Raw genomic sequence first — 72,089 nt, 5'->3', positions numbered from 1 at the left:
TTCCTCCCTACCTAAGAATGAAAACTGCCAGCTCATCAAAGCTGGGAAATCAGAGGCACTAAATGCAGCAAGAAGAAGAAAGGAACAATTACCCACAGTAAACAGAAAAAAAAAAAAAAGTTTGCTCTGAGAGCTACATTAAACAACATACTTTTTGATAGCTTTTATGCTCTGTCGACTTCCAGGCAGGCCATTAGAGGAAGAGGGAGGAGAGAGAAGGCAAAGAGACCTCAAAGCACTTGGCTGGTTTTCCATAATGAGCTTCCTGTCTAACTCTACAATAAACAATAAAGGCCTGCTCCAGAACAGCCCCTGATGGATTTGAGATTCCTAATCCACATCTGTTGCTCGGCACAGCTGCATGAAGAAGAGAGGGAACAAGATATATCCCCCACCTTTTATGAGCTCCTTAAAGGCAAGTCCTAGGCCTGACTCATTGCTGTATCCCCAGCTCCCCAGGATTAGGTATTTGTAGAATCAATTTGAATATAATTATGTGTTTTTGAGCATGTTAGATTAAATGATCCTTTAAATGACTTATTTATGAAGTATATTTTTCCCCTGATCAAACTACGTCAATTCCAGTGACTGTGTTAATCCTTGTTGATCCATGAACCTCCTTCACCAGATATACATGTATTTGCTATAATCTAGTCCTATTTCTCAGCTGCTTATCCTCATATTTAGCTAATCAATCATTTACTTGCAGACGTCCTTGCCAGTCCAGACACTTTGATTAGTTTCAACCTTACCTAGGACATTCCAGTAACCAGTTTCTAAGATTATCCTTGATCCTCTCTTCCTGAGTGGTACCAGAAAATGAACCTAAGAACATTCTCCCAGTCAACTGGAGGCTGGGTCTACTCCCTCTAGCCAGCCTGCTATCTCCAACTAGTTTTTTAAAGACCACACCATCAGCAGGAATTCTAACATTCTCACCAATAGCCTTCTTTCCAGTCTCACCCATCTCCCTTCCACTCACCCACCACTAAAGCTCTGGGAGACTTTATATCCTCCACACTTGGAATCACTTGGGGTTGAGTTTCTTTATTTGCAGTGCTTTGGCTTTTGAACAGTGAGTACCATCAGTCATGGAGACAACAGGCTCCCAACAGCACTGCAAGCCCAGGCATTGAAGACATAGAGACATGTTCTCTGTTGAAGGTGCTGAAGGTGGTTTCCAGCAGTGCCTGTGAGCTCCCCATCACTCTGACGTGAGTCAGCTGGTGTTTCAGAAGGCTAAGGTCTCTGATATCATACTAAGAGGATCTGAGTTAGCAATGACTGACTGAACTGCACATATCAACAAATTCTTCTGCAAGCACAGAAGTCCCTGCTACCACCACAAATGCCACTTAATGGAGCAATTCTGTTCAACAACACCATGGCCAAGACCCAGATAAAGCTCCCCTGGTTTAAGACTTATGTCTTTGAGCAGTTTTAAGTTCAGAGCAACATTTAGAGGAAGGTACTTAGGTACAGAGATTTCCCACATAACCCCTGCTCCCACAGATGCATAATCTTCCCCATTTTCAACATCTTCCACCAGAGTGGTAGTTTATTTTAACTGATGAACCTACATGGACATTATAAGCACCCAAAGTCCACAGCTGATCTTAGGATGCACTCTTGGTGTTGTATATTCTATGGGATTGAATAAATATAAAATGACATATATCCAGTGTTATAGTATTATACAGATTATTTTCATGGACCTAAAAATATCCTCTGTACTCTGCCTATTCCACAACTCCTGGCAACCACTTATCTTTTCACTGTCTCCATAGCTTCTGCCTTTTTCAGATTGTCTACTTGGAATCCTACAGTGTACAGCCTTTTCAGATTAGCTTATTTTACTTAGTAGTATGCGTTTAAGTCATTTTTATGTCTTTTTATGGCTTGATAGCTCTTTTCTTTCTAGCACTAATATCTCATTGCCTGGTTGTACCATAATTTATTTATCCATTCACCTATGATGAACATATTGGTTGTTTCCAAGTTTTGGCAATGGTGAATAAACCTGCTGTTAGCATCCATATGCAGGTTTTTATATACATTTTTAACTCCTTTGAGTAAAAACCAAGGAGCACAACTGCTTAATCTTATGCTGGGAGTATGTTTAGTTTTGCAGAAAATTGCCAAACTGTCCCCCAAAGGGGCTGTACCACTTTACAGTCCCACCAGTGATAAGCAAGAGTAGCTCTTGATGTGCATCCTCACCAGCATTTAGTGTTGTCAGTAATCTGGATTTAGGCCACTTTAATTGTTGTGTATCTCGTATTGTGTTGTTTTAATAGGCATTTCCCTGATGACATATGATATACAGCATCTTTTAAAATGCTTATTTGTCAACTGTATATCTTCTTCAGCTAAGTGTTTGTTATAAAACTGACATTCTAATTAAGCTTAAAATAATTAATGCAATATTTAATATTCAATGCAATAAGTGAAATTCTTCCTTTGCCACTTATCTACAAAGTCATCTCCCCAAGCTAAAACAACTCTGGAAAGGAAGGACAAGTTTAGAGAGTGAACACATTCTTATTTCAAGACCTATTATAAGGGTATATTAGTCATGACAGTGTGGTATTGGCATAAAAATAGACACAGGGAGAAAAAGAATCTATTCAACAAGCAGTGGTAGAATAACTGATATTCATAGACCAAAAAAAAAAAAAAAACCCACTTTAGTGTATATGTTGTATAATAAATAGGCAAAATATAGTACCTGCTATATGATTCCATTTATATAAATCTAGTAATTTCAACAGTAAGTGAAATGTGAACTTCCAGATGTTCAAGCTGGATTTAGAAAAGGCAGAGGAACCAGAGATCAAGTTGTCAACATCCGTTGGATCATTGAAAAAACAAGAGAGTTCCAGACAAACATCTATTTCTGCTTCATTGACTGTGCCAAAGACTTGGACTGTGTGGATCACAACAAACTGTGGAAAATTCTTAAAAAGATGAGAATACCAGACCACCTGACCTGCCTCCTGAGAAATCTGTTGCAGGTCAAGAAACAACAGTTAGAACTGGACATGGAACAACAGACTGGTTCCAAATCGGAAAAGGAGTATGTCAAGGCTGTACATTGTCACCCTGCTTGTTTAACTTATATGCAGAGTACATCATGCAAAATGCCAGCCTGGATGAAGCACAAGCTGGAATCAAGATTGCCAGGAGAAATAACAGTAACCTCACATATGCAGACGACACCACCCTTATGGCAAAAGTGAAGAACTAAAGAACCTCCTGATGAAAGTGAAAGAGGAAAGTGAAAAAGTTGGCTTAAAACTCAAGATTTAGAAAACTAAGATCATGGCATCTGGTCCTATCACTTCATGGCAAACAGATGGGGAAACAGTGGAAACAGAGACAGACTTTATTTTTGGAGGTTCCCAAATCACTGCAGATGGTGATTGCAGCCACGAAATTAAAAGATGCTTGCACCTTGGAAGAAAAGCTATGACCAACCTAGATAGAATATTAAAAAGCAAAGATATTATTTTGCCAACAAAGGTCCATCTAGTCAAAGCTATGGTTTTTTCAGTAGTCACGTATGAATATGAGAGTTGGACTGTAAAGAAAGCTGAGGGCTGAAGAACTGATGCTTTTGAACTGTGGTGTTGGAGAAGACTCTTGAGAGTCCCTTGGACTGTAAGGAGATCCAACCAGTCTATCCTAAAGGAAATCAGTTCTGAATATTCATTGAAAGCACTGATGCTGAAGCTGAGACTCCAATACTTTGGCCCCTGATGTGAAGAATTAACTTATTGGAAAAGACCCTGATGCTGGGAAAGATTGAGGGCAGAAGGAGAAGGGGATGATAGAGGATGAGATGGTTGGATGGCATCACTGACTCAATGGACATGAGTTTAAGTGGACTCCGAAAGTTGGTGACGGACAGGGAGGCCTGGTGTGCAGCGTTTCATGGGGTCACAAAGAGTCGTACACAACTGAGCGACTGAACTGAACTGAACTGATAACTGAATTACTTTGCTATACATATGAAACACAACATTGTAAATTAACTATACTTTAATTAAAAAATGGTTTTAAAAAGTCAGACAAAAAAATCATTATTCTATTTGAGAAAAGTACCTGTTTCCTTACCTTAAAAAAAGAGAAGTAGATAAGGAAGATGGGAAGATGTCCACAGTATATTGCTAAGTGTGAAAGCAAGGTTTCAGAGCCATAATACTGCTAGTAATAGCAAGCTCACAAAGCACTTATTTGTGGCATATATTCTTCTAAATCAGATCAGATCAGATCAGTCGCTCAGTCGTGTCCGACTCTTTGCGACCCCATGAATCGCAGCACACCAGGCCTCCCTGTCCATCACCAACTCCCGGAGTTCACTCAGACTCACGTCCATCGAGTCCGTGATGCCATCCAGCCATCTCATCCTCTGTCGTTCTCTTCTCCTCCTGCCCCCAATCCCTCCCAGGATCAGAGTCTTTTCCAATGAGTCAACTCTTCTCATGAGGTGGCCAAAGTACTGGAGTTTCAGCTTTAGCATCATTCCTTCCAAAGAAATCCCAGGGCTGATCTCCTTCAGAATGGACTGGTTGGATCTCCTTGCAGTCCAAGGGACTCTCAAGAGTCTTCTCCAACACCACAGTTCAAAGGCATCAATTCTTCAGCACTCAGCCTTCTTCACAGTCCAACTTTCACATCCATACATGACCACAGGAAAAACCATAGCCTTGACTAGATGGACCTTTGTTGGCAAAGTAATGTCTCTGCTTTTGAATATGCTATCTAGGTTGGTCATAACATTCCTTCCAAGGAGTAAGCGTCTTTTAATTTCATGGCTGCAATCACCATCTGCAGTAATTTCGGAGCCCAAAAAAATAAAGTCTGACACTGTTTCCACTGTTTCCCCGTCTAGTTACCATGAAGTGATGGGACCGGATGCCATGATCTTCATTTTCTGAATGTTGAGCTTTAAGCCAACTTTTTCACTCTCCACTTTCACTTTCATCAAGAGGCTTTTGAGTTCCTCTTCACTTTCTGCCATAAGGGTGGTGTCATCTGCATATCTGAGGTTATTGATATTTCTCCCAGCATCTCTCAAATAGCAGGGAGACCTGGATTCCACTGTATGGATATATCAGAGCTGGTTTAACTAGTCCCCACTGAAGAGTATTTGGGTTGTATCTTGCTGCTACTGCTGCTAAGTCACTTCAATTGTGTCCAACTCTTTACAACCCTATGGATGGTAGCCCGCCAGGCTCCTCTATCCATGGGATTCTCCAGGCAAGAATACTGAAGTGGGTTGCTGTGCCCTCTTCCAAAGGATCTTCCCTACCCAGGGATGGAGTCTGAGTCTTTCAAGTCTCCTGCATTGACAGGTGGGTTCTTTACCCCTAGCACCACCTGAGCAGTCCTGGGTTGTTTCCATGTTCAAGTAATTATTTTAAAAGCTGTTATAAATATTCACATACATGTTTTTGAGTATGCAGTTAGAAACAGGATTGATTAATGATATGGTAAGGGTATGTTGAACTCACTATACAAGAAACTCCCCAACTGTTATTCAAGATGGCTGCATCATTTCACATTCCCACCAGCAACACAGCTGTTCCATACTCACCAAGACTTAAGATTGTCAGTTGTTTTGTTTGTTTTTAACCTTAGCCGTTCTACTAAGTACATAATGAGACCTTATTGCAGTTGTAAGTTGTACTTCACTAATGAATAATGATTTTGAGCATCTTTTTGTATCTTAAAAATATGTTTTTTTTTCAAAATTATTTGTCCATTCTCATTTCTTTGTTTTTCTTAAATCAGCTTGTTAATTTCTATAAGAAGTCCTACAGGTATTCTGAATGTCATTATACTGATTCTAAAGATCAATTAAGGTACAAACAAAATCAGTTCTCCCAGTCCATGAGTATGACATAGCACTCCTTGAATTTCTTTTATCATTATCTTTTTGTTCTCAGCATACAGATCTTGAATAGGTTTTGTAAAATCCATACCTAAATGTTCACTTTTTGGTGCTATTGTAATGATATTTCTAAAATTTCAAACTTTCCACTGCTAGAATATCAAAAATTTAATTTTCAAAGATGTTTTAGTGCTGAAAGTGAGAAAGTAGTTTCAATAAGTATTTTTGCTTTAGTGACTAAGAAGATAAAATGAGGGAAACACAATAAGAAAGGAACTTCAGGTTCTGGTTCAGTTCAGTTCAGTTCAGTCGCTCAGTCATGTTCGACTCTTTGTGACCCCATGAGTCACAGCACGCCAGGCCTCCCTGTCCATCACCAACTCACGGAGTTCACTCAAACTCATGTCCATCGAGTTGGTGATGTCATCCAGCCATTTCATCCTCTGTCATCCCCTTCTCCTACTGCCCACAATTCCTCCCAACATCAGGGTCTTTTCCAATGAGTCAACTCTTCGCATGAGGTGGCCAAAGTATTGGAGTTTCAGCTTCAGCATCAGTCCTTCCAATGAACACCCAGGGCTGGTCTCCTTTAGGATGGACTCGTTGGATCTCCTTGCAGTCCAAGGGACTCTCAGGAGTCTTCTCCAACACCACAGTTCAAAAGCATCAATTCTTCAGCGCTCAGCTTTCTTCATAGTCCAACTCTCACATCCATACATGACCACTGGAAAAACCATAGCCTTGACTAAACAGACCTTTGTTGGCAAAGTAATGTCTCTGCTTTTTAATATACTATCTAGGTTGGTCATAACTTTCCTTCCAAGGAGTAAGCATCTTTTAATTTCATAGATGCAATCACCATCTGCATGATGGTGGACTTTGGAGCCCCAAAAAATAAAGTCTGACAGGTTCTAGAGAATGGGGTAAACCTAACAAATTAAAGGGCAAAGATGTCTAAATACACTTCCGATGTTATTCAGTTATCCCCTGGAGCTCTCTTATGGTTCTGAGACCTTCAGATATGTGCCTTCTTTCTGACAGTCAGGCCTCAAATTACATGCTCTGTGTGCTTAGCTGCTCAGTTGTGTCCAACTCTTTGCAACCCCATGGACTGTAAGCCTACCAGGCTCCTCTGTCCATGAGGATTCTCCAGGCCAGAATACTAGAGTGGATTGCCATTCCTTTCTCCAGGGGATCTTCCCAACCCAGGGATTTAAACCAGGTCTCCTGCATTGCAGGCAGATTCTTTACCTTCTGAGTGACCAGGGAAGCCCCAGATTACAGGCAACTCAGCCCAATCTCAACCCAATCTCAGCCCCATCCCATATCATTTTCTTTCAATTCACTCTGTTTTTGATTTTTTTCATGACCCCGTTTATGCTTGATTTTTGCTTTTTATTGACTTTGATTATTTTGGGGCTTCCCACACTAGTTTTGTTTACTACTATATCAAAGCAATTGGAATAATGTCTGATGCATAGAAGGCATTGAGATATGTTTATTAAATGAAAAAAGTATCAATACAAGAATGAACTGCAAACCTGTGTTCAAATCAGTGTCATCTAAGCACTCATAGAAAAAAATTGTCATGACCTATTAAATTTTTCAGAATCATAAAAAAATGATCTGCAAAATAAACATTTTTAAATATAACAAAAACACACTTAAAAGAGCAAAAAAAAATCATTAAGTTCTAGAAATTTTTTTTAAATGTTAAGACCTTCATGGAAGAAATAGAAAAATATTCATTACAAGACATAAAAGAAATCATGAATAAAGACCATATTCATGATTGAGAAATACAAAGCCAAAAGTATATTAATTTTCCCTAAATAAAATTTTTAATGTATGTGCTTCCCAAGACATCAGAGTGAGGGAAGTAAGAAAAGTGAGGGCCTGGACAAGTGTGCAAAATTTAAAAGGACACAAAAAACACAGTAATCAAGATCAATAAATATTTAATTGCAATGTTTCTTAAAAATCAAAATTAATCAAAAATTAGTGATAGAGTGCCTGAAGAACTATGGATGGAGGCTCATGACATTGTACAGGAGGCAGTGATCAAGACCATCCCCAAGAAAAAGAAATGCAAAAAAGTCAAAATGGTTGTCTGACAAGGACTTACAAATAGCTGAGAAAAAAAGAGAAGCTAAAGGCAGAGGATAAAAGGAAAGATATACCCATATGAATGCAAAGTTTGAAAGAATAGCAAGGAGAGATAAGAAAGCCTTCCTCAGTGATCAGTGCAAAGAAATAGAGGAAAACAATAGAAGGGGAAAGACTGGAAATCTCTGTAAGAAAATTAGAGATACCAAGGGAACATTTCATGCAAAGACGGGCAAAATAAAGGACAGAAATGGTATGGACCTAACAGAAGCAAAAGATATTAAGAAAAGGTGGCCAAGAATAAACAGAAGAACTATACAAAAAAGATCTTCATGACCCAGATAATCATGATGGTGTAATCACTCACCTAGAGCCAGACATCCTGGAGTGTGAAGTCAAGTGGGCCTTATGAAGCATCACTACAAAGAAAGCTAGTGGAGGTGATGGAGTTCCAGTAGAACTATTTCAAATCCTAAAAGATGATGATGTGAAAGTACTGCACTCAATATGGTAGCAAGTTTGGAAAACTCAGCAGTGGCCATGAGAGAAGGCAGTGGCAACCCACTCCAGTTCTCTTGGCTGGAAAACCCCATGGACGGAGGAGCCTTGTAGGCTGCAGTCCATGGGGTTGCTCGGAGTCTGACACTTCATTTTCACTTTTCACTTTCATGCACTGGAGAAGGAAATGGCAATCCACTCCAGTGTTCTTGCCTGGAGAATCCCAGGGACAGGGGAGCCTGGTAGACTTCTGTCTATGGGGTTGCACAGAGTCGGACATGACTGAAGTGACTTAGCAGCAACAACAGTGGCCATAAGACTGGAAAAGGCCAGTTTTCCTTCCAATCCCAAAGAAAGGCAATGCCAAAGAACATTCAAACTACTGCACAATTGAACTCATCTCACACGCTAGTAAAGTAATGCTCAAAATTATCCAAGCCAGTCTTCAACAGTACATGGACCATGAAGTTCCAGATATTCAACATGGATTTAGACAAGGCAGAGGAAGCAGAGATCAAATTTCCAAGATCCATTGGGTCATAGAAAAAGCAAGAGAGTTCCAGAAAAACATCTATTTCTGCTTTATTAACTATGCCAAAGCCTTTGACTGTGTGGATCACAACAATCTGTGGAAACTTCTGAAAGAGATGGGAATGCCAGACCATCTGATCTGCCTCCTGAGAAATCTGTATGCAGGTGAGGAAGCAACAGTTAGAACTGGACATGGAACCACGGACTGCTTCCAAATTAGGAAAGGAGTAAGTCAATGCTGTATATTTTCACCCTGTTTATTTAACTTATATGCAGAGTACATCATGCAAAATGCCAGCCTGGATGAAGCATAAGCTAGAATCAAGATTTCTGGGAGAAATATCAATAACCTCTGATATGCAAGTGACACCACCCTTATGCAGAAAGCAAAAAAGAACTGAAGAGCCTCTCGATGAAAGTAAAAGAAGAGAGTGAAAAAGCTGGCTTAAAACTCGACATTCAGAAAATTAAGATCATGGCATCTGGTCCCATCACTTCATGGCAAATAGATGGGGAAACAATGAAAACAGTGAGAGACTTTATTTTCTTGGGCTGAAAAATCACTGCAGATGGTGAAATTAAATTAAAAGATGATTGCTCCTTTGAAGAAAAGCTATGACCAACCTAGATAGCATATTAAAAAGCAAAGACATTATTTTGCCAACAAAGGTCCATCTAGTCAAAGCTATGGTTTTTCCAGTAGTCATGTATGGATGTGAGAGTTGGACTATAAAGAAAGCTGAGCGCCAAAGAATTGATGCTTTTGAACTGTGGTGTTGGAGAAGACTCTTGAGAGTCCCTTGGACTGCAAGGAGATCCAACCAGTCCATTCTAAAGCAAATCAGTTCTGAACTTTCGTTAGAAGGACTGATGCTGAAGCTGAAACTCCAACCCTTTGGCCACCTGATGCGAAGAACTGACTCATTGGAAAAGACCCTGATGCTGGGAAAGACTGAAGGCTGAAGGAGAAGGGGACAACAGAGGATGAGATGGTTGGATGGCATCACGGACTCGATAGACATGAATTTGAGTAAGCTCTGGGAGTTGGTAGTGGATGGGGAAGCCTGGCATGCTACAGTCCATGGGGTCACAAAGATTTGGAAACAACCTAGCAACTGAACTGAATTGAGTAATTAACAAAGTGTAAAAATTATTAACATATGTGGAATCTAGAAAAATTATATAGATGACCTTGCTTGCAAAGCAGTAACAGACACACAGACATAGAGAACAAATGAATGGATACTAAGGGGGAAGGGAGAGGGTGGGATGAACTGTGAGATTGGAACTGACATATATACAATACTATTTATAAAACTGGTAACTAATGAGAACCTCCTGTATAGCACCAGGAACTTTACTGGGTGGCTTCTGGTGTCCTAAATGGGAAAGAAATCCAAAAAAGAAGGGATACATGTATACATATGGCTGATTCACTTTGTTATACAGCAGAAACTGACATCAGTGTAAAGTAACTATACTCAAAAAAAAAAAAAAAAGGAGGGAGGTGGTGGGGGAAGACATGGGATCTTTTTAACACTCCAGGTACAAAAATGTATGTTCAGGGAGAACCACCAACCAGATTTACAGTCCATGTCCCTCATCAATCTCCATGTCCACACCCTTGCTATGTGGTAGTTTGGAATGGCCCCTTAGATTAGACTCACTTTGATTTCCTGACTCCTACCCTGGATTCATGCCTGTAGCCACAATACTGTGGACAATGGGTTCATTCATGTTGACCTTCACATTTCCCCTGCCCCCTGCCGCCTTTCCTGGGCAATTAACTTTACCCACATCCTCAATCCCAACCCCCATACCGCCACCATCTCCCAGTTGGCTTCCTAGTTATAATCTTCACCTACTCTGAATTCTAGGTCCTTGTAAATTGTCACATGCATTCCTGTGTGGCCCAAGGAGGAAGAACTGTAGGTACTTTCCAATCCACAAGGTGAAATATAAAATCAATTAACAGAAAAAGACTCCTTTTTATATTATGGAAATTAAGCTATTACTGAAAAAATTGAATAAAGCTGAACTAAAATTTTGAGGGAAAAAAAAGGAATTTCACCTGCTACTAAATTGAATACAAATTTTAAAAGGGTTGCTGAGATACAGAATTTCTACGGATTACTTTATCAGCACCTAATGCTAACACATTTATGAAAGGCAATCATGTACAGCAAGTATATCATTCATCACAAAACTGAACAAAGAAAAGCATCTATAGTCAAAGGAGGATTTTTTTCCCTCTCATTTGGCCCTGCCAAACACTTTTCTAAAGCATCCTGTAAACATGAGAAAAACAAGCTAACTATGCCTTTTCTACCATCAGAGGAAACCCCTGGTTTTCTGAAATGCAGCAGCATCTCCGTCTTAACAAAACAAAGCTCTTACAGTGTGAAATTTAAGTTAGGTCAGTGAAAACTGACACAGTTAGCACACTCATTACTACCCATATCTGGAAACAACACAGTAAAAAAGAACATTTGCTGAGACCAACTGACCCTCTCAGCAGTCATTTTACACATTTCCTATCTTCCCCAAAGCATTAATAATATAATTTCTCAGTTATTAGACATTTATTTCTGGCAGATTACTTTCTAATTAAATTAACCTTATCAAACCAGAAGTAGTTTTAAGAAATGCAAGCAATATAATGAGTCAAGTTACAAAGATAGTGTCCAGAGAAATTTATTTTCCAGTGTTAATTTTTGGCTTGACATAAATTGCTAGCACAAGCCCTATAATAGTGCCACACCTCAACATGCTGGATGCTTTATAATGCCTTATTTGTGATGTCCTGAATACATTCTAGAGCTTATTATATTTTCCCTATTTCTGACCCATGAAAGATGGAATTTTATATATTTTCCACTTTGCACTGTTTAATTTGCTTGATATTATCAACAGAAAATGCATTCTATAGGTCATGGTTTCCTTTATTTCTTATAATCCATTCAAGACAGATAGCCCACACATCTTCAATTAATAATGCCAGAATCAAAGAACAAGAGGGAACATTGTTTATGTAGCAACTGGGTGGGAATACTAACAAGCTTGGCACATCAATCATGGCAACATCCTGTAATTCCAAAGTTCACCTTGAAGTTTGCATTGCATTTTACCATTCCTTTTAAATGTGTGTCTTTGCCAAAAGTAAGCAGCATAACTTTTTACTTCATTCTACTATAGTGAAATGAAAGTTGCTCAGTTGCGTGACATTTTGCGACCCATGGACTGACTATACAGTCCATGGAATTCTCTAGGCCAGAATACTGGAGTGGATAGCCTTTCCCTTCTCCAGGGGATCTTCCCAACCCAAGGATCAAACCCAGGTCTCCCACATTGCAGACAGATTCTTTACCAGCTGAGCCACAAGGGAAGCCCAAGAACACCGGAGTGGATAGCCTATCCCTTCTCCAGAGGATCTTCCTGACTCAGGAATCGAATTGGGTTCTACTGCATTCCAGGCGGATTCTTAACCAACTGAGCTATCAGGGAAGCCGTGTCTGATTCTTTGTGACCCCAAGGACAGTCCATGGAATTCTCCAGGCCAGAATACTGGAGTGGGTGGCCGTTCCCTTCTCCAGGGAATCTTCCAAACCCAGGGATCGAACCCAGGTCTCCTGCATTGCAGGTGGATTCTTTACCAGTTGAGCCACAAGGGAAGCCCAAGAACACTGGAGTGGGTAGCCTATCCCTTCTCCAGGGGATCTTCCCAACCCAGGAATCAAACTGGGTCTCCCACATTGCAGGTGGATTCTTTACCAACGGAGCTATCAGGGAAGCCATCAAACCACAGCTTTATCAATATGCTAAATTTTCCAGTGGCATACATATTTTGGCTCAAAACATTTTTCTTTCTTAATTTATTTGTTTTTATTAGTGAATCTTAAAATTGCATGCAGGTACACTTTCTTTAAAAGGTGGAAAAACTAGTCTTCCAGATAGCATAGGACAGTATTTTTTTCTTTTTTATTGGACTCACATTGACTAAATAACCATGGAAGTTCCAAATTGTGATGGTGATGAATAAGGCAATTGTCCATAAGATTTTTAGATATTACTCAAATTTGGCAATATGACACAGATTTACTAACACAAATATATTATTTTCAATGCATTAACTTCCATCTTATAAATACCATGTTTTAGCAGATTAAATTAGCAACTTGGTACAGATTCTCATTCTTTTTAGAACTTAAAGTTATATATTCTTTTTCAGTTATATTAAGGCAGATCAAATTTTTACAATTATGGAGATAGTGATATAAGATTACTACCTCTATAATGAAATATGTGTTATGCTCAGTCCTAGGTATTGGAGCACACCATTTATAAACTAAACAAAAATCCTTCTTTTGAGTCATTATGGTTTATTTTGAATGCGGACAGAAAATAAATAACATTTAACATATAATGTTGTTATATTATAGCCTTCTCTGATGGCTCAGTTGGTAAAGAATCTGCCTGCAATGCTATGTTATATGCATAGGGTTAAGTGCACTTCCCAGGTGGCAATGTGGGTAAAGAATCCGCCTACAATGCAAGATACATGGCTTCAGTCCCTGGGTCGGAAAGTTCCTCTGTAGAAGGGAATGGCTACCCACTCAGTATTCTCGCCTGGGAAGTCCAATGGATGGAGGAACCTGGCAGGCTATAGTCTCTGGGATTGCAGAGTCGGACATGTCTAAAGCAACTGAGCATGCACACATAGGGTTAAGTGCTATGAAAATATAAAGCAAGAAAGAGATTAGGGTCCACAAGAAGCAAGACTCTTGTTCGTTTTTAAAAAGGGCAGAGTAAGAATTTACAGAGACAACACTTTTACATCAAAACCTGTTGAATGCATGGAAGAAGCCATGCATAGCTCTGAAGAGGAAGCACAGAGAACAACAGGGCAGTGACTGTGAAGAGTATTTGGCAAGTTTGAGTACTAGCAAGTATGTTGAGGGGACCAGACAGAATAAATGAAAAGACAAGTAATAAAAAGGAAAGTCCAGAGAGATAAAAGGAGGAAGTGGTGGGCTTATGTTACAACACAACCTTTTCTCTATGGTGACGCCCTCTGGAGTACTGCAGTTGTTCATGGCAGCGAACTCCGGTGAGCTGGATTACCTAGGACGTGGTGGGGTCCCAAAATGACTTTTTCTTTTACTCTGAGTAAAACAAAAAGATGCTGGAAGATTTTGAGCCACACAGCAAAACGTCCAGACTTAAAATTTAGTAAGATTACACTTGCTGCCTAACATCTTTCCTTAAAAATAGACAAAAAAAGGGACTATAGAGGAAACTGGGAATCCTAATAGGAGGCTATTGAAATAATCCAGGCAAGAGATGGTGATAGCTTAGATGGGAGGGTTAGAAGTGGAGATTGTGAAAAGATATTGGAACCTGATTATATTTTTTCAAAATTTGCCATTAGATTGACTAGAAGATGAGAGATAAATAGAAGAGTCAAAGACTGCTCCAGAGTCTTTAGCCTGAGAACTGGAAGAGTAAGACTGTCATTGACTGAAGTTGGCAAGATAGCCAGAAGAATGAGTTTCAAGGAGGAAAGCTTTGAACTCTTTTTAGCCATACTAAGATGAGAGCTGGAATTAGGGGGAAGTCTAGAGTGAAAACATACATTTGAGAGAATACAAAGTCTGGGGTGAAAATATACATATGAGAGAATACATTAACAAGAGAGAAGGTATTTAAGCCATTAGGCTAGATAAAATTACCAAACATATTCTAAATTCATTGGTAAAGAATCCAGAGGACCTGATTTTTGGTTTCAGCTATGTGGGTTTGGACATCACTTAATTTTACTGTGGCTTTCACTGCTATATTCAAAATGGATAACCAACAAGATCCTACTGAAAAGAACATGAAAGTCTGTTCAATATTATGTGGCAGCCTGGATGAGAGGGGAGCATGGGGGAGAATGGATACATGTATATGTATGGCTGAGTTCCTTTGCTGTCCACCTGCAACTGTCACAGCATTGTTAACTGACGATACTTCAAAATAAAATAAAAAGTTTAAAAAGAATTTCACTGTGGCTCTAACTTCATATAGGTAAAATAATAAAAACTTTACCTCTTCTGTATCATAAATGTACTGTGAAAAACAAGAGAGTATCTTTGAGTAAAACAAATCAGAAAACATAAGCAAATATGTGAACAATTCAGGAATGTAAATACTTTAAGATAAAAATACAAATAATTCTATTCATTTTTAAGCTAAGTTCAAATGCAACTTCTATAATTTGCTCTCTCATTCTAGGGCAGAATGGAAACTCTGCAAATCATACTTCTGAAAAGTTATGCAAATAGTAGATATTAGAGGAAGACCTCAAAGATGGAGGATAAACAAGGGGCCCACCTTTTCTCATCGGCTCATTTTTGGCTTCTTGCGTGCATCTTGTTTCTCTCAGCATCACCCTAGGCTTGATTCCTCAGCCAAGCAACAGTGGTTTGTTTCATGGCCTCAACCGAATCTACTTTGCAGCTTTACTAACACTCACACAATATGCCTTATTATGTGCCCTCAGTGAACTTAGGAAGAGCCAGCCATAATTCTCCTCTTCTGTGGGCTGAGTCCCAACCTCACCTTGATGTCTCTGAGTTTAGAGACATCAAAGCCATCTGACAAACACCTCCAATTGTGAGGCCCAGATTTAAGCTTCATGGAGCCCCTTCTGTAATCATCCAAGTTTTAATCATTCTGTCTCCTTTCCTTTTTTCTTCCAAATCTACAAATGGTAGCTGCTGCTGCTGCTGCTGCTGCTGCTAAGTCGCTTCAGTCATGTCCGACTCTGTGCGACCCCATAGACGGCAGCCCACCAGGCTCCCCCGTCCCTGGGATTCTCCAGGCAAGAACACTGGAGTGGGTTGCCATTTCCTTCTCCAATGCATGAAAGTCAAAAGTGAAAGTGAAGTCCCTCAGTCGTGTCTGACCCTCAGCGACCCCATGGACTGCAGCCCACCAGGCTCCTCCATCCATGGGATTTTCCAGGCAAGAGTACTGGAGTGGGGTGCCACTACCTTCTCTGAAAATGGTAGCTACTTCTTACAATTGCTATTTCAATGATACGATTATGTTTCTTTTTTTGTTTTTCTCAGTTCTAAATATCTAGCCAACAATTCTTTATGTTGAATTCCCTCTCTTAAAGTAACTTGTATGGTTTCTAACTCCTAATGAACTTTGATTTGTCGACACAATGCTATTGAGCCACTGGCATAGAGAGAATGGATCTAAAATATTTTCAATAAAAGATTTGCACAAAATAATACTTTTGAAAAATTGCAATTTATAATAGAACCTTAAAAATAAAATGCATAGTGTTTGTGGAAATCTAAGAAAATAAAATACTTTTTAGAAATAAGTCCACAAGGACAGGAATAATCAGGAGATGCTAAACATAAAAATATGAAAAATTGGAAGCAGATGGAAAAATGACAACTGACCTAGAAAACCTGAGCCCGAGGGAAGAAAAAGCACAGAAGCAAGCCAATTTGCACATTAGAACCAAAAAAGTATTTCAGCAACTAGAGGCATGGGTACTTCTGAGCAATGAGTTCCCCATGTTTTTTCCCTCTCCTCATATATCCCAGACTGGGTGCTGAAACCACAGGCAACCTAGAAACAACAACAGGCACAAATAATTTCCCCAAGAAAATGCCTCCCTAATCCAGCCAAAGACTCAGAAAAGGGGTACATTACCAAGATAATTTTTTGAATTACACAATAACTATTTTACTCCAGCCAGACATTAAAAAAAAAAAAAAAAAGATTGACCCCATCCATAGCTCTGCCAAAAGCCAAGTGAGGAAACTAGAATTCTAGCCTCACCAGGCTATAGCAAGCCACCCCAATTCTTCTACCAGGGAGGTTCCAGTGAAGACTAAGAAAGGGTAAGGGACTTCTGCCCCTATGAATGGTCCTTCCCTGTGGAATGGTCTTCCACACCCACACAGAGGTGCTGATGCCTCTGTGGCTTCCTGCTGAGCCGATATCAGATGAGTAGTGGAGAATCAGGTCTTTTGCCAACACTCAGTAGTAACACAGTACCACTTCACAACAGTGTCAGAGAGGCCATGTGGGGAATGATGAACAACTATGCCACTCCCAGCAAGACCGCTATTAGTGAATGCATTAGTGGAGAATAATAGTAATAATTAGCTATCAATGGAGAGCCTCGCTCCTACCCTCACCCAGGAGCAACAAAGAGCACCCCTCTACCACCAGTGTCAATGGAATTCAAGTGAGGAATATGGACTTTTAATCCCCCCTGACACAAAAGGACTTCAGCAATAAATTTTAAAAATTATGTACCATGACCGTATGGTATGTTTACTCTGAGGAGGCTAGAATAGTTCAATATTAAAAAATGAATCAATGTAATACACCATATTAATAGGCTAAGAAAAATTACATGACCATTATTATCTGATGCAGAAAAAGCAGTTGGCCACACCCACTACCCATTTAAACTACAAACTCTCAAACAGGACATAGAGAGGAACTTTCTTGTCTTGATGAAAATCCTCTAAAAGAAGCCTCCAGATAACCTCATATTTGGGCTTCCCTGGTGGCTCAGTGGTAAAAATCTGCATGCCAATGCAGGAGACATGGTTTTGATCCTTGGGATCGGAAGATCTCCTGGAGAAGGAAATGGCAACCCACTCTAGTATTCTTGCCTGGGAAATCCCATGAACAGAGGAGACAGCCAGGCCATAGTTCATGGGGTCATAAAAGAGTCAGACACAGTGTAGCAACTGAATAACAAAGGCAACATCATATTTAATGGTGAAAGACTAAAAGCTTTCCCTAAGATCACAACCGGAGAAGGCAATGGCAACCCACTCCAGTACTCTTGCCTGGAAAATCCCATGGACGGAGGAGCCTGGTAGGCTGCTGTCCATGGGGTCGCAAAGAGTCGGACACAACTGAGCGACTGATCTGATCTGATCTGAATGAACACACAGACATCAAAAATCGTGGACTGGAAGACAACATATAGAGATGACCAGAATGATTAACGTTTATCATAATCACTATCAAAATTCCAGTAAAACTTTTTGAAATATCTAGTGGACAAGACTATTCTAAAAGATGTGGAATGGTGAGGGAACTTGGATATATAAAATGATTTAAAAAAATAGAATGAGAAGAATTCTTCTACCTGATTTCAGAGTTTATTTTATAGCCTAGCTAAAGCAATCAAGACAGTGTGGTACTAACAGATGGATAGACATGTGTATCAATGGAATGTCATAGAGAACCCAGAAATAGACCAACGCAAGTATGGCTGATTAATTTGCTACAAAGGTACAAAAGAAATTTAATGAAATATGTATAATATCTTTCATAAATGGTACTGGAGTAAATGGACATCCATAAGTAAAAGAATGAACCTTAATGCAGACCTCAAACCCTATATAAAATCTGAAAGATCACAGCTTTAAATGTAAAACATAAAAATATAAAAAATAGATAACATAGGAGAAGACCTTGAGGATCTAAGGCTTGGTAAAGAGTCCTCAGAAATAATATCAAAAATCTGATCCACAAAAAAAAAAAACCTTAATAAACTGGACTTCATCAAAGTTCAAAAAGAAAGTTTGCTGTGTGAGAGATTCTGTTAAGAGGATGAAAAGACAAGCTGTATAATAGGAGAAAATATGTGACAAAGGACTTAGGTTTAGAGTATGCAAAGAATTCTCAAAAATCACCAGCTGGAAAAATTCAATGAAGGGACTTTCCTGTGGTCCAGTGGTTAAGACCCTGTGCTTCCACTGCAGGAGTCATAGACTCAGTCCCTGGTTGCGGAACTAGGATCCTGCATGCTCTGCAGTGCAGCCAAAAAAGTTGTTTTAATTCAATTAAAAACTGGGGAGGAAACATAAAGGGACATTTTACCAAAGGAAATCCATAATGTCAAATGTGATACTACTTTAATTAAACTCCTTTTTATGGGACATAGGGAGAAAAGTGAAATACAAGCTGTTTCCTACCACTATTCAATTCCCAAACATGGGCAGTACAATTAAAAGAACAGTAATATAATTTCTGTGTATTTACATCCCTCAGCATCCTTCCAACCTCAGAACATAGTCTTAAAAAATTGTACTCCAGTTTTAATCAATGCATCAAACTTGGGAAAGTGAATTAAACATTTTTATGCCTACTACAAGTAAGACATACATAGGTGTTTTCTCATTTATTCTTCATTTAAACTTTCTAACAAATTTGTGAGACTGATATTATTATCCTCCTCATACAAATGAGAAAATCAAAACTCTGGAAGTCTATGATAACTTGGTAAGTTCATAATGTTAGTTAAATAATGGATTCTGAATATATTAAATTCTATTTTTGTTGTTATTTTTTATTGTTTAATTGCTAAGTCATGTCTGACTCTTTGCGACCCCGTGGACTGTAGCCCACCAGGCTTCTCTGTCCATGGAATTCTCCAGGCAAGAATACTGAATTGCATTGCCATTTCCTTCTCCAGGGGATCTTTCTAACCCAGAGATCAAACCTGTGTCTCCTGCTGGGCAGGCGGATTCTTTACCACTGAGCCAGGAGGGAGGGATGCCCTGTTGAATTCTATACAAATAATCTATCTCATTTCTAACAGGAGACGATAATGCAATCTAATTTCAAAACACAATACTAGAGATTTCCACACTTGGCCAAGAGGAAGTAATAAGGACTGAATTTATTCTCTCACCAGAAATAAATTTAAAATTGTACATAAAATGTGAAATAATACCCACTAAGATTCTGGGTGTTGGTCAATGAAGAGGCCATGAGACAAACAGAACTCAGTTAGAACCAGGTGGTCTCCCTGACTAGGAGAGATGAGGCTGGAAGGAAAGGAAACCAAGGTAACTAAGGTTTGCAAGAGAAACTGGGGGAGCAAAGAGAGTTGAACAAAGAAAATCTCTGAAAATCTACATAGTCTCTCTCAATTACTCAGTTATGTGCTAATTAGCACATGCATGTGAAGAAACTACCCAAGGCTGGGGAAGGGGCACCCAAGGGATTAGAGAAGGAATCAGCAAACTGCAGCCAGCGGGTCAGCCATCTGTTTTTGTAAATAAAATTTTATTGGAGTCAAACATATCATTCATATGCTGTAATGACTACTTCGTGCTAAACTAGCAGAGTTGAGTGGATGCAAGAGAATACGTATGTCTCACCAAGACTAAAATATTTACTATCTACGTCCTTAAAAAATTTGCTGATCCTTGCATTTAAATGACCACTCATCAAACCAAAACTAGGACTATGTAAAGGAAACACGGTGTCTAGGACACAAAATTTTAGAAGGCACTCAGGCTCACGTGCAGACCCTGCACTTGGATGAGCCTCAGAGAGAGTACTGCCTTAGATCTTCCACCCTTGACCAGTGCACTGCCCAGAGCCAACACTCAAAAAAGGTCCTGGACCACAGGAGAAAACTTGTGGCGATACAAACGTCCTGTATCTTAACTGCATCAATGTTAATATCCTGGTTGTCATTTTGTCCTATCATTCATAAAATATTATTGGGTTGGCCAAATCTTTCCACAAGATGCTATGGAAAAACTCAAAGGAACTTTTTCACTAACCCAGTACCATCAGGTTCAATAAAGGGAAAGGGCATGTGGGCTTTCTTTGCACTGTTTCTTATACCTGAATTTATTATTACTTCAAAAGTTTAATTAAAATTTTAAATGTTCTTCAATTAATAATACATGTGAATTAAAAAAAAAAAATGCACTCAATAATTTGCTCACCTCACTCCAGTTCTAGCTTTTTTCCATACAAAGCCAGGAATATAGCAGTTCACACCAGCTACAGACCAAACGCTCATAATTCACAGGGATAAAGCAGTCAGAGCAATTTGGTGTTAGTACTGGAAAAAAGAATCTGTCAGTAAAGAATATCTTTGCAATGCAGGAGACCACCTGCAGTGCAGGAGACCCAGGTTTGATCCCTGGGTTGGGAAGATCCCTTGGAGAAGGAAATAGCAACCCTCTCCAGTATTCTTGCCTGGAAAATCCCATGACCAGAGGAACCTGGCAGGCTACAGTCCATGGAGTCACAAGGGTTGGATACGACTGAGGGACTAAACCACCACCATTGGAAAAAATTAGCCACAGACTAAAAGTTTCTCTGGTCCCACCTAATAGAACTTAAAGGTGAGAGCAAAATGGGTCAAACCGTTTTCAGGTAACTTAACCAAGTCCCAGAACAAAGCTCAAGAGTATGTAAAAGAATATAAATCTATCTAGCACCCAAAAAGGTAAAAATTTAAATGTCTGGCATCTAGTAAAAAATTACCAGGCATGCAAAGAAGAAAAAAAAAAAGGTTCATGATGAGGAGAGGAATCAATCAACTGAAACTGCACCAGCTCTTGCACACCACTGGTAGAAAGGTAAATCGGTAAAATCACTGTGGAAAACAGTATGGAGGTTTCTCAAAAACTAAACTAGAACTACCATATGACCCAGCGATTCCACTCCTGGATATATATCAAAAATAAAATATACACACTCACACACAATGGAATACTACTCAGCCATAAAAAAGAACAAAATATTGGCATTTGCAGCAACGTGGATGGACTTGGAGGGAAATGTACTATGAAGTAAGTCAGACAGAGAAAGAAAAACACTGTATGATATGACTTATATGTGGAATCTAAAAAATACAAAAATCTATTAAACATAGTAAACAAAGAAGCAGTCTCACAGATATAGAGAATAAGCTAGTTGTTACCAGTGGGGAAGAGGGAAGGCAGGGAGGCAGAATAGGAGGTAGAGGATTAAAAGGTAGAAGCTATTAGGTATAAAATAAGCTACAAGGATGCACCATACAAAACAGGAAATATAGCCAATATTTTATAAAAATATAAACAAGTATAACCTTTAAAAATTGTGAATCACTGTATTGTACACCTAACAAAATATTTTATAGCAATTATGCATCAATAAAAAATAAACTGTCCCAGAAATGACACAGAAAAGAGAGTTAGTAGAAAAAGAATGTTATTTTAATTGCAGTTTGTAAATTTAAGAATCTGGAGGAAAGATTGAATATGTGAAGCAGAGGCATAGAAAGCCTTAAAAAATGGGTACAAATCAGACTTCTAGACATGAAAAGACAATGTCTGAGAGGAAAACTATACTGGATGTGTTATGGGAGAAATCACATTGCAAAAGAAAATAATTAGTGAACTCAAACACATTGCAATCAAAACTACCCACAATAAAACTGTGAGTATGTACTAAAAAAAAAAAAAAAAACACACACAGAGAATTGATAAGCTGTGGGGCAATTTCAAGCAATCTGAAATACATGCAATTAGAATCCCAATTAGAAGAAAAGAGAAAAGAAGAGAAAAAAGGAATGATAAACACATAGATCCAAAAAAACTAAAAGCACACAAAAATGTGGAAAACTACATGAAAATACATCAAATCAAATTGCTCTGATAAAGAACCTGCCTGAAATGCAGGAGACCCCAGTTCAATTCTTGGATCAGAAAGATCCCCTGGAGAAGGAATAGGCTACCCACTCTAGTATTCTTGGGCTTTCCTGATGGCTCAGCTGGTAAAGAATTCCTTCACCTAGAATGCAGGCAACCCGGGTTCGATCCCTTGGTTGCAAAGATAAAGGGAATAGCTACCCACTCTGGTATTCTGGCCTGGAGAATTCCATGGACAGAAGAGCCTGGCAGGCTACCGTCCATGGGGTCACAGAGTCAGACATGACTGAATGACTCACTTTCACTTTATTAATAAAAAAAAAGTATTAAAAACAGAAAAAATACATGTTATATACAGGGGCACACAAGTTCTGTTGACATCATATTTGGATGGCAGCATATTTCACACTGAAAACAATATAAAAAAGACAAGAAAGCAATATCTTAAAACCCCTGAAAGAAAAAAAAAAACCTGTCAACCTATAATTCTTTATCCCAAGGAAACTATTTTTTTCAAAACAATTATTCCTAATGAAGAGAGTCAGACTTCCTTATCAAACAAAAAAGGAGTATATGTGCATGCATGTATGATTCTGTTTATATAACCTTCTGGAAAATGTGCAATCTAATCTACAATGACACAAAGCAGATCAGTGGTTGCCTGAAGATGCGGAGGACAGAGAGAAGCAGAAGGGAGAGATTAAAGGGAGCAGAAGTAAGCTACTGGGATGACGATGTGGCCACTGTCTTTAGAGTGGCTTTGATTTTACCAAATGTAGGCATGTTTCACACCTACGAAAATGCTAAATGTCTGAAGTTTGCTATAACTCAATAAAGTTAATCAAAAGTACATAATTTTATGGTACTGATGGACCTGTTTGTAGGGCAGTAATACAGACAGAGACACAGAGAACAGACATGTGGACACAGCATGGGAAGAAGAGGGGGACGCATTAAGAGAGAAGCACTGAAACATATACATTAGTCGGAAGTGCTAGTCACTCATTGCTCAGTTGTGTCTGACTCTGCAACCCCACGGACTGTAGCTCACCAGCCAGTGGGAATTTGCTGTATGACTTCGGGAGCTCAAGTGTGGTCAATCTAGAGGAGTGGGATCGGGTGGGAGGTGGGAGGGAGGTTCATGAGGGAGAGGACATATGTATACCTATGGCTGATTCACGTTGATGTATAGCAGAAACCAGTGCAACATTGTAAAGCACTTACCCTCTCCAATTAAAAATAAATACATTTTTATACCACATAATTTTAGTATAAAAATATATGTGACATATAAGCTGTGAACTACAAAAATAACTATAAAAATAAAGCAAACATCTCTGAACCCTATCCAAATTGGACTTCTCAAACCCATAACTTCTCCTTCCCTCCTCCAAGAAAGTAAATATTATTTTGCTTTTATTATGTAATTATTATGTATTATATATAAGTATGTATTATCCAAGAAATTATTATGCTTTTGATAAAAGTAAACAAAAATTTTTGTCTTTATATGTCTAAAGAATATAACATAGGAATGTTTCAAATCCAAATTAATGAAAGTTATGTCTTTCCAAACATTTTTCAATGTAACACACTAGTGACATGAAAAAAAGACCATATGTATTAATATCATTAGTAAGTCACCTGTTATTTTTATGAAATTTTAACCATTTTGTTAGATTTTACTTAATCACATTTACCAATAATTCCACTTGCAGCCATTTTGGCTACTAACTGGATTTGAAGCTCTTCACTGTACATGACGCCTCTGTTTACCCAGCATGTATCATCTCATTTAGCACAAACTAAATATGGTTTTTACCATGAGGACTTCTGAAAACTTGGAAACAGGTAATGCATTCTATGAATTAAATATTAGAAAGGCCAGAGAGCCACATGAGGAAGTAAACCAAGAGCTCACTTGTAAAATTTTTATTAAAGAGCAGACAGATTCAAAATTTTAAACAAGTTGCCTTGTTTCTAATCTTAGAAAGAGATGTGAGCAATCACCAACATTTAGTAAAATGGAAACCTGTTCTTTACTGTGTCTTTGCAGAAAAGGGGAATGATTAGCCTGATGGTTAATTTTACATGTTAACCTGACTAAGCCATGAGATATCCAGACATTTGGTCAAATGTTATTCTTGGTGTTTCTCTGAGAATGTCTTTAGATAAAATTAATATTTAAATTGGTAGACTGAGTAAAGCAGATTGCCTTCCTTAATATCAGTCGGCCTCAACCAATTAGTTAAAAGTTTGGATACAACAAAAAGGCTGACGCTCTGCCAAGAAAGGGAAACTTCTCCTACTTGACTGCTTTAAAACTGGGACATTCACTTTTCCCTGTCTTTGGATTTGAACTGAATCTTTGGCTCATCTTGGGTCTTGAACCTGCCAGCCTTCCAAAGGGAACTACACCATAGGTTCTCCTACCTGTCAGGACTCATATTGGAACAAAAGCATTGGTTCCCCTAGGTCCTTACCTTGCCAACTCACCCTGCATATCTTGAGACTGTGTCAGTTCAGTTCGGTTCAGTCACTCAGACATGTCCAACTCTTTGTGACCCCATGAACCACAGCACGCCAGGCTTCCCTGTCCATCAACAATCCCGGAGTTTACCCAAACTCATGTCTATTGAGTCGGAGATACCATCCAATCATCTCATCCTCTATCGTCCCCTTCTCCTCCTGCCCCTAATCTCTCCCAGCTTCGGGGTCTTTTCAAATGAGTCAGCTCTTTGCATCAGGTGGCCAAAGTATTGGAGTTTCAGCTTCAACATCAGTCCTTCAAATGAACACCCAGGACTGATCTCCTTTAGGATGGACTGGTTGGATCTTCTTGCAGTCCAAGGGACTCTCAAGAGTCTTCTCCAACACCACAGTTCAAAAGCATCAATTCTTCAGCACTCAGCTTTCTTTATAGTCCAACTCTCACATCCATACATGACTACTGGAAAAACCATAGCCTTGACTAGACAGACCTTTGTTGACAAAGCAATGTCTCTGCTTTTTAATATGCTGTCTAGGTTGGTCATAACTTTCCTTCCAAGGAGTAAGTGCCTTTTAATGTCATGGCTGCAATCATCATCTGCAGTGATTTTGGAGCCCAGAAAAATAAAGTCAGCCATTGCTTCCACTGTTTCCCTATCTATTTGCCATGAAGTGATGGAACCAGATGCCATGATCTTCATTTTCCGAATGTTGAGCTTTAAGTCAACCTTTTCACTCTCTTTCATTTTCATCAAGAGGCTTCTGCCATAAGGGTGGTGTCATCTGCATATCTGAGGTTATTGACACTTCTCACAGCAATCTTGATTCCAGCTTGTGCTTCTTCCAGCCCATCATTTCTCGTGATGTACTCTGCATATAAGTTGAAGAATTTTCCACAGTTTATTGTGATCCACACAGTAAAATGCTTTGGCATAATCAATAAAGCAGAAATAGATATTTTTCTGGAACTCTCTTGCTTTCTCGATGATCCAGTGGATGTTGTCAATTTGATCTCTGGTTCCTCTGCCTTTTCTAAAACCAGCTTAAACATCTGGAAGTTCACAGTTCACATATTGCTGAAGCCTGGCTTGGAAAATTTTGAGCATTACTTTACTAGCGTGTGAGATGAGTGCAATTGTGCAGTAGTTTGAGCATTCTTCGGAGAAGGCAATGGCACCCCACTCCAGTACTCTTGCCTTGAAAATCCCATGGATGGAGGAGCCTGGAAGGCTGCAGTCCATGGGGTCGCTGAGGGTCGGACACGACTGAAAGACTTCACTTTCACTTTTCACTTTCGTGCACTGGAGAAGGAAACGGCAACCCACTCCAGTGTTCTTGCCTGGAGAATCCCAGGGACGGGGAAGCCTGGTGGGCTGCCGTCTATGGGGTTGCACAGAGTCGGACACGACTGAAAGCGACTTAGCAGCAGCCGCAGCAGTTGAGCATTCTTTGGCATTGCCTTTCTTTGGGATTGGAATGAAAACTGACCTTTTCCAGTCCTGTGGCCACTGCTTGAGACTTTTTAACCTCCATAATCTCATGAGTCAATTCTTTATAATAATTCTCTTTATATTTACCAATTTAAATATACACCTCTTGGTTTTGTTTCTCTGGAGAACACTAACTAACACAGTCAGCGTGGAGTACAGAAATTAGTGGAACAAAGAGGTGAAAGACCTCTAGTAGTCCCACAACTAATGGCAGTCAAGGAGGATTTCTTCCCTGGTCCACAGACTCCACCTTCCTGAAATCTATTCCAAGCATGACTTCATTATGGAGACTTTTCAGCTATCACAGCTCAACACAATTTAACCTCAAACCAACTATGGATCTGTGTTCAGGTCCATACTCACTGAACAACCTCTTTTTGCAATTTAGCTTTCCATGAACAACTTCTCACCTGGAAAAATCCTCTACTCATGCCAAGCATTTCAGATTGTATGACATACTATATGGGAACCTGTTCTTGCCTAGTTGGCATTCAATCACACTTCTTTTGATGAAAGCATTTTTATTTCCCTCAGTCCATGCTTGTGGAAGGACGATTCAACATTGCAGACATAAAATTAGGAACATGACTTTGTGTGTATGTGTGTGTGTTAGTAACTCAGTTGTGTCTGACTCTTTGTGACCCCATGAACCATAGCTTGCCAGGCTCCTCTGCCTATGGGGATTCCCCAGGGGAGAATACTGGAGTGGGTTGCCATTTCCTTCTCCAGGGGATCTTGACTCAGGCCTAGACAAATCCAAGTTTCTGTGATTGGTTGAGTGATGGTAAGAGACAAAATCTAGACCAATAAGAATCAGCCCCAAAGCTTCCACTAGAACTATTTGCAAATATTTGCAATGAGACATGTTCTTTATGATAGTTGCTAAATGGTGAGAACGTAAGTCTGGAGTTCCATAGTCAACTTTGCCATATTTACTTGACTGAGAAGAAAGCTAATGCAGAGGAAAACAATGCCAACAGGTTATATCTACACTACTTAATCTACTATCTGAATCCAGCTGTCTCTGAAGGCAGCAGTGTTCTTTCCAATTATAGAAGCCAGCGATTTTTATATTGGTTTGTTCTGTTTGGCATAAGGCAGCTTGTATTGTGTCTGGGCTTTTGTAACTTTCCATAGAAAAAAATAACTTACACACATCAAATTAAAAAATAAATTCTCTGTATTATGCACTGGTCTCTGTGAACCTAGATAGTAAACCCACTCTTGGTGTGCTGATAGATCATATTTTTGAGTGTACAGAACTGAGGATCAGACCTTGGATTAGAACAATTTCACAAATTCAAATGCTGGTCTGAGAGGAAGTATAGTGTAGGAGGTAAGAACATGCACTTAACCATAATAGAGGTTGCATTGCAATATATCCTGCCTGTTTACTCGGTGAGAGTTCTTGAGCATGCAAGTTATTTAACTTCTCTCATTCTCAGTGCTCACATTTGTTAAGTGGAGTAAATAATATTCCATTTAATTAAACTCACTGTATATACTGAGAGATCAGCCCTGGGATTTCTTTGGAAGGAATGATGCTAAAGCTGAAACTCCAGTATTTTGGCCACCTCATGCGAAGAGTTGACTCATTGGAAAAGACTCTGATGCTGGGAGGGATTGGGGGCAGGAGAAGGGGACGACAGAGGATGAGATGGCTGGATGGCATCACTGACTTGATGGACGTGAGTCTGGGTGAACTCCGGGAGTTGGTGATGGACAGGGAGGCCTGGCGTGCTGCGATTCATGGGGATGCAAAGAGTCGGACACAACTGAGCGACTGAACGGAACTGAACTGAACTGATATACTGAGAGAATTCAGTAAGAGTACAGGTAACAACAACAGCTATGAGTTACTGATCACCCATTGTGTACAAATCATTGCTTTAAGTCATATATATAATATTATATGTGTGTATTATATTATATATAAGTACATATATATATATGTGTGTGTGTGTGTGTGTGTATGACTTTCCTGGTGGCTCAGATGGTAAAAGTGTCTGCCTACAAAGCAGGAGACCCAGGTTCGATCCCTGGGTCAGGAAGATCCTCTGGAGAAAGAAATGGCAACCCACTCCAGTATTCTTGCCTGGAAAATCCCATGGACGGAGGAGCCTGGCAGGCTACAGTCCATGGATTTGCAAAGAGTCAGACATGACTGAGAACCTTCATAACAACAACTATATATATATATATATATATATATATATACACATACATACATACATATATATATATGTTATATGTTATATATATTATATGAGCTTCCCTGGTGGCTCAGATGTAAAGAATCTGCCTGCAATTCAGGAAACCACGTTGGAACCCTGGGTCAGGAAGATCCCCTGGAGAAGGAAATGATTTCCCACTCCAGTATTCTTGCCTGGAGAATTCCATGGACAGAGGAGCCTGGCAGGCTACAGCTCATTGGGTTACAAAGAGTTGGACACAGCTGAGTAACTAAACATGCATGCATACATATATACTATATATATGAATAAAACAAGCAAGAACTGCCTTTTAATCTTAGGGAGTCATAATTCAGTAAATATTTGTTTTTATTGGTCATTTGGGGCTTGGTTTTTTTTTTTTTTTTTGGCTTTTTGGTCAGTATCAATAAGACATGAGAATATTTTTACCATTCTTGGTTTTGGACCCCTCTATTCTCCTTATATTAAAAAAAAGAAAATATTCAAGTCCTTCCATATGATTAAAGGAGTTCATCTAGAAATAAACAAACTGAAACTGAAAATAAAATATCAAAAAAGAAAAAAATGTCACCCTGTCCTCTGGCTAATTTTAAATTATAATTCATCCAACTTTAGTCAGTCTGAGAAACCACATAATATCCTAAGCCTTCAAAACTCAGCAGCTATTCATGAACAATGAAGAAAGCTCAGTCAAAACCCTTCTGTGGTCTCCCTGAACTCATGAACTCTAATGACTTTTCTGGCTCTTTTTTCGTGCAGTTCAACTTGTAACAAAGGCGACTGCCGGGGTCCAGCCCCGGTGGATCCAGGGAATTCGAAGCAGGGACGGCGTCGGCGAGGATCAGGAAACAACTGCTTAATTAAACATTAATTAAGGATATAAAGAGTAATAGAATAAAGATAGCTCAGTGAGGAAATTCAGTGGAGAAAAGAGGCTGAAATAAGGATAGCTCAGTGAGGAAATTCAGGGGAAAAAAGAGGCTGAATAATTCAGCCAGAAGGTGAGAGAAAGAATGACATGGGGAGACCAAGTTTCCATGAACAAGGCCCACACTTTACTTTCCAAAGTAGTTTTTATACCTTAAGTTATGCATAGAGGATAATGGGGGAAGGGGTAGAGTCATGCAGTAAGCCAGGCTTTCTTCCTGCAAACTTATCGTATGCAAAAGTTTAGGTGATTTGCATCATCTTCTGGCCCAGAGGCCTGTTAACATTTTAAGACCCTTTCTTCAGAAAACTTATTTTTCTCTAAAGGTCAGGTGCCACCCTCCAAAAGCATTAAAGTTACATTCCTATAGGGCAAAGGTGTGGTGGGCTACAACAAGAAAAAGAATTAACTCAAGGGTCCAAGGTTACAAACATTAAAACTACTACTTACACCAATCATATTAATCAATACACTGCCAGGGAAGCAGCAGGTAAGGGATATGGAAACTTAGCAGCAAACATTGGCCCAACAAGTGAAAAACCCTTAACCAATACAATTTCTAATCAATCTTTTAACTACTCAAAGGAATCTGTGTTTAGACAGTTTAGAACATCTCCTGCCTCTCACAGTTGGGAGGCTCTGAACAATCACATGTGGCCGGAAAAACCTATTCAGGCAGGCTAGAGGACTTCCAAAGGAGTTTGTAGGTTGAAACACTATCACACCCAAGAATTATTAACTGGAGCTATAAGCTAACTCTTTTTTCAGAGAGAGGTAGTGGGGGACAGCCCCCCATAAAGTCAGAGGTGTAGGTGAAAGCACAAAGCAGAAAGTAGGCAGACTCTGGTTTGGGGGGTAGATGCTCGAGAATTTCCAGGGGAACTCCTGAGGCTCGATCCCGCCTTACCATATGCCGAGCTTCCTTCCTCATGACCTTTGCCACGGGCGGAGTTCCTCATGCTAGCTCCCGGCAGTGATAGAATTCCAGTTGAGCTATTCCAGATCCTGAAAGATGATGCTATGGAAAGTGCTGCACTCAATATGCAATATGCACTCAATATGCAATATGCCGGCTCCCAGCAGGCGACAGCTTTCAGAAAGCAGTGGTTCAATCACTAACCAGAGTATGGATCTTATGAGAACAGGGCTCTAGTTTCAACCAACTGGCTCCAAAGACAACTTGGCCTCAAGAAACAAAATATCAAATTCCATGACTATGATCAGCACTGCTACCTCAAAAGCCATTCTTCCAAATACTTTTCCTTAACTGTAGCAGCAACCTGGTAAGAGAATATGGGTGTCTCAAAATAACCCACCACAACTATGCGAAGAAACAATTGTAGCACAAGACCTACAATTTCCTTCCTACCTGTTTTCATCAACTTTCCCAGCTAAGGACATAGACCATATTGAACATCTACTTGAAGCTATAGGGATTTACATTCAAATGTGGAACTTAAAACACTCATGAGACAACTGTAGAACAATTTTGCAGATGAAAATGAAAAATGAGTCTTAATAGTTAGGCCATGCAATGGTTTACTGTATGTCCATCTGTGTATAGAGCTGGTCATTTAACTTGTAAGACGACTTAGTTAAGGACTTGAATAGATGAGGAAGCTGAAGCTCAAAACACTTAGGAAATGTGACTGGTATCACACAATTAAAAGGGGCTTCCAAGATGGCACTAGTGGTAAAGAACCCGCCTGCCAACAGAGGAGATATAAGAGTTGCAGCTTCAATCCCTAGGTTGGGAAGATCCCCTAGAGAAGGGTATGGCAACCCACTACAGTATTCTTGTCTGGAGAATCACATGGACAGAGGAGCATGGCGGGCAACAGTCCATGGGATTGCAAAGAGTTGGACATGACTGAACCAACTTAGCACCCACCCACCCACACACACACACACAGTTTAAAGACAGAATGCATGATCTGGCCCAGTTTCATGTAAGGACTGAACCACAGTGCTGTATTGTTTCCCTTATAGAGAAGGAGGAATAATACAGAGAAAGTCAAACTATTTTTGTGCAAATGTGATCTACTGAATGGGGCGGCAGTGTTGGGAGGCAGCCTTTCATGCCAGAGGGATTTTCTCTGTCTTCTGCATGCAATTGTTTCCAATCAGAGAATTAAACAGTAGACTTGCATAAGACTGATTGGAACAGAGTGGTCATTACTTTTCCAAAACTGCCCATTGCACATTGGCAGGTATTTATGTTTTTCTCAAACAGGAGAATGCCCAGAGGCACTGCCATGAATCAAAATGCATAGACCTTTTAGCTGGATTCTTAGGGGGCAACTTTACAAGTGCTTGAAATAATGGCTAAAGCAATTTTTTTAAATGTATTCAAATAACAGTTATAAGCACAGTCAGATTGTTCTACCTAAGAAGAAAAAGAAAGGTAATTACCTGTAAAACACATAAAATGTATATTGTTTACTCATCATTAACTCTGCACACCTTTATGCTAATGGATAGACTAAGACAAGCTTCCAACTATAAGGTGACAGAAAGAGCCAGAGTAAGTCAGAGAAACACAAAGACAAAGACCTTCCCAGCTGACTGGATGACATCCCAGTAACCTTGAAGAATCCCTGTGTATTCTTCACAACCTTCAATCACCTGTGGAAGTGGTAAATAATGGGAGAAAATTCAATAGGTACTACAGATCACTTTATAGACATTAGTTTCTCCTTACACAGTCTCTACCATGGTGACAGCAAACCACTTATTGGACAAAGACTGGAAAAGCAAGAAAGAATATAAATGACAAGATCCAACAGAAAAGTCAAAGTCTTAATTCTCTGAATCCCAAGAACTCTTTTATTTCTTTTTTTTTTCAATTATTTTTATTGAAGTATAGTTGATTTGCTATATTGTGTTAATTTCTGGTGTACAGCATAGTGGGAAGCACATTTTAAGGAAATGCATGGAAATTAACTAATGTTTACTGAGTTCCAGCATTGTGCCAGGCAATTTACATATAGTATATGTTGACACATGTGTTCTTAAGAAAACTTTTAGTGCTTTTATTCCTTCATAATCTATCCTTCCTTAAGGGAAGCAGAAATTATCCAAGAAACCACTGCAAAACTGTAAGCCAAATAAGAACATAACACGTCACTCCTGATTCTGACTTTTTTTTTTAATGTGGTTCAATGCAGTTCAGTAGCTCAGTCCTGTGCAACTCTCTGTGACCCCATGAACCACAGCACACCAGGCCTCCCTGTCTATCACCAACTCCCAGAATTTAACCAAACTAATGTCCATTGAGTCAGTGATGCCATCCAACCATCTCATCCTCTGTCATCCCCTTCTCCTCCTTCCCTCAATCTTTTCCAGCATCAGGGTCCTTACAAATGAGTCAGCCCTTCACATCAGGTGGCCAAAGTATTGGAGTCTCAACTTCAACATCAGTCCTTCCAATGAACACCCAGGACTGATCTCCTTTAGGATGGACTGGTTGGATCTCCTTGCAGTCCAAGGGACTATCAAGAGTCTTCTCCAACACCACAGTTCAAAAGCATTAATTCTTCAGTGCTCAGCTTTCTTTATAGTCCAACTCTCACATCCATACATGACCACTGGAAAAACCATAGCCTTGACTAGACAGACCTTTGTTGACAAAGCAATGTCTGCTTTTGAATATGCTGTCTATGTTGGTCATGACTTTCCTTCCATGGAGTAAGCGCCTTTTAATTTCATGGCTGCAATCACCATCTGCAGTGATTTTGGAGCCCAGAAAAATAAAGTCAGCCACTGTTTCCACTGTTTCCCCATCTATTTGCCATGAATTGATGGGACCAGATGCCATGATGTTGAGCTTTAAGCCAACCTTTTCACTCTCTTTCATTTTCATCAAGAGGCTCTTTAGTTCTTCCTCACTTTCTGCCATAAGTGAGGTGTCATCTGCATATCTGAGGTTATTGATATTTCTCCTGGCAATCTTGACTGTAGCTTGTGCTTCTTCCAGCCCAGCGTTTCTCATGATGTACTCTGCATATAAGTTAAATAAGCAGGGTGACAATATACAGCCTTGGAGTACTCCTTTCACTCTTTGGAACCAGTCTATTGTTTCATGTCCAGTTCTAACTGTTGCTTCCTGACTTGCATACAGGTTTCTCAAGAAGCAGGTCAGGTGGTCTGGTATTGCCATCTCTTGAAGAATTTTCCACAGTTTATTGTGATCCACACAGTCAAAGGCTTTGGCATAGTCAATGAAGCAGAAATAGATGTTTTTCTGGAAATCTCTTGCTTTTTCTATGATCCAATGAATCCTGGCAATTTGATCTGTGGTTCCTCTGCCTTTTCTAAAACCAGCTTGAGTATCTGGAAGTTCACAGTTCACATATTGCTGAAGCCTGGCTTGGAGAATTTTGAGTATTACTTTACTAGTGTGTGAGATGAGTGTAATTGTGTGGTAGTTTGAGCATTCTTTGGCATTGCCTTTCTTTGGGATTGGAATGAAAACTGACCTTTTCCAATCCTATGGCCATTGCTTAGTTTTCCAAATTTGCTGGCATATTCAGTGCTGCACTTTCACAGCATCATCTTTTAGGATTTGAAATAGCTCAACTGGAATTCCAACACCTCTACTAGCTTAGTTCGTAGTGATGCTTCCTAAGGCCCACTTGACTTCATATTCCAGTTTGTCTGGATCTAGGTGAGTGATCACACCATTGTGATTCTCTGGGTCATGAAGATCTTTTTTGTACAGTTCTTCTGTGTATTCTTGCCCCCTCTTCTTAATATCTTCTGCTTCTGTTAGGTCCATACCATTTCTATCCTTTATCGAGCCCATCTTTGCATGAAATGTTCCCTTGGTATCTCTATTTTTCTTGAAGAGATCTCTAGTCTTTCTGATTCTATCGTTTTCCTCTATTTCTTTGCATTGATTGCTGAGGAAGGCTTTCTTATGTCTCCTTGCTATTCTTTGGAACTCTGCATTCACATGGGTATATCTTTCCTTTTCTCCTTTGCTTTTCACTTCCCTTCTTTTCACAGCTATTTGTAAGGCCTCCTCAGACAGCCATTTTGCTTTTTTTACATTTCTTTTTCTTGGGGATGGTCTTGATCCCTGTCTCCTTTACAATGTCACAAACCTCCATCCATAGTTAATCAGGCACACTGCTGATCAGATCTAGTCCCCTAAATCTATTTCTCACTTCCACTGTATAATCATAAGGGATTTGATTTAGATCATATCTGAATGGTCTAGTGGTTTTCCCTACTTTCTTCAATTTAAGTCTGAATTTGGCAAAGGAGTTCATGATCTGAGCCACAGTCAGCTCCCAGTCTTTTTTTGCTTTAATGTTTTGCTTGTTTTAATGTGGTAGTTTTGGTCAATTCTGAAAAGAATTTTGAGAACAAGAGTCTGTGATTTTCATCAAGTATTTTTACTTAGCTTATGATGACTTCAGTAATAGAGAAAGAACTAGGTTGCCAATGGCTAAAATAATTTCACTGAAATAATTTATAGTGACAGATGGACAGATAGGTATGGATGTAGATATATATAGATAGATAATCTCTACTTTTTCTCTACAAACCTTGTAGCAAATACTATGGTGAAGCAAGATTTGTCTTACAAAGTTACCAGTGGAAGGTTAAAACATAAAGTTGAAATATATTTGTCTAGCTGAGTGATTAGAACACTTCTAAGTGTCCAGTCCAAACTCAAGCAAGGAAGGAGTTAATTCTCAATTTTTGAGCCACATCTAAAATGCTTCATATTTATACTCAAAAACACTTCTTAACAACAAGGTCCTACTGTATAGCACAGGAACTATATTCAATATCTTATAATAACCTAAAATGGGAAAAATCTGAAAAAGAATATTTAATATTATATAATTTACATATATGTCAATGACTTTGCTGTATGCCAGAAATTAACACAACATTGTAAACCAACTATACTTCCATTTAAAAAAACAAAAGCCAAACAAAAGCTGCAAACTGCTTCTTTTCAAATCAGCAAACTATCTGATTCTAGTTGCTGTGTTTAATATGAAAGGCAAATACCACAATGTTTGTAAGCAGAAATGCTTGAATCAATTGCCTGAGGTTTAACTCTCAGTCTACCAGTCAGTAGCTCAGTAATTTAGCACAGGTTACCTAACCTTTCAAACCTCAGCGTCCTCATGTATAAAATGGGTATAATGGAAGTATCTGCTTCATGTGTTGTTGTAAGAAAAAATGAAGTAAGAAAATAAACAACCTTAGAACAGTCCCTGGGCCATCCCAGAGTCTTTGCATGCTACTCTGTTGTCTCTTTCTCAGCCTTGCCCAGCCTCCCTCTGGTGGACACCTTCATGGGCATCTGGAAGTTACTGGATGGCAAGAATTTCAATGACTACCTGAAGTCACTCAGTGTGGATTTTGCTACCAGGCAGGTGGCCACCATGACCAACCTACCACATCACTGAAGTGAATGGAGACACAATCACCATAAAAACACAAAGCATCTTCAAGAACACAGAGATCTGCTTTAAGCTGGGAATGGAGTTTGGTGAGACAACAGCAGATGACAGGAAGGTCAAATCCACTGTGACGTGCTGGACGGAGGCAAACTTGTTCACGTGCAGAAGTGGAACGGACAAGAGAAGACACTAGTGCAGGAAACAGGTGATGGGATGCCCATCCTGACACCCACCCAGGGTGGTGCAGTTTGCACTCACACTTACAAGAAAGAGTTGTGACCTGCCCACTCCTTCAACTGCTCTTCTGCCAGTTGATTCCTCCTTGACTCAGCACCAGATTGCCTCATTTTTCTCCTCTTGCATTTTGTACAAATCAGCTTGATTGGAGGAATTCTCCTGGGATCAGGTGGCAGCAGCCTGGATCCAATTTCATTCTCATTGTGTATGTTTTTGTTTTTTAACTACATTCAAAGGGTGCTCTGACATCAATAAACCAAAGCCAAAGTCAAAAAACAAAAAACAAGCAAAACAGAAAGCACTTGTGCCTGGTACCTTCTATGCACTGAACAGATGTCAGTTAATATGATTACCAAATTTCAAGGTATTGTAACTGTGGCAGGATAATTTGAGATATTAATCTTTTTTTACTGTTCTGTTCTCATTGATGCACAAAATTCAAAAGACTGGAAGTGATTTTGGTATATTTTTATCTTTTCCCCCTGAAGAAAAGAATCAAGATTTTTCAGTGCTAGCATGTAAGAATTTCTCTTGCTCCAGGAGAGAATTAATGACTTCTGTTTTCTAAAACCTTTAATGAAGCAATAGGGCTGAATGTCATTTAAAAGGGAAGAGGAGAGATGAAGGGAAAGAAAGCAACCTGAAAGAAATGAGAGGATGAGCATCCCTCAGACCTAGAGCTAGATAGGGTTGGATTTTTGGCAAGCAGAGATTTATGTTCCTGCTGCACACAGAGTCCCAAAGGGGAGATGGAGAGGAATAGCTGACGTTGGCCTCTAGGGTCTAGGCCTGTAGAGAAGCATCAGGTCTTGTGTGAGCCAGAAGAACCACTACAATGGAGATCTCTGAGCCGGCCCAGAACACTCCTGCCAGAAAAACAACAGAAGACCAACATGTGTAAAAGCATCATGCAACAGAACTCAAAATGGTAATGACAAAGATAGTATGGGTGTTAACCAGGTCACTTGCTCATCTCCGCTTGCCCCAATTCAAGTCTTACAGAGTCGTAAGAGAGAGAAGCCCCCAAATCTAAACTTACATTGTGTTTCTTACTGCCCTGATAATTGAAAACCAGGCCCAGAATTAATTTATTTTAAAAAGAAGAAGTTCAGGGAACTTGAACTTGTGATCCAGCGGCTAAGACTCTGAGCTCCCAATGCAGTGGGCCTGGGTTCCATGCCTGGTCAAGGAACTTGATCCCACAAGCTGCAAATAAGAGTTCACATTCCACAACTAAGACCCACCACAGCCAAATAAATAAAATAGATAAACAAAAATTTTTAAAGATGAATTTCAGGAAATTCCTGGAAGTCGAGTTGGTTAGGATTCAGCATTTTCCCTGCCAGTGGCCTACGTTCAATCCCTGATCAGGGAACTAAGCTCTCACAAACTGCACAGCATGGCCAAAAGAAAAAGATGAAGTTCTTTAAGTTAAGCAATGCATAGCATAAAAGTATGAGTTTTGCAAGGTTCTACCATATACCACAGGGAACTATATTTAATATCCTTTGACAAATCATAATGGAAAAGAACATGAAAAAGAATATGTATAACTGAATCACTTAGCTGTACCCCATAATATATAACTATAAATCAATTATACTTCAATAAAATTTGAATAAAAAAAAGAAGTACGAGTTTTCGAGTGATTTTAACCTCAGTTTAAATACTAGCTATGTGTATAGCCATGAGTAAAGGATTGAAATTCACTAAAATTTAGTTTCTATATTTATAAAATTATAACATAACTTGAAGCATATGTATAAAAATTAATCATTCATAAATTGCTGGATATATCATATGGCAAATAAATGGCAGCTATTATTATTATTATATGAATGTGCTCCATTAGGCAGAAAAATAACTGTCAGTGAAAGATGACCCTGCCATAAAAGGATGCCTGTTGAAGGTGCAGTGATTGGTAAACAATTCCGATCCCCTTCAGGACCAAAGCATTTTTGAAGCAGACTACCCAAAATGTGGATCACATACCACATGCATTAGCAGAATCTGGGAAAGTACATGTAGACCTGTATCTCCAGATGCCAGAAAAGGGAGCCAGGGGGTGTGGAACATAAAGTTGGATAAGGAAGAAACTATTAACATGGGAGCACTATCCTATGACACACTGTTCCCAGGTGGCACTAGTGGTAAAGAACCTGCCTGCCAATGCAGGAGACTCAAGAGACACAGGTTCAATCCCTGGAGAAGGAAGAGTCCCTGGAGAAGGAAATGGTAACCCACTCCAGTATTCCTGCCTGAAGAATTCCATGGACACAGAAGCTTCACAGACTATAATCCCTGGGGTGGCGAAGACTCAGACAAGACTGAAGCAACTTAGCCCACATGCGTCCTACGACACAAGGTTTTATACTCTGCAAGGACCTTAGGAGACTGTGCTACCATGCTGCTCAGATGACCTTGGAAACACAAAGAAAGTGATCAACTTCATTAGGTGAATTAGAAATACCAGAAATTCCTCCCTCATGGATTCATGATTCATGGCTCAGTATATGTGTACAAGCTGAAAATTACCAGCTCCTGCATCTCACTCACAGATGACCTTGCAAACAACTAAAATGAAATTCCTCCTAATGGGCAGAGCTTCAGTGTGCACTCAGACGTCTGCTTTGTGCAGAAAGTGTCCCAAGGTTGTGATATGTATGGTTTCATGAGCAACAACAAGTGACTTGGCTGGTTGGATGGGGCATGAAATGAAAAAGACAGAGAATTCTGAGAAAAAGGCATGTGGATAGACATAACAAAACAAAAATCTTTGTTTTGCTTGTGAATGTGCTTGTGAGCAACTGTTTAAACTGACACCCAGATAACTCCCTGGAGCATGCCTTGGTGCTGTTCTGGTCACATCTGAAGGACAATCTTGACTAACATTCACTCACAGATACTGTTGCCGAGAGCCCTTCTCCAAATCTGTGTGCATCTCTGCAGACTGCTTCCCAAGGAACCCAATCAAAGAAAGTGCCAAATAAAACATTTATAAATTTAAAAGAAAGACAATGGAAATTTTATATGAAAGTTAATTAATACTTTCATCATAAAATGTGTACTTTAAATCCGTGAATATGAACATTTTAAAGAAGACTTGAAGCAAGTGGCTAAAACTGTCACCACCGCCACCCACTCCACACCTGCCAACCAGACAAGCACACAGATGCTACTCACACACATATTATCTCATTCCACATCCAAAAATTTCAGGGGAAAGAGATAACTTATTTCTACTAATTCTACCCAAACTTTCAGAAACCACTCTAACTGGTAACCTCTTGTCATGTGCCTCTAAATAAATCACTATTAAGGGGATATGAAATGCTGATTGGCCATCACTACTATATACACTTCCTACACCCGGAATAAAGGGAGAAAGGGAACAACATTGCAGGATGACACAGAGATGTCAGTGTCATCAGTGTCTTTCCATAAGGAAGGCAACATTTCCAAGAACACTCAGAATTCTCTAACCAGGAGAACAGCACCAACTGTTCAAAAATAAAAATGTTTAAATAAAGGATAATATCCTTTTTAATGGATATACTTGAGACTATAGGTCTGTGATGGGTAGGTTTCTAAAGTGGCCCATAAGATTCCTGCTCCTTGGAGTACACAGCTATGTAAATCTCTCCTCTTGAAATGTCATCAGGACCTGTAAACACAATAAAATATTACTTCCATGATTATGTTGCATTATGTGGCAAAACATATTTTGCAGATATAATTATTCTCAGCTGATTTAAGTGAATCAAATTGGATCTTCCCCCACCTCCCAGGGTGAACTAATCAGATGAGACTTTTAAAAGCTATCAGAAGCATCAGAGATCTCTTCATTGGATAACCATGTCTTAAATTGCCTTTGGATGAGGGTAGGACCTGAGGGTGGCCTCTAAGAGCTATGAGCAACCCCAGCCAACAGTGAGCAAGAGAAGTAGGGCCTCTATCATATAATCACAAGGAACTGCATTCTGATAATGCCTAAATGAGCCAGGAAGAGTACTCTCAAACTGCAAATGAGACCCATGCACTGGCCAGCACCTTCATGTCAGCCTCATGGGCTCCTGAGCAGAGTTGTGTCTGTCAGAAATTTCTGATCTACAGAAACCATGAGACAACTCACTGGTGTTTTAATTTGGGGCAATTGGTTATACTCAGCAACAGAAAATAGACACAAGGTCACTTTCTAAAGTCTTTTGGGTTTTTATTTTCATGACAGGCAACAGAGTATACAAAAATGCACAAAGTGTATATTAATGATGATGACTAGAGTGCTACAAAGAGTTTTGAGTATTTGTAGTTTTCAACAATGGCAAAAATGATAAGTTTGAGATGTGAAATGTGTTCTTTCTGACAGTCTGCAAATATGCCCTACAGCTGAGTTTTAGGCATAGTATTTAGCAAAATGATCCACGTCTTCATTTCACTCACTGAACTAAAAAGAAAAATGCTAGTTTTTTACATATCGTTTTCTCTGCCACAAAGAACAATCTGCAATTCTTAAAATCTATTAAATCTTTAAAACATATACTTTCTTAGCTCTGAATTTGTAGATGCCTCCTGAATCTTTAATACTCAAGAAGAGATAGAGGAAATGCAGAAATGTTTCCCAAAAAAGTTTTGCCTGCTGAATTAATGTATAAGAATTCTAGAATCTTTACTAAAAATAATATATTTTGGAAGAACCAGGAGCCAAAAGATGTATTTTGTTTCCTCCTTGAATTCTCCAATTTGTGGCCATATGACCCTGGGAAAAGCTATTGTGGATAAAAGATTGAATAAATTTTAACAATTATATTAGTGAAAGGATTCCATGAAAACGATATATAGTAAGTGCTTTATAAATTCTAAAATGCTAACTAAAATTAAAGTATAGATAACAGATTTTTAAATGGAGTTTTCTTTTTTGCTCCCACAAATAGTGTGTTCAAGACACAGGTATACTCAGAATGAAAACCGTTTAGAAATGATGAAGCATTAGGTATAAATGAACTTTGGATGCATTGTAAAGTATGTTCTATTGGAATGCTGATACTAAAAAATAAATTACACTAATCAGCCTCTTAAATAAAACTTAACCTCTAAATTATAGGATGTGTATATTTTGTAAAATTTATGTATAGGCACATTTAAATTGTTCAGTTAATTAAAGTAGTTATTAAGTTAATTGTCATTGGCCTAAGAGTCTTGAGTTATTGGTATAATTAAGGTTATTTGTGTAAGAATGAATCTTAGTACAAGGGGATATCTTTTCCTTTTGTTTTTACATTTTAACTTCCTTTTATCATAGTACAGAAATCCAAAATCATGTATATCCCAACAGATAGGGTATCTGTGATTCTGAGACAGTTTCAAGCAAAGTGATGATTCAAACTTATCACTGCTTTTTGAATATGAAAATGTTGTGAGAAGATTGCTACATCTTCTGGGTAATATTCCCAAGGATGAATTATTACTATCTTTGCATTCTTCTAGCAAGTCTCTTTGTAGCATTTATTTTAAATGACTTCTAATCCCATCATATAGGCCTCCCAGGTGGCTCAGTGGTAAAGAGCCCAACTGCCAGTTTTGGAGAGACAGGCGATACAGGTTCAATCCTTGGGTTGGGAAGATCCCTTGGAGTAGGAAATGAGACCCCACTCCAGTATTCTTGTCTACATGGACAGAGGAGCCTGGCAGGCTACAGTCCATAAGGTCACAAAGAGTCAGTCACGACCTAGTGACTGAGCACACACGCACAAACACACACACACATTGCATCATATACAATATTTTGTTATTCAGAGAAAGGAAGGAAGTTTCTCCAAAAGCACATCTTAGACTTCAGAGGTACCTCTGAAATTGCACTGTCTCACCACATTGGGCTGCAGTTCAGAATCCAGAATGAGATTTCCCCTGGACTCTCCTTAGATTCTACTTTTGTTTTCTCATTGTTCTGGATGAAAGTCATCCCTCCACTACCAGGGACTCCACCTACCCCATGAGAATTGTGAGTCCCTCCTCAGCAGTTTTGCTCAATAATACAAAATTCTCTGTTTCCTAAGAGACCATTACTTAAGGCAGAAAGAAAATTTTTACTGCAACATCTGCCTTGCTCTGTGTGTGTTACTCGCTCATTTGTGTCCGACTCTTCATGACCCCATGGACTGTAGCCCACCAGGCTCCTCTGTCCATGGGATTCTCCAGGCAAGAATACTGGAGTGGGTTGCCATTTCCCTTTTAATAAAAGTCCATACAACTAGAAAATTCTTTAAACTAGAACTATGACTTTATTTTTCTGGGCTCCAAAATCACTGCAGATGGTGATTGCAGCCATGAAATTAAAAGATGCTTACTCCTTGGAAGGAAAGTTATGACCAACCTAGACAGCATATTAAAAAGCAGAGACATTACTTTGCCAACAAAGGTCCGTCTAGTCAAGGCTAGGGTCATGTATGGATGAGAGAGTTGGACTATAAAGAAAGCTGAGCACCGAAGAATTGATGCTTTTGAACTGTGGTGTTGGAGAAGACTCTTGAGAGTCCCTTGGACTGCAAGGAGATCCAACCAGTCCAACCTAAAGAAGATCAGTCCTGGGTGTTCATTGGAAGGGCTGATGTTGAAGCTGAAACTCCAATACTTTGGCTACCTGATGTGAAGACTTGACTCATTAGAAAAGACCCTGATTCTGGGAAAGATTGAGGGCAGGAGGATAAGGGAACAACGGAGGATGAGATGGCTGGATGGCATCATCAACTCAATGGACATGGGTTTGGGTGGACTCCGGGAGTTGGTGATGGACAGGGAGGCCTGGCATGCTGTGGTTCATGGGGTCGCAAAGAGTCAGACATGACTGAGCAACTGAACTGAACTGAACTGATTTGATTAGGTTAGAACAACTCTGCCTCCAGCTCACCATAGATATTATTAATAAAAGAAGATATCAAGAAGTAAATCCACCCAGAACTTCCTTTTCCCACAAAGTAGACTTGGGAGCAAGAGTAAAACATATAACAAAGAGCTATAAACTTCTAGAATTAAGTAGGTGTAATCATTGAGTCCTTGTAGTATTTTGAAAGCCCTAGTGATGCCACATGGCTGTCATGATTAAAAAGATGAAGAAATTTGATGTATCAAATTCAGGGCTATTTACCACTATTTAAATTAGCTATATAAAGCATGCTGTACCTTTCCAAGTGGGGTTTGGAACTGGAGAAACTGTGAAGGTCAGGATTTGTAGACAGATCTGCGTTTCATTAAAATTGAGTTACTGGTTCATTTGTGTATCCTTGGGCAAATCATTTCAGCAGTTAAAAAAAGATAATGCTCAAGGCTAAAAGATTAAATCCCCTAATAAAAAAAAAGAGCAAGGTAAATGATAACACTATTATAATAAATATTGTCATTTATTGTTATTGCTTCTGAGTCTAGCTTTCTCTACACTCCTATCACTATTATTATTCATTTTTAACTGCATTCATTAGGCAAGGTACAAGGAGCACATACCCAGCTCTATGTATCACTCAGAGATGGTCCCCTACTGTCCTAGCTCATCAGTGATACTCTCTTGACTCTGGGCAGGAAGACCCAGTGGAATAATGTTCTAGAAACTAAAGCAGGGGCCAGATTTAATAGCACTACTCCCAGGAACTCTGATAAAGCTAACAGAGGACCTATTATTGTAGATGCCACGTGTTGGTGAAATAGATGGTAGGAGTTACTGCATCAAATAAGGCCATGCCTAATGAGATCTTTCACTCACCCATTGACAGACTGAGGCAGAGATCTGCTAGTTTATCCATTCATTCATTTACCTGCTATATGTATCACACCCTAGTAAGTGCTAAGAAAGCTGTAACAGAAATGAACCCATATACAGTATACAGATGGGGCCTAATAAACATTCCTTCACCATCAGAAGCTTAAAAGATTTTACAAAGACACTGGAAAGAGCTAAGTAAAAGTAAAAAGTAGGATATCAAGGCAGTGTTGCATTATAGAAAAAACATAGACTTCTACTAATATCAAAATGTATTATTTAAGTTATTTAAAGTTAAAGAAATTGAAATAGTGTGTTATTCATGTGACTGAGCTCAAAAATCACTGCAGATGGTGGCTGCAGCCATGAAATTAAAAGACGCTTACTCCTTGGAAGGAAAGTTATGACCAACCTAGATAGCATATTGAAAAGCAGAGACATTACTTTGCCAACAAAGATCCGTTTAGTCAAGGCTATGGTTTTTCCTGGTCATGTATAGATGTGAGAGTTGGACTGTGAAGAAAGCTGAGTGCCGAAGAATTGATGCTTTTGAACTGTGGTGTTGGAGAAGACTCTTGAGAGTCCCTTGGACTGTAAGGAGATCCAACCAGTCCATTCTGAAGGAGATCAGCCCTGGGATTTCTTTGGAGGGAATGATGCTGAAGCTGAAACTCCAGTACTTTGGCCACCTCATGTGAAGAGTTGACTCATTAGAAAAGACTCTGATGCTGGGAGGGATTGGGGGCAGGAGGAGAAGGGGATGACAGAGGATGAGATGGCTGGATGGCATCACTGACTCGATGGACGTGAGTCTGAGTGAACTCCGGGAGTTGGTGTTGGACAGGGAGGCCTGGCGTGCTACAATTCATGGGGTCGCAAAGATTCGGACACGACTGAGCAACTGAACTGAACTGAACTGATGCAGATTAAGGGTACAGAAAAGAGAGTAAAGTAAAGTAAAAAGTCACTCAGTCGTGTCCAACTCTTTGCGACCCCGTGGACTATAGCCTATCAGGCTCCTCCGTCCATGGGATTCTCCAGGTAAGAATACTGGAGTGGGTTGCCATTTCCTTCTCCAGGGGAGAAGTTACTGCTGCTGCTAAGTCACTTCAGTCGTGTCCGACTCTGTGCGACCCCATAGACGGCAGCCCACCAGGCTCCCCTGTCCCTGGGATTCTCCAGGCAAGAACACTGGAGTGGGTTGCCATTTCCTTCTCCAACAGAAAAGAGAATAATATCACAAATAACCATGTAAAATGTAAATGAAAGCAGCAAAGATACCACTTTCAACAACCAGATTAAATGTTTGCCAATACCAGCTGCTGACAAGAGTGTTGAGGAAATGGAAATCTTATATAGAAAATAGGACAAACTAGAACAGACACAATAGTTAAACAATTTGGCAGTATTTAGAGGAACACCAAAATACTTCTAACCCAACGTTCACCTTCTAAGTATTTTTTCTATAGAAACTTTCGGTTTCTTACACAAAAACTCTGTCCAAAGAGACATAAAAATATGCACTATGTGACTTCCTGGTGGTCCAGCAGTTAAGAATCCACCTGCTACTTCAGGGACACAGATTCAGTGATTGGTCTGGGAAGATTCCACATGCTTCAGGGCAACTAAGCCTGTGTGCTGTAACTACTGAAGCCTGCGCACCCTAGAGCCCATGCTCAGCAACTAGCGAAGCCACCACAGCAAGAAGCAAGCCTGCGCACTGCAACTAGAGAGGAGTCTCCACTGGCCACAACTAGAGAAAGCCCACACGCAGCAATCAGGACTCACCTCAGCCATACATACGGGGAGGGAGAAGGAAGGAGGGTTCAGGATGGGGAACACGTGTATACCTGTGGCGGATTCATGTTGATATATGGCAAAACCAATACAATATTGTAAAGTTAAAAAAATAATAAAATGAAAAAATATGCACTATGCATCATTTTTGTAATAGCAAAGTGCTGGGGGAAATGTAATGTTAATTGACCACAGAATAATGTTGGACAAAAAGAACCACAGATTAAGAATTTTAAATAAAACTTTATCATTTACAAAGAATGGCATTAAACTTCCTTAAAAAACCTGTCCAAAACTTTTCTTGGGTTCTCAGAAGCTTTGTGACATACAGGTAGATCTCTTAATATTCCACAAGGAGGGGACAGCAGACGTTTTCATCACATGTCAGCAATCTTCAAAAGGTTATTTAAAAGATATGCTTGAAAGATATGTTTGAAAGGAGATTAGAGTGCCTTTTCAAAAACACAAGCAATCATTTTGCTAAAGCTTCTCTAAGTTTTACTTGGTAACACTTATTTAATGAAGAGGGTTATTTTTTCATCAGTAGACAAAGAAAATATATTTATTCAGTGCTGTTATATGAATGAAATTGATCTATATATGATAGCATAGGGGATAATTTAAGTAAAATAAATGGCTGCAAAAAGATGTGTACAGTATGATATTTACATGCACTAAAAAATTAGGCTTAGGTTTCAGGCCACATGCACATGTAGGAAAATTATGAACCTAAATTCTTCATAGAGGTTGTCTCTGAGGAGGGAAAAAAGGAGAAGAGATTGAAGAGGGTGAATTTAAACTTATTTAGAATAGCTTAATTACTTTATATTTTAAAAATCTGAACAAAATAAGAAAAAAGATTTTATATTTTAAAATTATAGTGACAATAATTTAAAATTATTTTACATTTTAAAATTATAGGGATCAAACCCAGGTCTCCCATATTACAGGCAGGTTCTTTACCAGCTGAGACACAAGGGAAGCCCAAGAATACTGGAGTGGGTAGCCTATCCCTTCTTCTGGGAATCTTCCCGACCAGGAATCGAACCAGTGTCTCCTGCATTGCAGGTGGATTCTTTACCAACTGAGATATCAGGGAAGAGATAGGTGTACATATAACTGCTGAACTGCTTATTTCTTCTTTAAGCTGGCTTTTGGCTTCATGTACTCTCAAGCACTCTATTGTCAGATACATATTAATTTTTAATTGTTATATCCATCTAATGTAATGACTTTTTTAACATTATGAAATGTCCCTCTTTGTCTCTAGAAATATTCCTTAAATTAAATTTTATTTATCCAGTATGACTACAGCAATTCTAGTTCTCATATGCTTCATGTTTACATTGTATATATTCTGCATCATTTTGTTTTCAATATGTGTATATCTTTTCATCTAAAATGTGTTTTGTGTGGTATATATACACCGTGGAATACTATTAGCCATAAAAAGAGAACGAAATTTTGTCATTTGCAGCAACGTGGATGGACTTGGAGGGTATTATGCTAAAGTGAAATAAGTCAGACAGAAAAAGACAAATACTGTATGATATTATTTGCATATGAAATCTAAAAAATACAACAAACTCATGAGTTTAACAAAAAAGAAGCAGACTCACAGATATAAAAACAAACTAGTGGTTGCCACGGGGAGGGGAAGGAAGAGCAATATAGAGGTAAGGGAATGGAGAGTGCAAGCTACTGGGTATAAGACAGACTCAAGTATGCTTTGTACAACATGGGGAATCTAGCCAATATTTTGTAATAACTGTAAATGTAAAGTAAATTTTTAAATTGCATAAAAAATTAAAAATAATATTAAAAACGATTAAAAAAAAGGATAAATGGCTGAAAAAAACAACAGGTTGCTAAAAGGTACATAATTTGAATATTGCTTTTTATGAAAGTAAAAGTACCCGTTTAATAGTGTTAACCTATGTTTTCTTAGAATCACACATATTAAAAGTCAGTCTTCTATGAAATCTTATTTATTTTGGAAATGAATCCATGGCTTACACATCGCTATTTATGTGGTAACTTCCTTTCAAGAAAATAGAAAAACATGGAAAGATAAAATAATAAAAATAATAAAATGTACCTTTCAGAAGGCATATAATTTAATTTTTGCCATCAGGTTTGACAACCTTTGCTTTTTGATAAAAAGTTTAATCCACTTACTTTGGGTAGTGTATGGATATGCTTAAATTTATATCCATCATTTTGCATTTGTTCTATATATGACTCATGTCTGTTTATTTTTTTCTCGGCTTAACTGACTTTGTTGTTAACCCAACAAATTAGACAATATTATTGTGTTAGTTCAAATCCTCAAGAAGCAGGATTAAATGAGTGAGGATTTTATTAGGGGAAACCTCTCTTGGAAAAAGTGAAGAGAGGCTGGAAAAGCCAGGCCCTAAAGCAAGTATTACCCTAAACAAAGGAGAAAGGGGAAGTTGTTTGGGCTGTGGCATTCTAAATGCTGTAGGAGTCTTCAAGTGAAAGATCCTTTTGAAAGGAATCCTGTATTTCCCAGGAACAGGCTTGCCTTAGTATCTCTGTGCACTGTAATTGGTTGGGAAAAGTGCATGGGAAAAGTGAGCTTGGGTGATGGATTTCAGAGTGTAGAAACCAGAGCTCTCAGTCAGTTAAGCTTCTCTGTATTAGAGATCTGCAAGATATACTTTTACTGCGCTACATCCTCATTACATTATAGGGACAAAGTTACTTTATGTTCATCTACATGGTTGCCAGTGTCTTTGCTCATCATTTCTTCCTGCATGTAGGACTTTTTTCTGGGTTCACTTTTCTGCTTGAAGTTCTTTTTTCTTTTCTTTTCTTTTTTTTTTTTTTTAAATCCCCTTTATGAATCTCTGTGCTGGTAACTTCTCTAAGCTTTTGTTTGTTTAAAAAAAAAAAAAGTCTTGACCCTCATTCTTGAAAGTTAAACTATTAGCAAAGACAGAAAAAACAAGCTGAGAATTACTTTCGCTCAGGATTTTTAAAGTTATTGTTCTTTTGCATAGTAGTATCCATTGTTTTATTTATTTTTATTTTTTTATCCATTGTTTTAAAAACGATCTTATGTTAATGTAATTATCATTCCTCAGTAGGTAATCTGTTTTTACCTTCCACTGTATTTGAGATATTCTCTTTGTCTGTGGTGTGCTGAAATATCACCACATTATTGTGGATGTGGGTTTACTTTTATTTACCTTTCTTTTTAAACTTTGAGCTTTCTGTATTAGTGAAATGTTTTTTGACTGTTTTCAGAAAACGGTCTGCTATTGTTTCTTTGATACTATCTTTTACAGTCTCTCTTTTCCTCAATTATGACAGACCTATTTATTCTATCTATATTTTAGTCTCTCTTTTATATTTTCTATCTTGTATTTTATATTTTCTATCCTTATCACTCAGTGTCTTACTGTGTAATTCCTTCAGGTCTTCCTTCCATGCACTAATTTTTAACTCATGTGTGTGTCAGTTGCTATTTAATTCATCTTAGGTGATAAGACCACTAGAAATGGCTATTTCTAAAATTTCTTGGTTTATTTTTGTCTGCTTTAAACTTTTGACATTATGTGAAAACCATTCAGGTTATCTAAACCTCCATACAAATGGTGGCAAAACTACCAGATTTCAAAAGGATACATAAGCTTAAATAATATTGAATTTAATTATACTTACTGGTAAATTTGAGAATACTCATTAGCATTTACCACATTATTCAAATCACTGAATAAACAATAATTTTATAATTTACACTTTAGATTTTTATTATCCTCATCATTTAGTTGTCCTTTAATTCTTTACTGCTTGATTTTATTTGCAAAATATGTCATATTTTGACAAAGATTCATAACGAAGTACTGCCTATACTATCCAAGTGTTACATATTTTCAAAATAAGTCATATCTAAAATATTCAGCTGGAATTAATTCAAGTATATTTCCAAGAAAGGCAAGCATTTTCTACATAGTTTTGAGGTAGAATCCTGAGAGATATGTTGAACTTGTGATTCAAAATAACATCTATTCACAAAGGAAAAAAAGAGACTATTTTTCCTTTCAAGTACAATGTTTATAAATGTTTATAAATTATAGATTAAATGTTCAAATTGAAGCCCTAGTGTTGTGATGTATATATCCAAACCTATCAAAAAAAGCTGCTTTTTAAAATTGTTATAAATTCAAATATATCAAATTTCAATGGATATAACTTCAGCCTATAAATATTAAGCTACATGCCAATACATGTTTAAACGATGCTTACAAAATAAATTTATCAAGAAGTTTGAAATAATCATGCAGTATATTAACTATATTCATGAAATCTGGATTATCGGATTATAGTGTTATCTACAGCTTTAGGTAAAACTTCAGATGTTAAATGAATGATTCAAGGATATACATAGATTCTCTAAAAGTGTTAAAAACGTAACTGGGTTTTAATGTATGTAGACCTAACCTTCATCAATATGAATGTTTTAACAGGTAATCACCAACTATTAGATTGATATCTTGATGATTGAGATGTATATGTTTTTCTATACTACTCAATCAATATATTAGCATGTAGATTAATACTGAAATGAAACAAATTTCAAGTTTGAGGTTTTTTAATATATACTTGCTTTTAAAGGTTGTATACATAATGGCTTTGGCTTCTGTATGAAAACATGAGGCTAAGAATTGCTAGAGTCATGTAAAGATCATGAGAGGAAGACCATGAGAATCTCCGAGACTTGGGTCTGAGTCTTAACATTCTGAGCCTGAACCAATTTGGAAAAACTTAACTCCAGACTTCTTGTAATATGAGGTAATGTCTGTTTTTGTTATTAAGTTCACTCTTAATTGGATATTCTGTTATTTGCAGGCAAAATCCTTCCTAAGTGATATCTAAACATGTAATTTTTTCTTGGAATGTAAGAATTGTTCTACTCAATCGCCAACAGATTAAAAGAGAAAATACTGAAAAGAAATGATTGACAAAAGTCAACATACATTAAAAAAAAATCTTAGCCAACTACAAATTAAAAGCAATTTCTTCAGATAAAGATAAAGAACAGACTTTTGGACTATGTGGGAGAAGGCAAGAGTGGGACTGTATGAGAGAATGGCATTGAAACATGTATATTATCCTATGTAAAATAGATGACCAGTGCAAATTCAATGCATGAAGTAGGGCACCCAAAGCTGGTACTCTGGGAAAACCCAGAGGGATGGGGCAGGGAAGGAGGTGGGAGGGGGGTCCAGAATGGTAGGACACATGTACACCCATGGCTGATTCATGTCGGTGTATGGCAAAAACCACCACAATATTGTAAAGTAATTAGCCTCCAATTAAAATAAGTAAATTAATTTTTAAAAATTAAATTTCTTTAACATTAGCTTCTAGAAAACCATTCTTAAAGAAATATCAGAACTATACTTGTTTTAGTCGAAACAGAAAAGGAATTCCACTCACTAGTACTTGCATCATTACACTGGAGATCCTAGCCTCTGCAGTTAGCTGTACATACATACATACACACACAGAGACATACCAAAGAAATGAAGCATAAACAGTAGAAGTAAATAGACCAAACTCTCATTATTTGCAGGTGATTTCACAAAATCAAATACTTAGAAAATTCTAGAATACTTGCTAAGACACTGCATAACCACAGGTCTTGCTAACTTAAATACTACATGCCTAACACATATACTTCTTTTCACTCCACAAATATTTATTAACTATCTACCATGTGCCAGTTACTGTCCTAGACCACAGAGATTCAAGTCAAGCAATACAGTACATTCCCTGACAAGCATGAAACTGTATCTACCATGAGAGGTAAATCAACCTTAATCAAATGTTTCCATCCATTCCATTTTGGGGCTTCCCTGGTGACTAGCAGTAAAGAAGTGCTACTTGCTCAGTTGTGTCTGACTCTTTGCAACTCCATGGACTCTGTAGCCCACCAAGTTCCTCTGTCCATGGGATTCTCCAGGTAAGAATACTGTAGTGGGTTGTCATTCCCTTCTCCAGGGGCTCTTCCACCTCCAATGCAGGAGGCATGGGTTCAGTCCCTCGTCTGGGAAGATCCCATATGCCACACAGCAACTAAGCCCATGTATGCATGCTCAGTTGCTCAGTCATGTCTGACTCTTTGAATCCCATGGACTGTAGGACACCAGGCTCCTTTGTCCATGGGATTCTCCAGGCAAGAATACTGGAGTGGCTTGCCATTTCCTCCTCCAGGGGATCTTCCAGACCCAGGAATCAAACCTGTGTCTCCTTACACTAACATAAATCACAGAGTATGTTAAGTTCCCCTTAATAAAATGTGCAGTGATCTACAGGGAAAGCTAATTTAATCTGGGGACTAAAGAAAAATTATCAGTATAAGATAGTCAACAAAATGATGAAAAGTTAATTAGATGAGGCAGAGGAAGGAGAAGGAAATGTTTCCAAAAGGAAAACAGTACAAGCAATGGCACCTGAAGAAAGTATAGTCCATTAGATAGACTGAAAGATGGGCAGTGTCGTTTAGAGACAATTCTCCACGGCATTTATTGACGTCTTGTATCAGCATATCAGTTCTTGAGCTGGACCATCTTTCCAAGGATATTTGCATAGCAACCAACCATCTTGAAATATACAGATACTCTCTCTCTCTCTCTCTCTCTCTCTCTCAAAAGAGAAACGTAAAGGTAATATCTTCCTCCCGGTCAAAGGATGGACAAGTTTACTATCAGCCTACTTATAAGACTGAGGGTTTCCTAAGCTCAGAGAAACACTGTGTGCATGGTATTGTGTGCATGGCATCCAGCTGAGCTTATATCCACATCACCCTCATGGGACTTGGGAAGCAGGAAGAACCAACATGAACATGAATCTTCTTGCTGAGCTATGCACAGTGATATCCTTTGTCTCTAACCTAGGAACTTAGTGTCTCCTGCCAGCATCTATGAAACTGTTATGTTGTTAGCTATGTTGTTAGCAGGCTACATTGTTAGCTTTCTAAGCCCCTTCACACTTCATGACAAGGGTGAGTGAAGCAGACAGTTTGGGAGAAAATGGCAAAATAAGAATCAGGAAAGAAAAGCAGGATCTTATTAGAAATGGTCAAGACAAATATTGCAAGTATTTAACAGCCATCTGGTATAGACACTGACCAGTTTGAATAAACTCAAGAGACTCAGAAGGGCCATTAACAAACCAACATATATTTAGTTGGTTTATACTTTATGCTTATTCAAAAAGATATATGCACCCCTGTATTCATTGTAGCACTGCTTGCAATAGCTGTGAATATTTTATTTTTATCAATATCACCTCACACTTGTTAGAAGAATGGTGACTATCAACAAGACAACAAATACCAGGTGTTGGCAAGGATGTGGTGAAAAGGCAACCCTCGTGCACTGTTGGTAGGAATAAATTGGTGCAGCACTATGGAAAAATGTATGGAGGTTCCTCAAAAAGTTAAAAACAAAACCACCATATAATCCAGCAATTCTACTTCTGGGTATTTATCTAAAGAAAACAAAACCACTAATTCAAAAAGATATATACACTCCTATGCACATTGTAGCACTGTTTACAATAGCCAAGATATGGAAACAATCTAAGTACCTATGAATACATGAATGGATAAATAAGATGTGGTGTGTGTATATTCTTTTTATGGCTGAATAATATTCCACCATGTGTGTGTATATATATTCCATCACATATATACATGTATATATACATACATATACACACACACAATGGAATTATTCAACCATAAAAAGAATGAATCTTGCCATTTGGGACAACTTGAAGGGACCTAGAAGATATTAAGCTAAGTGAAATAAATGAGATAAAGAAAAACACAAACTTTATGGTTTCACTTATGGGTGAAAAATTAAAAAACAAAACAAATGAAGAAATATAACAAAACATATAAACAGTTATAGATACAGAGGAAAAAACAGGTGTTTGCCAGAAGGGATTGTGGTAGGGAGAAGACAAAAGTAGGTGAAGGAGATTAAGAAGTATAAACTTCCAGGTGCAAAATAAATGAGACATGGATATGAAATGTATACAGTGTGGGGAAAATAGTAACTATGTAATATCTTTGTATGGTGACAGATGGTAACTAAACTTATCATGATGGTCAAAGTGTATAGAAATATTAAATCACTATGTTGTGTAACAAGAACAAACATGATGTTGTAAGTCAATTATACATCAACAAACAAACAAACTCATAGAAGAAAGAGATCAGATTTGTGGTTACCAGAGGTGGGGGTAGGATGGAAAGGGAATTGGACAAAGGTAGTCAGAAGGTATAAACTTCTAATTATAAGATAAATAAGTTCTAGAGGTGCAATGTAAAACATGATAAATAATCATTAACACTGCTGTATGTTGTATATAAGTTAAGAGACTAAATCTTAAGACTTCTCATCACAAAGGAAAAATATTTTTCCTATTGCTTTAATTTTTATCTATATGAGATGATTAATGTTCAACTAAATTTATTGTGACAATGATTCCATGGTGAAAGTCAAATCTTTATGCCGTACACCTTAAACTTACATTGTGCTGTATGTCTATTGTATTTCAATAAAACTGGGAAAAAAAAATATTTATCTTATTTTCAATAATAAAAACTAACTCAATCTGAAAAAAAAGAGACAAAAGTTAAGTGCTTTCAAGGATGCAGGGTAATTTGAATTCTCACTTATTGCTGGTAGGAATGAAAATGGTACAGCCACTTTAGGAAAAAAATGGCAATTTTTTATAAAGTTAAACATATTCCTAACACATAGTCCAGCAATTTCACTGCTATATATTAACACAAGTGAACTGGAAACTTTTGTCCCCATAAAAACTTGTACATGAATGCCACAAACTGGAAACAACCCAAATGTCTTTCAGTTGGTTAATACATAAGCTGTAGTACATCCAAATACTGGAAAACTATTGAGAATGAAATAAAAGGGAACAAATTACTGGCTCACATAAGGGATAAATCTCAAACACCTTGTGTTAAGTGAAAGAAGTCAGACTTAAAAGGCTATGGTTTGTATGAATCTAATTATATGACATTATGGAAAATGCTAAATTATAGGAACATATCTGTGGTTGCCAGGGGGGAATGTAGCTTGAGAAGTCAACTATAAAATGGTAACTCAAGGAAATCTCTGGGTGTGAGGAAACAGGTCTATATATTTATAATGGTGGTCTGACTGCATTCATTTGTCTTACCCACAGAAGTGTATACCAGAAAGAGGGATTTGGGGTTTTTTTTTTTTTAAGCTTTTTATTTTGTATTGAGGTATGCCTAATTAACAATGTTCTGACATTTTCAGGTGAACAGCAAAGGGACTCAGACACACATATATATATGGATCGATTCTCCCTAAACTGCCCTCCCATCCGAGCAGGCACATAACATTGAAGACAGTTCCATGTGCTGTATGGTGGGTCTTTGTTGGTTATCCTTTTTAAATATAGTAGTGTGTACATGCGGAGAAGGCAATGGCACCCTACTCCAGTACTCTTGCCTGGAGGGTCCCATGGGCGGAGGAGCCCGGCGGGCTGCAGTCTATGTGGTCGCGAAGAGTCGGACACGACTGAGCGACCTGACTTTCACTTGTCACTTTTATGCATTGGAGAAGGAAATGGCAACCCACTCCAGTGTTCTTGCCTGGAGAATCCCGGGGACGGGGGAGCCTGGTTGGCTGCCGTCTATGGGGTCGCACAGAGTCGGACACGACTGAAGCGACTTAGCAGCAGCAGCGTGTACATGTCCATCATCCCAAACTCCTTATCCCTTCCCCCATCATTCCTGCAGCAAACTTAAGTTCATTCTCTAAGTCTGTGAGTCTCTGTTTGGTAAGTAAGTAAATTTGTCTTCTGCCCATTTGTTGATTGGGTTTTTGTTTTGGTGCTATTAAGCATCATGAGCTGTTTGTAAATTTTGGAGACTAATCCCTTTCAATCACATCATTTTCTCCCAGTCTGTGGGTTGTCTTTGTTTTATTGTTTCCTTTGCCATGCAAAGGCTTTTGAGTTTAAGTAGGTCCCATTTGTTTATTTTTATTTCCATTATTCTGGGGGATGGATTGAAACAGATATTGCTATGATTTATGTCAAAGAATGTTCTGCCTATGTTTTCCTCTAGTTTTATAGTGTCTGATCTCATATTTAGGTCTTTAATCCACTTAAGCTTATTTTTGTGTTTGGTGTTAAAGAATGACCTAACTTAATATTTTCACATGTAGCTGTCCAATTTTTCCAGCCTCAGTAGTTGAAGAGACTGTCATTACACATGGTGTAGCCTTGCCTCTTTTGTCATAGATTGACCATAGGTGCGTTGGGTTATTTCTGGGTTTTCTATCCATTCCCTTGATCTATATTTCTATTTCTGTGCAAGTGCCATACTGCAAAAACAGTGATTTTGACTGTATGTAAATTTAAAACATGAATTTAAACAAAAAGAATTCAAAATCATCATATGATGTTTAACCATCATGTTTAACCAGGTAGTGATACTAACAGATTTGGTTTTTTAAAAGATTACTCTGATACAACTAAACACAATTTATTGAATATGGATTGGATTCTGAACCAGAGAAAAAAATTATTGTATTAAAGATATTAGCGGGGAAAGTGGAAAATTTGATCAATGTATACAGAATAGATGATAGTATTGTTATTATTAATCTTTGATTTTGATTACAGTACTGTGGTTATTTTAAATCATTTCTCATTTTTAAGAAATATACACTGAGATGTTTAGAGGGATAGATATATCATGCTTTCAATTTACTTTCAAAGAGATCCCCTCAAAATGTATAAATATAAAAAGAGGTAAACAGAAGAAGGAAGGAAGGTGGGAGTAAGAAGGAAAAGAGAGAAAATTATAAATGTGGTAAAATGTTAAGATTTGGGAAATCTTGATAAACATTATATGAGACTTATTTTTGAAAATTTTTGTGAAACTAATTTAGAAAAGTCAGAGGAACCAGAGATCAAATTCCCAACATCCGTTGGATCATAGAAAAAGAGAATTCCAGAAAAACACCTACTTCTGCTTCATCGACTGTGCTGAAGCCTTTGACTGTGTGGATCATAACAAACTGTGGAAAATTCTTAAAGAGATGGGAAAAGCAGACCACCTTACCTGCCCCCTGAGAAACCTGTATGCAGATCAAGAAGCAACAGTTAGAACTGGACATGGAACAATGAACTGGTTCCAAATAAGGAAAGGAGTACATCAGGGCTGTATATCATCACCCTGCTTATTTAACTTATATGTAGAGTACATCATGCAAAATGCCTGGTTGGAATCAAGACTGCAGGGAGAAATATCAATAATCTCAGATATACAGATGACACCCCTCTTTGGCAGAAAGCAAAGAGGTACTAAAGAACCTCTCGATGAAGGTGAAAGAAGAAAGTGAAAAAGCTGGTTTAAAACTCAACATTCAAAAAAACAAAGATCATGGCATCTGATCACATGACACTTCATGTCAAACGCATTGGAGAAGGAAATGGCAACCAACTCCAGTGTTCTTGCCTGGAGAATCCCAGGGATAGGGGAGCCTGGTAAGCTGCCATCTACGGGGTCACACAGAGTCGAACACGACTGAAGCGACTTAGCAGCAGCAGCATGTCAAATAGAGTGGCAGACTTTATTTTCTTGGGCTCCAAATTTACTGCAGATGGTGACTGCAGCCATGAAATTAAAAGATGCTTACTCCTTGGGGGAAAAAAAGCTATGACCAACCTAGACAGCATTTTAAAGAGCAGAGACATTACTTTGCCAACAAAGGTCCATATAGTCAAAGCTATGGTTTTTCCAGTAGTCATGTTTGGATGTGAGAGTTGAACCATTAAGAAAGTTGAGCGCCAAAGAATTGATGAACTGTGATGTTGGATAAGACTCTAAAGAAAGTCCCTTGGACTACAAGGAGATCCAACCAGTCAATCCTAAAGGAAATCAGTCCTGAATAGTCACTGGAAAGACTGATGCTGAAGCTGAAACTCCAATACTTTGGCCACCTCATGCGAAGAGCTCACTCATTAGAAAAGACCCTGATGCTGAGAAAGACTGAAGGCAGGAGAAGGGAACAACAGAGGATGAGATGGTTGGATGGCATCACCGACTGGATGGACATGAGTTTGAGCAAGCACCAGGAGTTGGTGATGGACTGGGAAGCCTGGTGTGCTGCAGTCCATGGGATGGCAAAGACTTGGACAAGACTGAGTGACTAAACTGAACTGAACTGAAAATTATTTCCAAATAAAAACCTTAAAAACTGAGTACTTTGTTTACAATATTAGAAATATTTTAGAGGAAGTTATAAAGTAGACAAGCAAAGCATATCTCCAGGTAATAAATTAATATAATTTGACATGTAAATCAAGCATAGTATCACCCGATTTAATTGAATTTTAACTTCCCAGCACAAGACATTATGTAGTCATCTGTTTTTAACTGATGTTTTACTATTCAAACATTCTTTTGTAATAATTATTTATTTATTTTTGGCTGCACTGTGTCTTCACTGCTACGCATGAACTTTCTCTAATACTGGAAAGTGGGTCTACTCTATGCTTGTGGTGCAAGGGCTTTTCATGCAATGCCTTATCTTGTTGGGAGCACAGGCTCTAGAGTGCAGGGGCTTCGGTAGCTGTAGCACACAGGCTCAGTAGCTGTGGCCCACAGTGAGGCATGTGAATCTTTCCAGACCAGGAATCTAACTAGTGTCCCCTGCACTGCGAGGCAGATTCTTAACACTGGACCACCAAGGAAGCCTTATTCAATTTTTTTTTTTAATTTTCATAATTGTATTTATTTTTGGTTGTGCTGGGTCTTTGTTGCTGTGCAGGCTTTTCTCTAGTTGTGGCAGTCGGCAGCTCTCCTCCAGCTGCAGTGTGCAGGTTTCTCACTGCAGTGGCTTCTCTTGCTGGGGAGCACAGGCTCTAGAGCGCTCAGGCTTCAGTAGTTGCAGCACATGGGCTCAGTAGTTGTGGCTCCCAGGCTCCAGAGCACAGGCTTAGTTGCTCCGTGGATGTGGGATCTTTCCAGACCAGGGATTGAACCCATGTATCCTGAGTTGGCAGGTGAATTCTTTAGCACTGAGCCACAAGGGAAACCCCCAAACATTCTTAATAACTTTTAGCAGTTATATTCCAGCCTTATATCTAAAAGGGATAATGATTTTCCTTGCTCCTTTCTCAATTTTCACTGGAGCATTTTCCTGCAATCTCCATTTCTAAAAAATTTATTCCACTTCGTCATTTAAATTTTCAAGCCTTCTCCCTAGAAAACCATGTTCTTTTATTTCACATTCATGATTTAGCCTGATTTCCACACTTAGTGACAGTCTCATCTACTTCTCCATTGCTTTGTGCAGCTCCAAAATTAACTAACTTTACATCTTGTTAGCTTGCCCAGTATAGTCCCATCTGCAGACTTAATGAGCAATCTCTCCATTCCATCACTGGCAAAGATGCTAATTATTAAATTATATGGTAGAGTACAAAGAATCAATCTCTCTCTGTCTCTCACACACACACACATACAAATAGAGCTACATGCAAGCTAATTCTAAACTTTGGAAAGAATAAATGAGAATCTCAATAACTGCTTCCTGAATGCCTTTGTATTGTATTGTTTGTAATTATTCTACAGAACAAATGATAACAATGGTTTTATGGATATACATATTTATGAGAATGTATATTATATATATAGTCTCAGGAGCTCCTGGAGCTACAGCAGAGTCTCACTCACACTTGATCATCAGACAGTGCCTTGTGAAGTCTATTTGCAATTAGACTGCATCATACTGAAAATTGTGCCTGTTGTCTAACTGTCAGAGGCAGAGTGCTCAGCCAGCCTTTTTGGATCTCAGTGGAGGTCACAGAGATGCTGGAGGGCCTGGCTCTTCAGTTCACTTTAAATATAAGCCAGGAATCTTAAGTCTAGGTAAGCTTTATCATAGAAAGAAAAAATGAAGTTGACTCCCAGCTCCACCTTTGTTTTTCTCCAATTTAAAAAGTATTATCAAGAGCACATTTTACAGGGACTTCCTTGATGGTCCAATGGCTAAGACTCTGTGCTCCCAACTCAGAGGGCCTGGCTTTGATCCCTGGTCAGCAAACTAGATCCCACATACCATGGTGAAGACCAAAACTCTCACGGGCTGCAACTAAAACCAGCAGTCAAATAAATAAAATTTTTTAAAAAGAGCACATTTTACTGAAAGGAATCAAAAAGGAGGCTTTGAGGTCCAGAAGTCCAGGGTTTCAATTTCCTCCCTGGTCCCTAAGAATCCTTTATATATTGACAGGATACACTCAGCATTAGGATGTCAGGAAAACCAGAACAGAGAGGATTAAACAAAGGCCAAATGTATCTTTAGAAAGAAATCAGATAACTGTAGCATCTGCCATTTCAATCACAAAACCAGATCATGTTTTATGAGACGACATTACAACAGCAGTTATCAGAATTATCAGTGAAACAAATGTCATGCCACAAAATTTGCAGCTGAGGGACAGAGCAGGAAATGGCATACAACCAAGCTCAGCAAAGTAAGTATAATTAACATGAGTATTACATTTTGGGTCACTCCATGAACTGCACAGAGGTAGAGGGATAAAGTAGGTGACCTTCCACTCTGCCCTTCAGCCCTACCACTTTCTGATTCTGCAGAATGAGTGACTTCTCAGAAATAAATCTGACATGATGCATTAAAATTTGACCTCCAGCCACCATCCATCTCTCTTGGGTCAAATGCTGCACATCTAAAGGTAATACCCAAGAAAAGTTAATATGAAAGGCCACACATCCACTGACATGTAAGCAACTACAGATAAACCTCATTTTATTGTGCTTCATTTTATTTTGCTTTGAAGATATTGTGTTTTCTATAAACTAAAGATTTGTGGCAACTGTTTGTTGAGCAAGTCTATAGACATCATTTTTCCTATAGCATTTGCTCACTTTGTGTCTCTGTGTCACATTTTGGTAATTCTCACATTTTTTCAAACTTTTTTTATTATTATTAATTTGTTATGGTGATGGACAAGCAGTGATCTTTGATGTCACCATTGGAATTGATTTAGGGTGATGACACACTGTGCCAATATAATGAACTTAATCAATAAATATTATATGCATTCTGACTGCTCCACTGACCAGCTGTTCCTCCAGCTCTCTCCCTCTTCTTGGGTCTCCCTATTTCCTGACGCACAGTATTGAGATTAGGCCAAATAATTGTCCTTCAATACCCTCAAAGTGTTTAAGTGAAAGGAAGAGTCGCAGGTCTCTCACTTTAAACCAAAAGCTAGAAATGATTATGCTTAATGATAAAGGCACGTCAAAAGCCAAGCAAGGACAAAAGTTAGGCCTCTTCTGCTAAAAAGCCAAGTGGTGATTGCAAAGGAATAATTCTTGAAGGAAATTAAAAGTGCTACTACAGTGAACAGACAAATGCTAAGACAGAGAGGCAGTCTTATTGCTGACATGGACAAAGTTTTAGTGGTCTGGAGAGAAGATTAAAACAGTCACAGTATACTCTTAATCCAATCTCCTAATTAAAGCAAGACCTTAACTCTTCAAATCTATGAAGGCTGAGAAAGATGTGGAAGCTGCAGAAGAAAAGTTTGAAGCTATGAAAGTTTGGTTCATAAGGTTAAAGGAAAGAAGCAATCTCCAGAACATTGATGTGCAAGGTGAAGCACAAGAGCTGAGGTAGAAGTTACAGCCAGTTATCCAGAAGATATAGTTAAGGTAATTAATGAATGTGCTACACAAAACAACAGATATTCAATGCAGACAAAACAGTCTTATATTGGAAGAAGATCCCATTTAGGACTTTCATAGCTAAAGAGGAGAAGTCAATGTCAGGCTTCAAAGATTCAAAGGACAGGATGACTCTCTTGTCAAGATGTGGCTCATGGAGAGAAGATGGTGGAGGAGTAGGTGGATATGGAGTACATCTCTCTCCATGTATATATCAGGAATACAACTTCAGACAGAAGTACATGTGAACACCAGCTGAGAGTGGACAGGTGTACCTGACCAGAGTAAAAGACTATTTAGAACCATGCAAACCTAAAACAGGAAAAAACAAAAAAGCCTTGGCAGGTAGGGGAACTGAAGCCGGTGTCTGATCCCCACATCAGGGCAATTGTCTGAGTTAGAGGAGAAACATTTAAGGCTAAGAATGAAACAGCTGATCTGTGGCAGCCTAAATGGAATGAAAATCAGACAGTCTTTGCCCCAGCCATACATATCCCAGACAGAGATGCAGGTCCCCTGGAAGGTACAGTGGCTGAGAGCTGGAGTTTAGGGATTGTGGAGCAATCCCAGGGCGAGGGCTGCTGCTGACTGCAGAGAGACAGATTGAGAGGACGTGAGGGAGGAGACTGTCGTGGGAAATGCCTGTGGAGGAAAGCTGGGCAGCCATGGAAGCAAAGCAATACTGCTGAGTCACGTGTAGGGGGTGGTGCCATCACCATAACCCCTCTCACGCCACACACCAGCACTGGCAGCTGAACAATAGATAGGCTGGCCCATCAAACACTGGACTACAGAGTAGAACCCCACCCAGGGTCTCCGTTAAGTGACTGATGCACCAAACTACAGAGTAGGACCCCAGCCAGGAGGCCTGCTCTATGTGCCTGAATGGCCAGAGCTATAGAGAAAGACTGGCCAAAGAGACATTCTGATCTCCAGCTACAAGAGACTCAAAAAAATGACTCTGATAGCGCCATAACTCCTGCAGCAGAGGCAGTCCATGTTCCTACACACTTGGCACCGCCAGGGTCCACACAAGCCAAGCAGCTGTTCCACCTTCACACTCAATTCTCACTGGGGCAGAGCTGCCACAGGCAAAAAAAGTCTTGTGTCTATGTGTGCAGGGTTGCTATGGCTGTGTCCAGCTCTTTGTGACCCAGTAGATTGTGGCTTGCCAGGCTTCTCTCTCAGGGGGGTTCTCCAGGCAAGAATACTGGAATGTATTGGCCAACACTGGGTGCCATCCCCTTCTCAGTTCAGTTCAGTTCATTCAGTCATGTCTGACTCTTTGCGATCCCATGAGTCTCAGCATGCCAGGCTTCCCTGCTCATCACCAACTCCCGGAGTTTACCCAAACTCATGTCCATTAAGTCGGTGATGCCATCCAGCCATCTCATCCTCTGTCATCCCCTTCTCCTCCTGCTTTCAGTCTTTCTCAACATCAGGGTCTTTTCTAATGAGTGAGCTCTTCGCATGATGTGGCCAAAGTACTGGAGTTTCAGCTTCAGCATCAGTCCTTCCAATGAACACCCAGGACTGATCTCCTTTAGGATGGACTGGATGGATCTTCTTGCAGTCCAAGGGACTCACAAGAGTCTTTTCCAGCACCACAGTCCAAAAGCATCAATTCTTTGGCGCTCAGCTTTCCTCAGAGTCCAACTCTCACATCCATACATGACCACTGGAAAAATCATAGCCTTGACTAGACAGACCTTTGTTGGCAAAGTAATGTCTCTGCTTTTGAATATGCTATCTAGGTTGGTCATAACTTTCCTTCCAAGGAGTAAGCGTCTTTTAATTTCATGGGTGCAATCACCATCTGTAGTGATTTTGGAGCCCAAAAATATAAAGTCTGACACTGTTTCCCCATCTATTTCCCATGAAGTGATGGGACCAGATGCAAGGGTACTATATTTCCTGCTGCCCTAGCCGCCAACATCCCTGGGTATCTGGTGCTGCCAGAACCCCTATGACTCAAGCAGCTGCACCACCTCCACACCTGGCCCTCACAGGTGCAAACCCAAGTCCTCCAGAGCAGCCTCAGGAGCAAATCCCAATGGCCGATCCACATGTAGAGGTGGAAATAAAACTACAGTTGAAACCCAGGGGCAATGTGGCCAAGGAAGAAGACCCAAAACCTTCCCACCAGCTGTACAAGCTGCAGATTAAATCCATACAATCAACTAGGCACTCTGTGTCTATGGAATATATACAAGCACATTGAGAGCTCCCACAAAAGAAAATGCACTAGTTCTGATAGCTGTGGACATTGGAGACAAAAACACACAGGAGTGGGACTACATTAGAATCTGAGCTGCCCCTAAAGCAGGTCCAGAGACCAGCACAGTGTTTGAGGTCATCCTAGGGAGGTGAGGTGGACTGTAACTCCCAGCAAGGGAAACATCTCGGACAGCAGTGATTCAAGAAAAACATTTATTATTTTTATGTTTTGACTTATTCTGTAGATTCTTTGGGGTTTTTTTTTTTCTCTTTTTTTCCCCCTCTGTTGTAGTTGTCAATTTTATTGGCACTATGAAATCTAATTAACCTTTTGAGCTACTTTTTTTCTCAGTCACATTTTTTATTGTTGTTATAAACCTCTGCCTCTACGTTCAGCTTTTGCAGTTCTGTAGAGTTTTCTTTTTCTTTTTTTAATTTTAATTTTTAATTTTTAAAGCTATTATTTTTTTCTACATTTACTCCTTTGTTTTATGTTGCTACTAATCTTTTCACCTTGCAGTTAATGTTTAATGTATACAAATCTTCATCTACTTCTATTTAACTTTGCATATCTATTCTTTCTTTCCTTTCCTTTCCTCTCAACCCATTTGTTAGTTGTATTTTCATTGCTTTATTCCCCAATTGGCAACTTGCTTTAGTTTTGTTTTCCAGTTTATGCTTTAGCTAGTTTTGTTCTTAACTGGTAGATATAATTTATGGTTTCCTTTGTTTGCCAGGTAAATCTACTGTACTTTATTTTTGATGGACTGTTTTGACTTTACTCATGGGTGTATATGTATATGTGCATATTTCATTACTTTAATTATTATTCATCTGATTTTGTAACTGCCATTTGTCTGGGATTCAACTTTGGTTTCTTATTTTGGGGCATTTGTTTTAATATTACTTAATGCCATAACAAATTACTTGTGGAATATTCATTCCTGACCAGAGATCAATCCCTGAGCCTTTGGAGTGGGAGAACTGACTCTAAGACCCTACCAGAGAACTAACCCTCAGTTCAGTTCAGTTCAGTCGATCAGTCGTGTCCGGCTCTGTGTGACCCCATGAACTGCAGCACACCAGGCCTCCCTGTCCATCACCAACTCCTGGAGGTCACACAAACTCATGGCCATCGAGTCGGTGATGCCATCCAGCCATCTCATCCTCTGTCGTCCCCTTCTCCTCCTGCCCACAATCCCTCCCAGCATCAGAGTCTTTTCCAATGAATCAGCTCTTCACATGAGGTGGCCAAAGTACTGGAGTTTCAGCTTTAGTATCATTCCTTCCAAAGGACACCCAGGACCAATCTCCTTTAGAATGGACTGGTTGGATCTCCTTGCAGTCCAAGGGACTCTCAAGACTCTTCTCCAACACCACAGTTCAAAAGCATCAGTTCTTCGGCGCTCAGCGTTCTTCACAGTCCAACTCTCACATCCATACATGACCACTGGAAAAATCATAGCCTTGACTAGACAGACCTTTGTTGGCAAAGTAATGTTTCTGCTTTTGAATATGCTATCTATATTGGTCATAACTTTCCTTCCAAGGAGTAAGCGCCTTTTAATTTCATGGCTGCAATCACCATCTGCAGTGATTTTGGAACCCCAAAAAATAAAGTCTGACACTGTTTCCACTGTTTCCCCATCTCTCTGCCATGAAGTGATGCGACCAGATGCCATGATCTTCGTTTTCTGAATGTTGAGCTTTAAGCCAACTTTTTCTCTCTCCTCTTTCACTTTCATCAAGAGGCTTTTTAGTTCCTCTTCACTTTCTGCCATAAGGGTGGTGTCTTCTGCATAACTGAGGTTATTGACATTTCTCCCAGCAATCTTGATTCCAGCTTGTGCTTCTTCCAGCCCAGCATTTCTCATGATGTGCTCTGCATATAAGTTAAATAAGCAGGGTTACAATATACAGCCTTGATGTACTCCTTTTCCTATTTGGAACCAGTCTGTTGTTCCACGTCCAGTTGTAACTGTTGCTTCCTGACCTGCATATAGATTTCTCAAGAGGCAGGTCAGGTGGTTGGTATTCCCATCTCTTTCAGAATTTTCCATAGGGAGTATCAAATAATGAGAACTCACACAAAGGAAACCACTTGAATACAAGACCCTGCATCACCCAACCACCAGTAGCACCCTGTGCAGGATGCCTCATTTAAACAAGAAAAAAACAAAAATACAAACCCAGTCATCAGCAGACAGGATGGCCACCTCACTCATCCTTTCCCATCAGAGAAAAAAAAAAAAAATTCAACACAAATTCACCCTATATGATGCTTAAAAAAACACCCTGGACCAACCTTAGGAGGGCAGAAACCAAAAGGAAGAAAGAAAAAATTCAACCTTAAAGCCTGGGAAAAGGAGACTTCAAACACAATAAGTTAAAAGAAATAACAAAAAGACAGAGAAATACTACACAAATGAAGGAACAAATTAAAAACACAGAAGTCCAAATGACTGAAGAAGAAATAGACAAATTACCTGAAAAGAATTCAGAATAATGATAGTAAAGATGATCAAAAACCTTGGAAACAAAATGGAGAAAAAGCAAGAATCAATTAACAAAGACCTGGAAGAATTAAAGAATAAACACACAGAGACTAACAACACAATTTAAAATACTCTGGAAGGAATCAATAGCAGGATATCTGAAGCAGAAGAATGAATCAGTGAGCTAGAAGATAAAATGGTGGAAGTAACTTCTGAAGAGAAGAATAAAGTAAAAAGAATGAAAAGAATGGAGGATGGTCTCAGAGATCTCTGGGACAATATCAAATGCACCAACATTGGAACTATAGGGGTCCCAGAAGAAGAGAAAAAGAAAGGGTATGAGAAAATCTTTGAAGAGATTAGAGTTGAAAATTTCCCCAGCATGGAAGAGGAAATAGTCAATCAAGTCCAAGACACACAAAGAGTCCCATACAGGAAAAATCCAAGGAGAAACATGCCAAGACACATACTAATCAAACTAACAAACACTAAACACAAAGAAAGAATATTAAAAGCAGCAAGGGAGAAGCAACAAGTCACATACAAGGAAAACCTCATACATTTAACAGCTGATCTTTCAGCAGAAACTCTGCAGGCCAGAAAGGAGTGGCAGAATATATTTAAAGTACTGAAAGGGGAAAATCTACAGTCAAGATTACTGCACCCAGCAAGGATCTCATTCAAAATTGATGGATAAATAAAAAGCTTTTCAGATAAGCAAAAGTTAAGAGAATTCAGTATGACTAAACCAGCTTTACAACAAATATCAACAGGAATTATACAGTCAAGAAATACAAGAAAAGAAAAAATATCTGCAAAATCAACTCCAAACAATTAAGAAAATGGCAATAGGAACACACATATCAATAATTACTTTAAACGTAAGTAGATTAAATGCTCCAACCAAAAGACACAGACTGGCTGAATGGATACAAAAACAAGACCCATATATATACTATTTACAAGAAACCCACTTCAGATCTCAAGACACATATAGACTGAAAGTAAGAGAATGGAAAAACATATTCCATGCAAATGGGAAGCAAAAGAAAGCTGGAGTAGCAATCCTTGTATCAGACAAAATAGACCTTAAAATAGAGACGATTACAAGAGATAAGGAAGGACACTACGTAATGATCAAGGGGTCAATCCAAGAGGAAGACATAACAATTGTAAATATCTATGCACCCAACACAGGAGCACCTCAATACACAAGACAAACACTAACAGACATAAAAGGAGAAATTGACAGTAACACAGTAATAGTAGGAGACTTTAACACCCCACTCACACCAATGGACAAATCATCAAAACAGAAAGTTAATGAGGAATCACAGGTCTTAAATGATACATTAGATGAGACGGATCTCACTGATATCTTCAGGACATTCCATCCAAAGGCAGAAGAATACACCTTCTCAAGTGCACAAGGAACATTTTCCAGAATAAACCACATCTTGGGTCACAAATCAAACCTTAGTAAATTTAAGAAAATTGAAATCATACCAAGTATCTTCTCCAACAACAACACTATGAAACTAGATATCAATTACAAGAAAAAAAATTGTAAGAAACACAAACACATGAAGATTAAACAATACATTTCTAAATTACCAACAGGTTACTGGAGAAATCAAAAGGGAAATCAAAAAATTTCTAGAAACAAATGACAATGAAAACACGACAACTCAAAACCTATGGGATGCAGCAAAAGCAGTTCTAAGAGGGAATTTTACAGCAATAGAATCCTACCTCAGAAAACAAGAAAAACATCAAATAAACAGCCTAACTTTACACCTAAAACAACTTGGAAAAAGAAGAACAACAACAAAATAGCACAAGGAAAGGAATCATAAATACCAGAGCAGAAATAAATGAAAGAAATAATAGTAAAGATTAATAAAACTAAAAGCTGGTTCTTTGAGAAGACATTGACAAAACTTTAGCCAGACTCATCAAGAACAAAAGAGAGAATAATCAAATCAACAAAATTAGAAGTGAAAAAGGAGAGATTACAACAGACAATGCAGAAATACAAAGGATTAAAAGAGATTATTACGAACAAGTATAGGGCAATAAAATGGATAACCTGGAAGAAAGGAACAGATTCTTAGAAAAGTTCAATCTTCCAAGACTGAACCAGGAAGAAATAGAAATTATGAACAAACCAATTATACAAGCACTGAAATTGAAGCTGTGATCAAAAATCTCCCAAAAAACGGAAGTCCAGTACCAGATGGCTTCACAGAAGAATTCTATCAAACATTTAGAGAAGAGCTAGTTCCTATCCTTCTAAAACTCTTTAAAAAATTGCAGAAGAAGGAACACTTCCAGTCTGTGAGGCCACCATCACCTTGATACCAAAATCAGACAAAGACAGCACAAAAAAAGAAAACTACAGGCCAATATCATTGATGAACATAGATGGAAAAATCCTCAATAAAATTTTAGCAAACAGAATTCAGCAATACATCAAAAAGTTCATACACCATGATCAAGTTGGGTTTATTCCAGGGATGCAAGGATTCTTCAATATACACAAATCAATCAGTGTGATACACCATATTAACAAATAGAAAGATAAAAACCATATGATCATCTCAATGGATACAGAAAAAGCCTTTGACAAAATTCATCACCTTTTTCTGATTAAAACTCTTCAAAAAAAGGGGAAAAAAGAAACCTACTTCAACACAGTAAAGGCCATATATGATAAGCCCACAGCAAACATTATTCTCAATGGTGAAACACTGAAAGCACTCCCCACTAAGATCAGGAACAAAACAAGTGTGTCCACTTTCACCACTATTATTCAACATAGTTTTGGAAGTCTTAGATACAGCAATCAGAGAAGAAAAAGAAATAAAAGGAATCCAGATCAGAAAAGAAGATGTAAAGCTCTCACTGTTTGCAGATGACATGATACTGTACATAGAAAATCCTAAAGATAGCATCAGAAAATTATTAGAGCTAATCAGTGAATTTAGCAAAGTTGCAGGATACAAAATCAATACACAGAAGTCATTTGCATTTCCATATACTAACAATAAAAAATCAGAAAGAGAAATTAAGGAATCAATCCCATTCATCATTGCAACAAAAAAAAATTAAATATCTAGGAATAAACTTCCCTAAGAAGACAAAAGAATTATATACAGAAAATATTAAGACAATAATGCTTTTGAACTGTGGTGTTGGAGAAGAGTCTTGAGAGTCCCTTGGACTGCAAGGAGATCCAACCAGTCCATTCTGAAGGAGATCAGCCCTGGGATTTCTTTGGAGGGAATTATGCTGAAGATGAAACTCCAGTACTTTGGCCACCTCATGCGAAGAGTTGACTCATTGGAAAAGACCCTGATGCTGGGAGGGATTGGGGGCAGGAGGAGAAGGGGACTACAGAAGATGAGATGGCTGGATGGCATCACTGACTCAATGGACATGAGTCTGAGTGAACTCTGGGAGTTGGTTATGGACAGGGAGGCCTGGCATGCTGCGATTCATGGAGTCACAAAGAGTCAGATATGACTGAGCAACTGAACTGAACTGAACTGAATGAAAGAAAAAAAAATGACATAAACAGATGGAGAGATATTCCATGTTCCTGGGTAGGCAGAATCAATATTGTGAACATGACTAAACTACCAAACACAATCTACAGATTCAATGTGATCCCTATCAAATTACCAATGACATTTTCATAGAACTAGAACAAAAAAATTCATAATTCATATGGAAACACAAAAGACCCTGAATAGCCAAAGAAAAGAAAGAAGAATGGAGCTGGAGGAATCAACCTTCCTGACTTCAGATTATATTACAAAGTTATAGTTATCAAGACAGTATAGTACTGGCACAAAAACAGAAATATAGGCCAATGGAACAAGCTAGGAAGCCCAGAAATAAACCCATGCATCTATGGGTACCTTATTTTTGACAAAAGAGGCAAGAATATACAATGGGGCAAAGACAGCCTCTTCATTAAGTGGTGCTGGGAAAACTGGACAGCTACATGTGAAAGAATGATATTAGAATGCTTCCTAACACCATACACAAAGATAAATTCAAAACAGAATAAAGACCTAAATGTAAGACCAGAAACCATAAAACTCTTAGAGGAAAACATAAGCAGAATACTCAATGACATAAATCAAAGAAAGATCCTCTATGACCCACTTCCTAGAGTAACAAAAAAAATCAAAAATAAACAAGTGGGATCTGATTAAACTTAAAAGCTTTTGCACAGCAAAGGAAACTCTAAGCAAGGTGAAAAGACAACTCTCAGAATTGGAGCAAATGAAACTGACAAAGCATTAATTTCCAAAACAGGCAAGCAGCTCATACAACTCAATACCAGAAAAAAAAAATAAATCAAAAAGTGGGAAAAAGACCTAAACAGACATTTCTCCAAAGAAGACATAGAGATGGCTAACAAACACAGGAAAAGATGCTCAATATCTCTCATTATTAGAGAAATGCAAACCAAAACTACAATGAGACAGCACCTCACACCAGTCAGAATGGCCCTCATCAAAAATTCTACAAACAATAAATTCTGGAGATGGTGTAGAGAAAAGGGAACACTCTTTAAATTCCCAAGAGTGGTGGGAATGCGGGAATTTAAATTGATATAGCCACTATGGAAGACAGTATGGAGATTCCTTAAAAAACTAGGAATAAAACCACCATATGACCCAGCAATCCCATTCCTAGGCATATACCCTGAGGAAACAAAAATTGAAAAAGACACATGTATCCCACTGTTCACTGCAGCACTATTTACAATAACTAGAACATGGAAGCAACCTAAATGTACATCAGCAGATGAATGGATAAAGAAGTTGTGGCACATATACACAATGGATTATTACTCAGCCATAAAAAGGAATGCCTTTGAGTCAGTTCTAATGAGGTGGATGAACCTAGAACCTATTATACAGAGTGAAGTAATTCGGAAAGAGAACGAGAAAGATCATATTCTAATGCATATATACAGAATCTAGAAGAATGGTACTGAAGAATTTATTCACAGGGCAGCAATGGAGAAATGGACATAGAAAATAGACTTATGGATATGGGGAGAAGGGAGGAGAGGGTGAGATGTATGGAGAGAGTAATATGGAAACTTACATTACCATATGTAAAATAGATATCCAACAGGAATTTGCTGTATGGCTCAGGAAACTCAAACAGGGGCTCTGTATCAACCTAGAGGGGTGGGATGGGGAGGGAGATGGGAGGAAGTTTCAAAAGGGAGGGGATATATGTATACCTATGGCTGATTCATGTTGAGGTTTGACAGAAAACAACAAAATTCTGTAAAGCAATTATCCTTCAATTAAAAAAAGAAATTAATTTTTTTAAAAGATGTAGCTCATGACTTTAAGTTAAAGCCAATGCTCATTCACCATTCTGGAATTGCTAGGTCTCTTAAATATGCTAAATCTACTCTGCTTGTGGTCTATAACATACCAAGAAAGCTTAGATGACAGCACATCAGTTTACAATATGGTTTACTGAATATTTTAGCTGACTGTTGAGACTTAACTACTCTGAAAAAAGTCCTTTCAAAATAGCACTTCTCATAGACAATGAACCTGATTAACCAAGAGCTCTGATGGAGATGTAGAATGAGATTAATGTTTTTCATGTCTGTCAACACAGCATCCAATCTGAAGTCCATGGGTCAAGGAGTCATGTCGACTTTAGAGCCTCAGTATTTAATAAATATATTTTGTAAGGTTGCAACTG

The 72,089-nt window shown here is 38.6% G+C and overlaps 1 non-coding gene and 1 pseudogene across 1 annotated transcript; both read left to right on the top strand.

Moving 5' to 3' along the window:
• Window positions 1–24,326: 24,326 nt before the first annotated feature.
• On the top strand, window positions 24,327–36,353 carry LOC133256818 (fatty acid-binding protein, heart-like; annotated as a pseudogene).
• On the top strand, window positions 28,462–28,535 carry TRNAC-ACA (transfer RNA cysteine (anticodon ACA)). Its single transcript has one exon. It is a non-coding gene; the product is annotated as a tRNA-Cys (tRNA).
• Window positions 36,354–72,089: the final 35,736 nt, after the last annotated feature.

This window comes from Bos javanicus, chromosome 1 (assembly GCF_032452875.1).
Source record: "Bos javanicus breed banteng chromosome 1, ARS-OSU_banteng_1.0, whole genome shotgun sequence".
In the NCBI taxonomy this organism is placed as follows: Eukaryota; Metazoa; Chordata; class Mammalia; order Artiodactyla; family Bovidae; genus Bos; species Bos javanicus.
Note: the sequence above shows the minus strand (reverse complement) of the source record. Positions and strands in the feature narration are given on the sequence as shown.